Consider the following 60,948-nt stretch of genomic DNA (forward strand, 5'->3'; position numbering starts at 1 on the left):
CCGGGGCCAGTGGCACTTGCCAGGTGTGAGCAGGGAAAACCACCAGCAGGGCCAGCGGAGGAGCCTGGAGAAGAAGAAAGAGGCAGGTGCTCAGGTGGCTTACTGCCGTCAGGCCTGGATGTCAGACCCGGAAAATAGGGGTGTTGTATAAACACAACCCATTCCTCACTCCATGACACAGTTCCTTACAGGCAAAGGTTCCAAACATCAGGCAGTCTCTCTCTCTCTCTCTCTCTCTCTCTCTCTCTCTCTCTCTCTCTCTCTCTCACGCACACACACACACACACACACACACACACACACACACACACACACACGGGGCCTCTGACGAGTGGAAAAGACACTTTCTTCGTAGATACCGATCTCTGGTTAATTGGATATTGGGTCAACAACTATGCATTGAGCAACAGGCTGCCTAAGGCACTACGCTGGGCCACTGGGAGGGATTCAACGTTGACTCAGATTCCTCTCCTTCCTCGGGATACACGGCTCCTCATTTCTCATGACTCACACCAACGCAAGTAGGCACAGGTCAACCAGCTCGACTCAGCTTCTGCTCTGAGGACCGAGAAGTTACGTTTTCAAGGCAGTTTAACAAGGTGCTCACAACCCCGACCCGTCCAGAGGCGCAGTCCCGGGCAGGCATGCGCCCTGGCCCACCAGCAGGGGCGTCTGTTACCGACTGACCTGGTGGCCCAGATATTTATTCCAAGACGGTGAAGGGTTGTCTGGATCCAAATCGCTCTTAAATGCACACGTTTGGCAAAGTGCACCAAGGCGACAAACTCTGCCTTATTCTCTCAAAGTTTTCCTTCAATCCTGGGGTGACTCAACTGTAACAGTTCAGAGGTCCAGACAGAGATGAGGACCCAGGCTGGAGGGAGCCCCCAGCCCTGAACAAGACAGGGACCCTGTGTGCTCCGTGCCCTCAGAGTAGCTGAGCACCTAACACGTAACTGACCCTCAGTTAATAGCGGTGAGTATCTGATTGCATTACACATTGACGTGACATTTTTATAGATGAAATATTTTGAGCTGTATGGAATCACTTTATAAAGTTGGGAACCCCCATTTTTCCTCCCTGGCTGCTTGAAGATCATGAATGACACAGCAACTATCCAGACCAGGAAGTTCATGACCAACAGACTACTTCAGCGGAAGCAAATGGTCCTTGATGTCCTTCACCCTGGGAAGGCAACAGTACCCAAGACAGAAATTCGGGAAAAACTAGCCCAAATGTATAAGACCACACCTGATGTCATCTTTGTGTTTGGATTCAGAACCCACTTGGGTGGTGGCAAGAGCACTGGCTTTGGCATGATTGATGATTCCTTGGATTACGTAAAGAAAAACGAACCCAAACACAGACTTGCAAGACATGGCCTATGTGAGAAGAAGAAGACCTCAAGAAAACAGAGAAAGGAACGCAAGGACAGAATGAAGAAAGTCAGGGGGACTGCACAGGCCATTGTTGGTGCTGGCAAAGAGTGAGCTGGAGATTGAACTACAGAAGGAGTCAAGATTCTTCAGTGACTTTATCTGTGATGGTTGTGCAGATTTTTCATGAGAGGCTTAATAAACCATAAACTTTAAACAAACAAACAAACAAATAAATAAAATTGGGAACCTTTTCATGTCTTCTTTGAAAGGACGCTCTCTTTGGCATATTCGAATTGCTAGCATCAGCACTCTTTTGCTCTGGGGCCATCATTATGTAAAATAAGGGTTACCTGACCACAAGCACTGAGATACCCTGACAGTCGATCTGATAAGCAAGACAGCTGCAAAGTGACTGACAGGTGGTCACGTATACAGCACGGACGCTGGAAAAGGGATGAGGAACGGGTTTCCCAGGCGGCACAGAGCGGGATGGCGCCAGATTTCATCACGCTCCTGAGAACAGCGCTCAACTTAAAGCTTATCCATTATTCATCTCTGGAAGTTTCCATGTAATATTTTCAGAGAGAGGTTGACGGCAGGTAACGGAAACCGTGGATAAGGGGGGGATCACACATTTCGAGGAAACTCTCAGTCGTTATTGTTGCAAATACCTCTTCTGTTTCTTTCTCTGTTTTATCTCCCTCTGGTCTTCTCATTACATGTGTGACACCTTTTGTAGTTGTCCCATAATCCTTAGCTATTTTGTTCTGTGTTTTACGATCTTGGTTCTCTTTGCTTTTCAGTTCTGGAGGTGTCTGCGGAGATGGCCCCTGGCCCAGAGTCTTTTCTCAGCTAGTCTACGAAGAAGCCCAGGCATCCCTCACGTCTCCTTCTACCTCCAGCGTTTTGTTTTGGATCTCTTAGGACTTCCATCTCCCTGCTTATGTTACCCATCTGTTCTTGCACGTGTCTACTTCATCCGCTAGGGCTCTTAGCATTTAATCATACTGTGGTTTCAAATTCCATATCTGATAACCCCAACATCCTGCCACGTCTGATACGAATTATGGTTTACTGCCTGTCATATGCTTGCAGTTTTCTCCAATAGTTGGACATAATGCACGGGTGCAAGGATTGCTGTAAACAGGCCTGTGGTGATGGGGGGTGCGCTATAGAGGAGGGGAAGCGTGCTCTAGTCCCCTGATGAGGTCTCAGTCTTTTAGTGCGTTTCTGGTCTGTGGACCTCACTCGTGTTGCTCGGTTTTCCTTTCCCTCCCTCCTGAAGTGGGACGGCGTGGCCGGAGGGGCTGCAGCCGGCTGCTGTCCTCTCCCCCGCGGAAGGCTAGACCGTATGAGAGTTGGGTATTCCCCTTCCTCCAGGTCAGCTGGGCTCTGATGATACCCCAGCAAGTGGGGCTCTGGTTAACTAGTTTTGCCAACATGATTCTGCATAAGAAGAAGAGAGTCAGTCTTATAACATAAACGTTTGAAAGTTGGAAATTATTATTAGCCCAACTGTGAAGTAATATATCTGTGTTAGTTTTCTTTATTAAGATGTATCATGCTGAGACAGGAAAGATACAAGCAGAAAAAGAAACTAAAATATATGTAGGTCAGCGGCAGTAAGAGAACATTCATAAATCATGTCGCAGTATACGTCTATATTTTCAAGGTAGCTACACAACTTCAAGGGCAAGCATTTAACAGAAATATTTGAAAGTACACTGGGAGCCCTACTGGCGTGGCTCAGTGGGTGAGCGTTGACCTATGACCCAGGAGGTCACAGTTCAATCCCCAATGGGAGGCGTGCAGGAGGCAGCCAATCAATGATTCTTTCTCATTACTGATGTTTCTATCTCTCGCTCCCTCTCCCTTCCTCTCTGAAATCAATAAAATATATATATTTTTAAAAATTAAAAAAAAGAAACGGGGTACAAATGCCTCATGAGTAGGGGACAGAGAGGAACTAGGCCAGTGATGGCGAACCTATGACACGCGTGTCAGAGGTGACACGCAAACTCATTTTTTTGGTTGATTTTTCTTTGTTAAATGGCATTTAAATATATAAAATAAATATCAAAAATATGTCTTTGTTTTACTATGGTTGCAAAGATCAAAAAATTTCTATATGTGACATGGCACCAGAGTTAAGTTAGGGTTTTTCAAAATGCTGACACGCCGAGCTCAAAAGGTTCGCCATCACTGAACTAGGCAGAGGGAAAATGGGAAGAAACGAAAAAACAAAAAGACTTCAAGCTACTGTTCACCATGTAAAACACCATATGTTCTCAAAGTAGTTACCTCAAGGAAGTAAGACTTCTGGTAGGTTTTTATTTACCTTATTTTCTTTTTGTTTATTTAAATTCTTTATTGTTGAAAGTATCACATATGTCTTCTTTTTGCCCCATTGACCTCTCCCCGCCCACTCCCACCCCCGAGCACAGGCCGTCACCCCTACTGTCTGTGTCCATTGGTTACGCTTATATGCATGCATACAAGTCCTTCAGTTGATCTCTTACCCCCCACTGGTAATTTTTTTAATACTTTCCTGTGTAAAAAAACATTTTTTATAAGTATGACTCATTTACATAATCAGAAAAAAAAATTGTATGATCTATTTTTAAGCTATGTGAACAGGCCTCTAGTGGCTTAGGCACACAGAATAATAGCAGAGCTGCTGCACCAATGTCCTTTTGATTCTTGGCCGGGTTAACCTTTTCTTATCTTTCAGGTCTCAACTCACATGCCAGTTGCTGAGAATTCCTCTGAGGTGGGTTTGTTCTCTGTCGCACTCGATCCCGTCCCACTGTCCTTTGTGTTTAGAGCACTTATCACAGTTTGAAATTCTTTGTGTGGCTCTGAGACCAAGATCTGTCCACCCCTCTAGTGCAGGAGCCGCCAGAGGTCAGGGGTCAGGTCTCCTTGGCTCTCCGACGAATCCCCAGTTCCAGGCCCAGTGCTGGACACATGGAGGCCTCCAAGACTCCTTGGGTCATTTCCCTGTGCTTAGGAACTTCCCACATGTTCCTAACTTGGGCCTGGATGAGACTCTGCTCGCCAACGTCTGGGAGTGTGTCTTGCGCCTCTCAGTGCTCAGTAGGTCCCGGCTGGCTTGGTGTGTTCACAGATAACCCTGGGTTTCCCCAGGAGCATTAGCGGTTTCATTCCCACGGCTGCTGTCACCTTCTCCTGCTGCTCCGGGAGAAAGATAAACTGGGATCAAGGTCTCAATTGTCCCAAACGTTTCCGTTCTTTGACCACCCTTCAGCTCTTTTTGACTATCCTGACAGGATCCCGGGTAAGCTGCAGGCCGTTTCATGGGGCCTTCCCGCTCCTCCGTCCCTCAGCGGTGGAGTTTATTGGCCTCTCTCGTTATAAACTAAACTATGCCACCCACCACCACCCCGATTCATCTGTTAAATTCCTAGACCTAGTACTTCAGCGTGTGACTGTGTTTGGAGCCAGGATCTTGAAAGAGGCGATGAAGTGAAAAGCATGCCATTTGAGTCCTAATCCCATCCAACCGGTGTCCTTGTAAGAAGAGGAAGAGACACCACGCTTGGACGGCACAGAGGAAAGGCCACGTGAGGGCACAGCGAGAAAAGGGGCCACCTGCCAGCCAAGGGGACGCCAAGCTTGATGACACCTTGACCTTGAATGTCTAACCTCCAGAACTGTGCAAAAATAACTGTCGTTGTTTCAGCCACCCAGTGCGTGGTATTTAGTCACGGCCGTGGCATTTATCACAGTGCAATGCTTAAGACACTTCTGTTGAAGAACTCACCGGGGCTTCCCAGGGCTGGACGGAGAGGCATCTAGACAGACAGACAGCTCAGGGGCACCACCCTCTGTTGCACAACCAACTGCCCCAGGAAGGGGCAACGCTCTCAGGGCCTCTTCTGAAGGCTGGTTTTCCTGCTTTTCTGGGCCACATTTCTGCTTCTCTTCCCACCCGCCCCAGAAGTCGGGCCAGCTTTCTCATTCTCTTTTACTCGAGAGTTTCAATGCCAGAACCATAGAAAGCTCCCCGATACTGGCATCCCGGTCCCCCTTCACTGTTTTTCTCCAGGAGGCCTAGCCGGAGCTCTTCACATGAGCCCCTGATGGCAGTCTTGGGAACGAGAGTTCTTGGCTTAGGCATCCAAATCAGGGATGACTACAGGAAGGTCTCTGAGCGTTCCCTCAGGACCCCAGGAAACCAAGGAAGCCAGGAAGGCTGCCTGGGACAACCCCTGGCCTTCCCCGAGAAAGGGAAACCCTCTCAAAGGCACGCGGGAGGGGCCCCCGGGACGCTCGGCCCCACCTCTCAGTCTCACTACTCAGGAGCCACAATATTTGTTCCTGAAACACGATTCGGGAAACCAACTGCCAAGGAACACGTGGCTTTCCCCACAGGTTACGGCAGTTTGTAGTCGACAATCAGGCTGAGAAAATACAGTTTGACCTTGTGGGCAGGAGCTCCAATAAAAGTGATCAAGGTCAAAACAGCCAGACAAACAACAACAATAAGAACGAATAGAAAAGACGTAAGTGAAGCTTGGTACTTCAACATCAACGAGTCTTTTCCGTATTAAACATTTCATAAGAAAAAACAAAAAACCAAACACAACCACCTGGTGGAACAAAGCGCCAAATGACGGGACCAATTGCGACAACTCTTTAACATTTGGCTTTCATTCCTCAATTTATCATGTAAACACTCACCTTTTTCTTGCTGCCAAGTCTTTGCCTCAGGATCTAAATCTCCACAGGGTCATGGAGTGAGGACAGAAACAAGTCTGATTTGCAGGATGGTAGCATACTTTTACTGTCTTCCTTTGCACTCTAGCATCATGAATGACAACAGGATATTTCAAGTCCAGGTCAGAGGAAGGCTACGACAAAGTCCTATTAACAAAGGATATGTAAATTAAGTCCACAGTGCAATGCCTATCACAGCCACCTCCCAATTCATTCTCTCCCATCACCATGACAACCAGTCACAAGCAGCCAGAACACTAGCAACCAAGAAGTAACTTTCCAGCCTGGCTGGTGTGGCTCAGTGGTTGAGCGTCAACCTATGAATCAGGAGGTCACGGTTTGATTCCTGGTCAGGGCACATGCCCAGGTTACGGGGTCAATCCCCAGTAGGGGGCGTGATGTTTCTCTCTCTCCCTCTCCCTTCCTCTCTGAAATCAATAAAAATATATTTTTTAAAAACTTTCCAGGAAAAAATTTTTTTTAAAAAAAGGAGCTCAGGGTCAGGTGGCTTCACAGGTGAATTTTATAAAACAATTTAAAAAGAACCTCAGTCACTCACAAACTCTTCCCCCCAAAAAAGAAGAAAAAGAAACATTTCCCAGCTTATTTTATGAGTTCAGTATTAACTTAATACTAAAACTAGACAAAGACATCGCAAGCAAAGAAAACTATACACCATTCTCCCTACGAATATAGATTCAAAAGTCTTCAAAATACTAGCAAACCAAATCCAGCAACATATAAGAAAGACCATACACATGACCAAATCAGATTTATCCCAACAAGGTGGTTTCAACACATGGAAATCAAACAATGTAACACAACTTAGTAGTAGTATAAAAAGCAAAGCCACATAATCTCAGCAGGTGTAAAAACAAGTATTTGACAAAAAGTCCAACACATTTTCATGATAAAAAATGATCAACAAATTATAAATAGTTTAATAAGGCCCTCTATAAAACACCCGCAGCTAACATCATCCTTGATGGTGCAAGACTGAACGCTCTGTCCCTAAGATTAGGAACAAGACACCATGTTCACTCCTACCACTTCTATTCAACATTGTTCTGGAAGGTCTATCATTACATATGTTTTTTCTTCCTGAAATTTAATTCCACAATATCTTATTCACTTCCTAGCAAATACACATTAAAAGCCTCCTGTGCCAGGCATTCTGAAGCCCTAAGGATACAATAAGACGATAAAAAAGGTTTCCAGCTCATTTTTGGAGAGGGAGGAGAGGGAGGAGAAAATAAATAAGTTAACTAGTCAATAAACAAGACATTTTCAGTGAGTGGTAAGTGCTGAAAAGAAAATAATGATGGAATCGGTTGCCTTAATATCGGATAAAACCTAAGCTACCGCACAGCAGAGATTTTGGTCTATTTTGTTCACCTTATCCCAAGTGCGTAGAGAAGCACTCAATAAATGTTGAATGAAAGAATGAATAAATGGATGGGTGAAGAAAAAATAAATGTATTTCTCAGATGGCAGAAAGATAGCAGCTGACTAGAAATGCTCAGTTAGAGGACCACTGAACAGCAGACTTCCAATCAAATGGCAAAATAAGACCGGACATCCCCTCTTAACCCCAAGCAACAAAATGACAAATAAAAAGATATGTGGTTCTTCAAATTCATATGGAAACTAAGGGGTGATACCAGGAATATGTCACCAACTGCGGATCGATACAAATCGGAAGACCCTGAGCGCCAACTCCCTAAGTGTTATACATTCTAGTAGACCGGGGTTCTTCCAAAACCCATTAAGGGTCCCCAATGTGGAAAGATCCAGACAAGAGCTGTTTCTGCCTCCCCGGTCCCCATGCGGCGCCACTGCCATCAGCTGCTGCATTGGGAGCCTCTGGAAAGGAAGCCAGTGACCCTGCCAGACAGACCTGGGAGCGCGGACCAGGAAGAACTCAGATACGGTCACATGGGCCATCTGGCCTGGAGTCAAATCAACAGACATCCTTTTTCTGATTGGTGCTTCTGATTTCTTGGGATATATTCCTAGAAGTGGGATTACTGGGTCAAATGGGAATTCCATTTTTAATTTTTTGAGGAAACTCTATACCAAATCAAATAGACAGTTAAACTCAGCAAAGCAGACCTTGTAGAGGCTTTGCCAACCCGGACAAGACCGAGTTCCCCGCTGGAGCGGCCGGCAGCCCCAGCCCTGTCCCCCTGCCTTTCGGGTCCTGGAATGTTAAACCAGTTAGGCAAACGTTTACCAACCATCTCCCAAAGTTCAAATCCCAGGAGTAAAATTCTCATTTTAGGGGCTCCAATTAGAACCCCTCAAATTTGCTGGCAAAAGTCAGAATTGGATTTGTCCTTTTGTTACAGATCCGTGAATTACTAACATGGAATCATGAAAATATTACATAACCTAGAAACCTGGAGGAAAAGAATCCCAGGACATGAGGCTTGGGGATATTTACGAACGGACTTACTATAACAAAGAAGACAGGTAGTTTCTGTTTGCATGGTGTCGATCAAATTCAAGAAAACAGGGATTGATTCATTAAAAGGTCAATGACGACACTCTCACGCAACAGACAAAGAGGGATCAGGCTGAGTTAAAGGAGTGTGAGAAATACAACAAGAATTGAAAATGAATTCAAATCAGAACTTGAATCAGTGGGCCAAGGTGAACGACTGAGCAAATGGAAGAAAGACTTGAAGTGCACAGCTGTTCAGAAAACAAGGAAACCAGGTCCCGGGTCGCTCCAAACACTGACACGAATTCCAAGTAAATTAAGGAGTTAATATAAAAACAAATCATAAAGCAACCAGAAGAAAAGGGAGAGGAACATTTACCTACACTTGTGTGTATGAGGAACATATGCTGAAGGTCCTGCAAACTTTAAATAAAAATTCAAAACTTCAAAATTAGAAAACGTGATTCCATAATATAGAATAAGTAGAGAGCCCAAGCAGGCAATCCATGCACAAAAGCAGAAATACACAGAGTTAATAAGCATAAAAACTCTTACATCTCTAGTTATACCAGAAACATGCAAATTAAGCCCTAACCCCGGACACACACCAATGTGATAATCTGGCAAAAGTCAGAAAAAGGTATTGGTGCTTATGAGGGAATCTGGACCTTGTATATTAACAATGGCTGAGTAAATTGACAGGGCAAGGCTCATCAAAAAATTTAAAATCTTAAAATTTATTGAAAGGAAACATGAGGTATGCCAACTCTATATGCCTCCTTTACAATAGGAAGAATTGGACCTAAAGTAAATAGTTAACAATTGGACACTAGCTAATGATACATCCATCTGATAGAAAACTAAAACATTACCCACACATGGAGAAAAGTTTAGGAATGGTTTTCTCTGGGTGGTGGGATTACATCTAATTTTTATTTTCTATGTTAGCTTTTTATTATTATCTTTTTTTTTTACAGTTAACATACTTCTATTTTCATAATCAGAAAAAAGAGATAATATGCAAATAATACCACTCCATAGTCAGAGCAGAGGATGTTGGGTTGCGCAGGGAGCAAGTATAAAAGGCCAAGGGCCAAGGATAGAACCCAGGTGACCAACTACATATCAGTGAGTCTGGTAATACGTTTGTGTGCTCAGAGCAATGAGCCGTCCACCATCATCAGGGTGGTGCAGACGCCGTGTAACTGAGTTTGCTCCCTGCTCACTCACCTAAGGCTCCCTTGGATTCCACGACTGAAACACAGAAGACACTCTGGTCGGGTCCCTCTGTCACAACTGCAGCCAGAAGGAAGCCTCAGGAACCACCTTCTCTCCCCAAGGCCCAGGGAATGGTGCAGACGGCTCCTAGCTCCCTCTCCCCACTTCCCTGCAGAGCTCTACCTGGAAACTCCCTCGGGCCTGCACTTACCACTCCACTCTGGTTCCAAGGAGAGGAAACTGCTGCCCAGGCTTAGAGGAAGAGCTTTTGTATAATCCTGCCACTCCTCCCACCAGCGGCGACTGCCCCCTCCCCCACCCCAGGACCTCAGAAAAGGGGGAGGGGAAAGGGGAAGTCAGCTCTCAGGCATTTTTCCATGGGAAATGGCAAATCTTCAAGGACAATAAAGAGAAAAGTGGTCTCATGAAAGTCATATTTCTCCAGTTACTTCTTCATTAGTTAGCAAATGATGTGGATCAGGTGGAAATATGTTTTCTTGAAACATGTCATATCCATTTCAGTTTTCGAAAAACATGGCACCATGAGAATTCACTTAAAAATTTTTTTTTAAATGGGTGGATTAAATCCTTGTCCTAAAATCTTTGGTAGTTCCTAATTGGTATGACTTACTGAAGCTGTCCCCCATGGCAGCTGGACTTTTACATATATATTACTTGGAAATCAGCACAACAGACTTAGAATTATAATAAAAATGAGGTTAACATTTCATGTTAAAGAGAAAAATGAGAATGAGAAATAAGTCTCCCTGAGTCTAAAACTATATTGATGAGATAGTGTGAAGACTTCAGAGGATATTTAAAATGTCTTCTAAACTACTCCAGAGCTAAAAGTTATTAAGCATCAAATAAAGAGTTTAATGAGGTGTGTGTTTGGGGGGGGGTGTTGAGGGGGGGCGTGCACGTGTGCCCATGAGAGACTTGGTGGCAGTTGCTCTGGGCTTAAAAAATGCAGCTAATCTGCCCAGCCGGTGTGGCTCAGTGGTTGACTGTCAACCCAGAAACCAAGAGGTCGTGGGTTTCAATTCCCAGTCAGGGCACATGCCCAGGTTGCCAGCTCGACCCCCAGCAGGGGGTGTGCAGGAGGTAGCTGATTGATGAAGTTTCTCATTAATGTTTCTATCTCTCTATTCCTCTCCCCTTCCTCTTTCTTTAAAATCAATACAAACATACTAAAAAAAAAAGGGGGGGGGGCGGGGGCCCAAAGGGCATCCCAGAGATTTTGTTCCCATCTTCTCTATGAGATTGTATAACTGGATTTGGCCCCCAAACGAGGAGTTTTGACAAGCTTCTCCACCCATATTAGTTACTGACAAAAATTAAATTTCGATTGATTTAATTGTGAAGGAAAAAACCCTCAGTGGTTGTAAAACAGAGGATCCTTGCTTTACAATCCTCCTTACAACGCTCTGTCCCCAGGGGGAGCCTCATTCAAACATCTGAGCTTGGCTTCAGGGTTTCACCAGTGTCCCCTCCTCTCAGCTCCCTGTCCTGGTCCTGAAAGCCAGGGCGAAGTTGGGGCCATTTCTAACCGCCTGTGGAAGAGAATGTCCCCTCTTCTCTCGAACAAACCCTTTTTCACAGGAGGCAGGTCAGAGGGAGAATGAGGTGCCTGGGCCGTGGCACAGGACAAGATGGGATCTAGGCCTCGCATCGCCGCTTACTAGCCGTGACCTTGAGTAAGTTATTTAATGCTCAAGAGCTTCACTGTTTTCATCAACGGAGTAGAGATTATTAATCGAATAGACTTGTGAGAACTGTCTGACATAGCCATAGAATAAATGTATCTAACATGGCGACACGGTGCAAGACACTCAATGCATGGCAGGTACCATCGCCATCAACATCATTATCATCAAAACAACCCATAGAAAAAGCAGGCCTGGCTGAATGAAATGCGAGAATCCTTCAAGAATGATAGCAGTACAACACAGTCACTTAAGAAGTGACATCTGAAGTCAGACAATCGAGGCTTTGCCAGTGATTAGTTACCTGGCTGGGGCAAGTTACTTAATTCGGGCCTCAGTTTTCTCATCCATAAAATGGAACCGACAGTAAAACATTTCAGTTTTCTTCTGAGGATTGGATGTGCCAAGGAGTATAAACTGCTTAGAGCAATGCTCAGTACATGTTCTCTCCTTTAACCCAGCACCTCGAGTAGGACGCAGCAATAGCAGGCACTCAAAATATTTGATGAATAAATAAATGTGATCTTTCCTCCCCTGAAACACTCTCTTGACTATGAGAAACGCTTAAGGAAACCTTTTGATGTGTTGTGCACATCTCCCTACAATAAACTTGAAGCTCCTTGGGGTGGTTTGAAATTCCTGAAAGGAAAGTGACAGTCGGACAAAGCCAAGGTGGCCACTCCACTTCTCCTGGGATGTCACTCTATGACGCTTTTGGCAGCTAAACTTGCTAATGATTCTATTCCTTAACTCAAATACTTAGTTGCACAAGAGAAAAACAGCATGGTCTTCGCTCTTTCACAAATAATCCCCGCCTCCCTCCACCCCCAAATTCTCTGCTACTGCCCCAGGTCTTCACCTGTGACACAGTCACTGTTCCTGGTCAGCTGGGCCCTTTCCCAGCCTTATCCCCTCCCCTGACGGACCGGGTTGGGAAGATCATAAATTCTTTCACTGAGAGAACGATGCTGCTTTGTCACGTTTCTGCTTGAAGATGTTTGGGAACCTACTCAGTGAGTAAAGGGCTTCTTCTGAGATGTGTCAGGAGGGGGAAATAAATTCAACTACCACAACTGTCCAACTTTCCCCGTAGGCGTCACTTTCAGTCACTCCTCCGACAAAGCATTTCTCTGATAAATCAAAGGTGACCTACATTTTAGTCAACATAGGAGAGTCAGTTTTTCAGCTACCAAGCAAACAGAAAAATCGAGACATTGATCCAATACCTAATGATTTTTTCTTCTTTTTTGTTAATCCTCACCCGAGGGGTGAGACAGAAAGAGAGAAACATCGATGTAAGGAAGACACATCGATAGGTTGCCTCCCACACACACCCCAACCAGGGACAAGTATTGAGCCTGCAACCGAGGTACATGCCCTTGACTGGAATCAAACCTGGACCCTTCAGTCTGCAGGCCGACGCTCTATACACTGAGCCAAACCAGCTAGGGCTGATTTTTTTTTTCTTAATGTGCTGATCCCTTACGTGCCTGGAATCAAATGGACAGTATTTCCAGACTTGTTATGTGTGTTTCCCTGATGAATTATTTTAAGAGAACTGAATGTATAACATCGATGGTTATGCCAAAATTTCCTCTCAAGAACACCTTCATGGGTAGACTGCCTCTCAGTGGGGGCAGGGAGAGGTCTCCGTTTTAAAAATCATCAAATTCATTTATTCTACAACCAGTAGGGTGAATGGTACTTTAGTAATGTCTAGAAGTACATGGACAATTTATTTAATAATCAATCCTTCTTTGCTTACTTCCATTTTCAAGGTAGAAACCTGAGACCCTGCTAAAAGGGATCGTTTCTCTCTTAAATGTATTCTAATCTTAACTCTAACTTTGCACAGAATGGTGAGATTAAGGAATAAGAAGGGTGCGCTGGAATGAAGGTTCTTCTGGTTATCTATAAGGGGCTTTCCTGAAGCTAAGTAATCCATAGGCCTCCCCCTCAGATGGACTTTGGTGAAGTGTCCCTTTTGAGTACATTACCTGATGGACCAGTTAAGTCAATCCTGACTGCCTTATGCCTGGGCATGCATATAACTTTTAAAAAGTTAATAAATGCCTACAGTGTTCTAGATATTGTGCTAGTTCTTAGAGTTACTAAGATGAATAGGATACAGCCTTTGTTTGCTTTTCAATGTGAGGTAGCAACAGCGCTCATATGGAAAAATGGTGAAAGATTTATGCGTTCTTTCAGAAACATTTGAATGCCTAGGACACACTGGGTCCATGCACTAGGAACGAAAGAAGACATGTACCCAGTTTTCACAGAGCTTATGACCTACCAGGGGAGGCACCATGATGTATTAAATCACCATAAGCGCTATAATGGAAACTTGGGGATGCTTAAGAGCACACAGCAAAGCAGAGGTAATAACAGCACTGGTTTTCATTTTTAAAAAACCTGCTGGAAATTGTTAAGATGCAGCAAAAATAAACTCAGAAATGAAGGCTTAGTGGGGTTAAAATTCATCCTTTCAAACAGTAAGTGGGAGTCAATAAGATCAATAATACTAATAGATGCAGATTTGAGGCTGTTACCAGGGCCTGGGGCTGGCTTCTCCTGACGATGACTAGGTTATTTTATAAAACTTAAAATTATACACTGAAGACTCCAACAGGTTCCCTCTAGTTAGGATCACTTGCTGATACACATAACACACCTGTGGTATCAAACAGCAGGGTGGTGGTGGCCAGAGGGAAGGGGGTGGGTGGGGCGGGGGTGGAAGGGCCCAATATATGGTGATGGAGGATGATTGACTTTGGGTGGTGGGCACACAGTGCAATATACAGATCTTGTAACATAGAAATCCACACCTGAAACCTATATGTCACCCCAATAAATCTAATTTTCAAAAAAGACACCTGGGATAGGCTAAATAACGGCCCCCAAAGAGATCTCCATTCTACTCCCCATAACCCCTGAATGTTACCTTTTATGGCAAAAGGTACGGATCTTCAAGTGGAGAGAGAGGCCTGAGTTATCTCGGTGGGCCCTTCCTTACAGGGGGAGGCAGGAGACCAGAGTGAGATGAAGGCTAAGCGACCACAGAAGCAGAGACTGGAGGGATGAGGCCAGGACCAAGCAATGCTGTAGCCTCCAGGAGCTGCAAGAGACAAGGAATGGATTCTTCTGGAGAATCAGAAGAAACCGGCTCTGCTGACATAATTGTTTTACCCCCGTAAGATTCATTTGTTGTCTGACCTCCGGGACCATAATGGAGTAAGTTTGTGTGGTCTGAAGCCACTAGGTGTGTGGTCATTTGTTACAGCATCAGTAGGAAACTAATACAACCCTCAATTACTAAGAAGGTCCTTGGGAGTCTTTATGGAAAAGTCAGCGTGATTGTCGCTTCCTAACCTGTTTTCTGCTGCCCTTCTTCCTGTAAAAGCGGATGATCTTCATCCTCCTCTTCTCCCTCGGTTATAGTATCCAATCAGAGGAAACTATAATGGAAAAATTAATTACCATAAGAAATGGGAAGAATATTACTCAAAATGAACTGCTCTCTGCTGTTCTTCTCTATAAACTTTAGAATTAAGTTTTCCAATCTATGTTGCACTAGAAGCAAGCGTATGACAGGCATACTTCATTGCAGGTCATTGTTTTCCTGTTTTGTATTATCAAGCAAATAGATGTGAGACTTTAACGTATTTGCTGATGACAGTCCATCTGTTTCCTCAAGAAAGGATCATGGGTGAGATGTTGTTAGTATTTCTTCAGTACTACTGACCTTGAGAATCTCATGCTAAGAAAATAAGTCCGATGGAAAAAGTTGAGAGCCATGTGTTTTGACTCCTAGCAACAAACGAACAAACAAGACAAACAAAAAACTCACAGACACAGACAACAGTATGGTAGTGACCAGAGGGAAAGGGGGGGTCGAGGGAGGAAAAGGGGGTCAAATATATGGTGACTTGACTTTGGGTGATGAACACACAATACAATCTACAGATGACGTATAACAGGAGTATACGCTTGAAACCTACATAATCTTATTAATTAACCAATGTTACCCTAATACATTTAATAAAATTGTCAGAAAAATTAAAAAAAGGACTAGCATGGAAAAGGAAAGCTGCTGGTCAGATCACACGCCAGCTGTGGGCAGCGGGCCACGTGTTCTGCACCCTCTTCTTTGACATTCAGACACGTACCGCTTGATCCTGCTACACGATTAAATGGAGGTGTGCCACCTGCAACAGCAAACAGGAGAGCGAATTCCTATCTGTGGTGAAATGCATTCATAATTAAAGTGGCTCTAGGAAAATAGGGACCTGCTGTATTATCACCAGCAAGAATAGTTGAGCTGCAAGGATTAAAAAACCCTAATATAACCAATGTCACCCCAATACATTTAATTTAAAAATTAAATTTAAAAGTCTGTTATTCTAATGTATAACATCAACCGATGTTCTAATATTAAGGCTTTTGCTCTCTGTACTACAGCAATGGGCTTCCTCTGCATACTGCCTCTATAGTGGTTTCTGGAAGCTCTGTCCACCTATTGGCATTCATTTATTAAGCTTCCCTCCAAGTTGGGTGTACATTTTTTTTTTTGCCATCTTACACATTCATTTCATTCAACTTCTTGAAGTTGTATTTTGAAGCGAAGCGATTCCACTGGAATCTATTCTATTTGAAATCAATTGTTCTGAGGGGCTTAGACTGGTTACTGTATGACTATCTGGCTTCGTCTGCCCTTGAGATTTTTCAATAGATAAGTAATGTCTCCTAAGCTTTATCCTACAGAGCTCTAGGGTCTCAGCTGAAAAGTTTTCCAAATGTTTCCATGATGCAAAACGCTTGTTCCAAAGAAATTCAGGCCCACAGGGAAGAGGAATAGCTCCTCTTCACGGTGAGAATAACTGTGATACTTCTGTATTTCTACAAGACAATATCAACAGTCTTGATTGTGAAGTATGACATAAAAAGCATTTGAATCTCTTTAATGAGCAAGGACTCCAGTCATTCACTAAATAATTTAACCTTGAAATGACCTTGATCTAGCAAAAATTTGCCGCATTTGGGTCCATGTTGTTGGGATCCATCCACCTCAATACACAGAACTCCTATGTTACTCATTCCATTCTATGAATATAAAATAGTATCTATACATTTGCTTAGGGAAGGTATTTAATGTCACTTTTCACTGCAACTACAGTGGACATCTTTGTACACACCTCCTTGCACTTGTGCACTAGGTAAGTAATAAGGAAAATGCTGACGGTGTGATGTTTCATTTTTTCCACCTGCATGTTCTGGTCTGCTTGTGAACTGTGAAATCACTTGTGTGTTTTCACCAGAATTCTTTTCATTTTAAAGTAAAACGGCAGAGAAAAGACAATACAGAATACAGGCTAAGTATTATTCTATAAAATTTTGGAGATACACACACACACACGGACATGTATGTAGGTTTGTGTATTGTACGTGTCATAGTGTAAAACACTTTTCTTATGATGGGTTACAATCAAAATATCTGAAAAAAGATCCACAACATGGACATAGAGCAGAATTTCTATATCATAGAATATGCACATTTTCAACTGGCTGCTATTGGTATGTTGTTGAATACATTTATGCTTCCATCAGGATGTAAGTACATTCTTTTCTCTATATCTTCACGTTTTGATTTTATGACCCCCCCCTCCCCGAATCTTATGGATTTTAAATATTTTTGTTCCAACTTGCATTTCTCTGATTCTCCAGGGAGGCTGAGGAATTGCCTAAAGGATTTTTTTGTGAGCTTTTCTTTCTGATTTCACTAATTTTTAATATATTCTGGATATTAATCCTTGTCTCTTAAAGAAGTTGCAAATACTTTCCCCAAATCTATTGCTTTTCTGTTAACTTTGAGGTGTGGTTAGTCATATAGATAGAAAATTTAAAGTTAGATGTCGTCAATCTATCACTCTTTTCTTTTTTAAAAATAATTTGTGATTTTTTTGTTTCTTTTTAAAATATGTATATATATTTATTAATCCTCATCTGAGGATATTTTTCCATTGATTTTTAGAGAGAGTGGAAGGGGGGAGGGAGAGAGAGAGAGAGGGAAACATCAATGTGAGCGAGATACATTGATTGATTGCCTTTCCACATGCCCTGACCAGGGCCGGGGATGCAGCCTGCAAGCGAGGTACATGCCCTTGACTGGAATCGAACCCAGGACTCTTCAGTCCACAGGTTGATGCTCTTTCCACGGAGCCAAACTGGCTGGGGCTGATTTTTTTACTTGTTGCCTGAGAAATCCATCTATCCCTCAAGGTCTGTTATTCTCTGATATCTCTTTAAAATAGTTTTAAAGTTTTGTGTTCTTTTAATTTAGGCCTTCAACTCATTTGGCATTTATTATGGTGAGAACCTAATTTTATATTATTTGATATAGAAACCCAATCGTTACCACATCAATAACTGACTTGCTAGCTCTGTTCTATTCAGCCAGGGGCAGAGGGAACCTCAGTGCCAACCCAGAGACAGAGTCCTAACTGGTCTTCAAATAGAACCAAGTCAACACTGGCTGTCGCTGGGTATTGAGCCGATGAGTAAGACATTCTTTAAATTCTGGTTTCCAACTTTTCTATAATGGGATGCATTACTCTTACAATGCAAAGAAAGAGCTCCAAACGACCCCAAACCACAAGTGTCTTAGTTTATTGTTTTATTTTGAATGCCCCGACCATCGGAGAGAGCTAAGTGTCCTTGCAAGTTCTTCCTCGCAGGTGGTGGACAGGGTCTTGCTTCCAGAGACGCAGAAGCAGGACTCCCCAATCTGGGGGTTTGGGTCGCATCTGCCCGGGCTTTACAACACTGGGAGGAGTTCCATAACCTCCCTGAAGGCGAAACAGTGCCCCTTACTAGTCCCTACGGCATCCAGGCCCACGTTCTGGGCGTAGCAGAGAGATGTAAAACGTGGTTGAGATGCCCTGCTTATGAAGAGCGCAGCACATCGTCAGGGCGTAAGGAACATGAAAACCCTTCAGCAAATACAGAGGACAGACGGATACAGTGCGAACCAAGAGGCCGATGCGGAAGAACAGGAGAGTGCTGCAGCTGATGGGGTGACGCCTCCCAGTTCCCAGAAGCAATCACAGTGATGTCATCTCTTTTCCTCTAATGCAATCTCTCTCTCTAAGAGATCAGTAGAAATGGCAATTCTGAAAACACACATTTTCCTGGGTGGGAAAGTGACTTAAAGCACTGCTCCCCAACCCACTGACTCGGGGTGAATATTCTGATGTGAGGTAACAGTCAAGTTTCATGGGGAAACAGATCTTCTTAGTGCAAGATTTTAGGAAACTCAGTATGATTTTGATTTTCTTGAAAGTTGGTAGTACTTAGTGAAAAACCAAGTTTTCCTATGAAATTACTGTGCCTTCCACTTGACTACACGGGGAGGGGCGGGCCTCGGACTAGAAGGGTTCAAGTTCTTAAACGTTGCCCAAGTCCCTCACTGCATGACACTGAAAACAAAGCACATTTAAAACTTGTGGAAGGTCATTTTCTCTTCTTCCTTATTAAAAATGGCACCTTCCCCCCTCACCTCCAACGTCCACGTGCTCAGCATGTCATTTTTGGTAAGTGCCCTCCACCCTGATAAAACTCCGTCAGGCACTGGGCGTGATTTTGAAGCCACTGCTGGCACTAGAATCTGCAATGGAATTTTCCCAGAGGGGCACACAGTGGGAACTGAAGAAATTCCACAATCGGAGCGTTGACGGGGGCTCACAGGGAGTCGCAGGCAACCTCTGACCGAGAACGTGTTGGTACAGTTGGCTTTTCCTAGAGGATTCTCTGTGGGACTGAAGACACACGGAGCTCAAGCCCACCAGGAGGCTGCAAACCAAGGCGAGGCCGCAGATTTCGGGAGGGGGGCCCCGGGCCACACAGAGGCTGGGTTTTCCTCTGCGCAGGCCAGCGTGCCTCACAGATTCCTGGTGAGGAGCAACCGGTGAGGGGAGACGTCAAATAGGATATAAAGATGAATCGTTAAGGACCTAGCAATGAAACCTTAAGGGTGTTTATCTTCTGTTACTGAAACGGTGAGAAAAACTTTTCACATATCTGCCTTCAGGTCCTGATGAAGGAACAGCAGCCCGATCGCACTTCTAGAAACAGGTGGGTTTGCCGCTCTGGCTGTGGATTTGAGCGTCAGGCCAGAGGTCGTGATTCTCAGCTAAACCCGGATGCTGGACACAGTAACATCTATGGCCTCAATGCAGTGATGGCCTCGCTCAGGAACTCTCTTCTCCAGCTCGATCTGTGCCTGGAAACAGTCAGTCCTGAAGCGGGGCACCTTTGACCGGTGTCTGAGCCCAGCTCTCTCCAGGTCCCGGCAGAACCTGCCTTTGCCGGAGGCACGGAAGATGGCCCCCTGCCCCGGAGGCGGAACCTGGGGCCTCTCACTTGATCATGTGAGTCCCTTCGTCCGCATCATAAAACTCTTCCTCTTCGCTCTCGCTCCCTGGAGCGCCGCCCTTGTCCGCAGACTGCAACAGGAGAGGACAGCGGCGTGAAAGGATGTCCTGACGTTTCCAAAATGAGAATTACTATCGAGCGTCTAACTGACACGTCTCTCTGTGACATCTATTCTCCTAGGAATTAGCCCAAGGTGTCCTAAGAAAGCTAGTGAACCATCAATCATCTTTATTTCTCTGAAAAGCAGTTGCTATGACACCCCACCTTTTTTTCCATGAGTTTTGCTCAGATCTGTTTCCTCTAACCAGACACACTTCCCCCTCCCCCGCCCAAAGAAAAATGACCATCATTGCCCAGCCTGTGTGGCTCAGTGGTTGAGCGTCAACCTAGGAACCAGGAGGTCACGGTTGGATTCCTGGTCAGGGCACAGGCCCGGGTGGTGGGCTCAATCCCCAGTGAGGGGCGTGCAGGAGGCAGCCGATCTATGATTCTCTCTCATCATGGATGTTTCTGACTCTATCCCTTCCCCTTCCTCTCTGAAATCAATAAAAATACATGTTTAAAAAGAACTATTGTCCTCTGAGTGGTGATTCTGAATGTGTAGGACACGGCCATACCTGTGGGACGTCCAGGGTCTGCAAAGACAGAGCTTCGTCCCCCAGACTCCGGTAGGAGTACACCTGGAGGTCAGAAACGGTCTCCAGCAACGGGGTGTTCAGGGTTTCAGGCAATAACAGACTCAGCAGGCCCGCGGCCAGGCCCGTGGCTCCAAAGACAATGAAAGGTAAAGACCACTGCACATATTTCTGTGGGGCAGGGAGTGGAATGGAAACAAACAGAAACTCAGCATTAGTTTCCCTGGAGATGATCCGTCCTGCTTACTGCCCCGCCCATGCCTTCCACCGGATACACTACAAACCAGTCTCTCCCCAGAGAGAATGGCCCTGGGGATGGCGATCCCTCAGGCACAGGAGGGGAGTGAGAGAGTAACAGCCCTGGAGGTCAGGGCAGGCTGTGCTCTGCATGGGGCACCCCCTGGGGGCGGGGCGGCCAGCCCCCACGGCCAGAGTTCGCAGGGAACCTGGGGCTCAGCTTCCGTTCCAGGGGCGCAGCTTGCAGCACATGCTCTTCACTTAGGACACGCCCCGATATTTGCTGCTGGCAGTTTTGCTGATTTTTCAAAAGTGAAGAGATGATGGAAAAGGAGGAGGGGGAGGGGGAGGGAGAGGAGGGTACAGGACGGGGAGCAACAGGATCTCTGACCTCTGGCCGCCTCTGGGCAAACACAGGTCCAGCACATGGGCGTGTTGCTCAATCAAAGTGAACACACGCTCTCGCCTCTTCTCTGCTTGGCGGGAGCCAACAGAGACCCAGAGCTGGGTCTCCATGCTCCAGGGTGGCAGCCGAAGGTGGGTCTTTAACCACGAACCCTAATGTCAGGCATGCTTTAGAGGGAACTCATATGAGTCCTTCGAAAGAAGGGTCTTGTAACCTCAAATGAAGCACGAGACACGGGGAGAGATACTCAGAAAAAGGAAGTGCATCGAAACCCAAAACAAGGAACAGCTACGGTGCGTTTCCGAGATGTCCGAGGCGAGGAGGCGGTGGGTGGTGAACAGTTGTCCCCAGAACATCCAGAAGCACCACCCAAACCTGTCCCCGCGAGTCTAGGTGGGGAGTCCTAGGTCAGACCCGGCAGAGATGGCCCGGTCTCCGCGGGCCCCGAGCTGAGCCTGAGCCCTTCCTGGCGGGAAGGATTCGGGCTGTCATTTAAGTCTAACTCTTCGCTCTGACTGTTACATTTAGAAAATGGCAGGAAGCATTCATGGACACACTGCTAGGCGTGTTTCTCCTCTGAGTTTCTTTTCCAAGTGGTGTGCGCGGGGAGGTATGTCACCTCTTCCTGCTGCATTCTCACCTCTAATCAGGGTTGCACACCGCCCGCCTCTGTGTGGCTGTGACTGCAGGAGGCGACATAGGGAGGGAGCTGAGCACGGAGCCCGCACACGGCAGATGCCTCATAAGCGCTCCCTAATGGACTAGCTTGTGAATGGGGACAAGGGACCAGCTGGCTTCAGCTGAGGGTCCGGAGAGCACGGATGAGCGGCACACGGTCCCGGGTACGTCGGGCTGATCTTAAATGGCAGCGGCCCATGACCTCTTTCTACGCAAACCCACAGGCATCCCCAAAGCAGAGAATCGAGAAAAACAAGGCGAGGAGGAACAAACCAACCAGAGAGGGGACGAAGGGAGCAATGATCCCACCGACGCGGGAGAACATGGAGCAGGCGCCAAGCCCAACGTTCCTGAAAGGCAGAACAAAGTGGCAAAATTCAGTAAGTTCTGGGGGGGGCAATCTGAAGACCCTGGGGTGTGTGCGTGTGTGTGGGGGGGGGGGTGGGCCTAGAACAACATCCTGCAGGAAACACTCGGGGTCCCAGAGAGCAGTGCCGCCCACGAGCCCTGCGGTGCTGCCGGTGTCTGTGACTGACCGCCCAGCGTGGAAGCCACTGGACGCAGCCACGGAGCCTCTGCTCCACGTGGGACGAAGGATGAGGACCTGCATTGGTACCTTTTTTTTTCCATCCTCACCTGAGGATATTTTTCCATTGATTTTTTTTTTTTTTTTAAAGAGAATGGAGGGGAGGGAAACATTGATGTGAGAGAGACACATCCATTGGTTGCCTCCCACACGCACCCCTGGCAAGTGCGACTGAGGGAATCCGGCCCAGCTCACAGGGGCAGTTCCGTGAGGACTGAGGTGCATCCCGGGCCTTCACATTTGTTGGTTTTTGTTTTCAGGCCCATTTTATGTGGGGAAACTTGGGATGGAATAGGTTCTTTTTAATATAAGCCTGTCCTACTCATTAAATCCACCTACTATGTATACCTGACATTTACTTATGCCTCTATGGAATTGTCCTCTTTAAAATGTGTATATCTTAGAATGTTATTAGCCAATGTGGCCCTAATAAATTTAATTTTTAAAATGTGTATATTTTGCACTAAAATGTAGGCTCTGTGAGAACAGAGACTTTGTCCCCTTGCCTGTCATGTGCCTTGACATGGGATGGGTGACTTTATTAAGAAATGAAGTCACCAAAATGAGATGACATTCGAGCACTATTTGGGCGACAGGACATGTTCAGAACACAGTCCTCATCTCACGATTTCCATGAGAGAATTCAGCTCAAGTGAAGCTACAATTTCTTCACCAGGGAGCCGAGAGCCACCCACACAGAGTTTCTGAGCTCCGCCTGCTTGCTGACCTGCTGCTGGCCGCACTGGGATGCAAGCACGTAGGCCACAAGGCAGGCTGTGTGTGGGAGGGAGGCTGTGTGTGTGGGAGGGAGGCTGTGTGTGTGGGAGGGAGGCTGTGTGTGTGGGAGGGAGGCTGTGTGTGTGGGACGGAGGCTGTGTGTGTGGGAGGGAGGCTGTGTGTGTGGGAAGGAGGCTGTGTGTGTGGGAGGGAGGCTGTGTGTGTGGGACGGAGGCTGTGTGTGTGGGAGGGAGGCTGTGTGTGTGGGACGGAGGCTGTGTGTGTGGGAGGGAGGCTGTGTGTGTGGGAAGGAGGCTGTGTGTGTGGGAGGGAGGCTGTGTGTGTGGGACGGAGGCTGTGTGTGGGGGAGGGAGGCTGTGTGTGTGGGACGGAGGCTGTGTGTGGGGGAGGGAGGCTGTGTGTGTGGGAGGGAGGCTGTGTTTGTGGGACGGAGGCTGTGTGTGTGGGACGGAGGCTGTGTGTGTGGGACGGAGGCTGTGTGTGTGGGACGGAGGCTGTGTGTGGGGGAGGGAGGCTGTGTGTGTGGGACGGAGGCTGTGTGTGTGGGAGGGAGGCTGTGTGTGTGGGACGGAGGCTGTGTGTGTGGGAGGGAGGCTGTGTGTGTGGGAGGGAGGCTGTGGGACGCGTACCTGATGACTGTAGGGTAGAGCTCAGAGGTGTAGATGTACACAACATTGAAGGCGGCGCTGATGGTCAGCTTCCCCAGCAGAGACAAGGACCGGCTGTTCACCACGGCGAACACGCCCGTGTCTGAGGAGCAAAGGGTGACACCCGTGAGGTCGTTGCTGGAACTAGGCTTTTAGAAACGACACATCTCGTTTTGAAGGAGGGAGGGGCATTCATGCGGATCTGGAACAGCCAGGAGGGAATGTCAGTGAATCCGTGTTCAGAGGTGTAGCGCTCCCCCACACACATGCAGGTACGTCCCGCTGTGCTGCTGTTCCACGGAGTCTCACATGGTGAGGTGCTCTGTGACCAACCCGCACTCCCTCCCGAAGGACAGGGCTCCCTGAAAACATCCCCACTGGAGGAGCGTGAGCCGCCGGGAAACTGTCCGCTTCATGGACCACAGACGGTAACTGCGTCTCCTTTCTTCCCAACCTTGTTCAACAATCAATGCTGTAAATGGTCGGGCCTGGCCGGCGTGGCTCAGTGGTTGAGCATCGACCTATGAACCAGGAGGTCATGATTTGATTCCTGGTCAGGGCACACGCCCAGGTTGTAGGCTTGATCCCCAGTGTGGTGTGTGCAGGAGGCAGCCAATCAATGATTCTCTCTCATCATTGATGTATCTCTGTCTCACTCTCCCTTCTCCCTTCCTCTCTGAAATCAATAAAAATATATTTAAAAAATAAAAAATAAATAAAACAGTGGTCAGCACAGCCAGCGCTGGCAGTGGGCGTTCAGGCTGACAGAGAAGATGAGCAGGGGCGAGGGCTGAGGGCCAGGAAAGCGCCTCTTCCATTGGCCATCCTTGGTGTCCCATTGCAAAAATTAGGAATAATCCCATTAAATCACTACCAGAGAAATGAAACATCAATGTTCGTGGAAAAAAAAGAGAATTAAATATAGAACCACTTTCGATCCTTCCTCCTCCCCAACTTACTTGAGTTACTAATCAATGATATTTGAGTTTCTTAATGTCCCGTTTTCACATAACATGAAGAAATACATTTTATGCCAGTTCACTTCTCTTTTGAAAATACAGTCAGCCCTAGCCGGTTTGGCTTGGTGGATAGAGCATCAGCCTGCGGACTGAAGGGTCCCAGGTTCGATTCTGGTCAGGGGCACATGCCTAAGTTGCAGGCTCGATCCCCTGTGGGGGGCGTGCAGGAGGCAGCCAATCAATGATTCTCTCTCATCATTGATGTTTCTATCTCTCTCTCCCTCTTCCTTCCTCTCTGAAATCAATAAAAATATATTTAAAAATAAAAAAAATACAATCAGTTTTCCTGTGGGTCTTTCCTCTATTAACAATATCCCCTCTGGGACTTTGTAATTTAACTAGAGGCCTGATGCAGGAAATTCGTGCAAGAGGCTCGGCCGTCGTGCCCTGGCTGCCTTGAGGCCCCGCGGCCTCGCCCCCTGGTTGTTCTGGAAGGTCATTCCATCATCCAGTCTAATTAGCATATTAGCTCTTTATTATATAAAATATATCCTATTGCATAGAAAATCTCTCATGCTACATAATTTACATTTATTTTTTAATTTTAAGAGATATTTTGTATATATTGTTCCACTAGCATTTGCTGACAATTGAGTGCAGTATTAAAAATGCAGGACTGTTCCCTTTCAAACATCGTTAACCTCCCCTCTTCACTCACTCACCAGCTTCTACCTCCAAAATAACAAATTTCTCCCGAGAGAAGAAAAGATGCTCATCGTCTCTGTTGTACTTTCCCCCGCTTCACTATCAAACATCTCCAGCGAGTGACCACCCTCCACTTCCTCAGAGGCAGCTGCCCGTCACTCACCACCATGTGGCTCCCGAGGCCATCCTCCCCTGAAATGCCTGCTTGTGACGGTCAAGAGCGATGTCCTGATCACCAAGGTAATTGCCTCGCATCCTCCTTGACATTTCTGCCCAAGAGAACACGCCCGGCCCCTTCCCTGGGACTGCGTGCATGGCTCACACAGACCACTGTTCCCTTAAATGACTCAAATACGCAATGCCCTCTCCTTCCTTGGACCTTCACTGCCCCTATTTACCAATCCACTCAACCGGCATGCGCCAGGCTCCCTTGCAGGTGCTTGCTCTTCCACCTGGTCTGCCCACAATGTATTTCGAGTTAGCGCAGGCGAAGGCGGGTCTAGTTTGCTTGCAGCATCTCCCATAGTAAGATGCTCAGTGATGCTCGCTCAATATTTGTTGAACAAATCAGTGGCAGGACCATGACAGGGATTATTGTTTTTATAAAGTTTTATTTTGGTAAAAGAAATGTTATCCTGTAGAGGTTATTTCTTCTCTTATAAACTTTTCCTGGAGTGACCCTTACAAGGCAGTTCCTTCTGCATTTCAGGATTTAACAGAATGTAGCAAATACTTATTTTGTTGTTGTTGTTAACCCTCACGCGAAGGTCTATTTTTCCATTGACTTTTAGAGAGAGTGGGAGGGAGGCGGAGAGACAGAGAGATACACATCGATTGGTTGCCTCCTGTATGGGCGAGGGATGGAGCCTGCACCTGAGGTACGTGCCCTTGACTGGAATCGAACCCGGGACCCTTCAGTCCAGGGGCTGATGCTCTATCCACTGAGCCAAACTGGCCAGGGCTGCAAATACTTTTACCTAGCACATGAAAGAAAAAGCATATCCTACTGCATAGAAAATCTCGCATGCTCCATAATTTATATATTTTTTTAATTTTAAGAGGTATTTTGAATATATTGTTCAACCAGCATTTGCTGACAATTGAGTGCAGTTTTAAAAATATTACTCGCCATGCACTATTGAATCCTCATGAGAGGGACTAATTCAGTGAAAAGAACCTGTGTGCGGAGGCCTGCCATACACTCCGTTCTGCAATATGTTTCAGCTCCGCTGCTTGACAAGGAAATAAATCTTCATTTGCTTTAAAGATGGCGCCTGCACACCGCGGCCCAGCACTGCCAGCCGCCATCTGGGCTGCTCCTCCTCCCGCCAGGCTCTCTGGAAGGAGCTGTCTGGGATGTGAAGTACTGGATATATTATGTTAATCCCTGAGGGGCTCCTGGAAAAAGATCCCTGCCTCTGCACCTACCCCGAGATCTGTATCTGGACTCTTGTGAGCTAACAACTTCAATTAAACCAGTTGTGCGGGCAGATGAAATCCTTCAATTATTCTCCAGAAAACGGAGTGAGTCAGGAACGGGTATTGGGCGGCGCTGAAGCCAACAGGAATGTGCACATGTGCCTGATTGCCAATGGCTCGGTCTGTTTTCAACCCACACCAGAAGGCATCGTGCAGAGCTGCATGGAGACACACTACCCTTTCCCAACAGGCCAGGGGTGGCCACACTGGAAACGGACATCACAGACAGCTCATCATCTACACCCACGAGATCCAAGGCTGGACGAGGGCCTCCTCCCCCGTGAGGCTCCGGACACTTCCAGCTGTGGCCCGTCTGGGGAGCCTGGCTCAGCCACAGGCCCCCAGAGCATGCCCCTCAGCCTGCCACCATTTGATGGAAAGATGACCTTTTTCTCATTGAGTTGACTTATCTGTGTTAAAAATCACTTAACCATGTGTATTTTCTCTATGTATAACTAGATAAAACATTTTCTAAAGGTGAATAAAATCTCAACCTCGTTCTCAAAAAAAAAAAAAATCAACTGGCCATATATGTGGATCTATTTCATACTCAACGCTGTTCCATTATCTATACAACCAATCCTATGCCAGTATCATACAGCCTTGATTCATGTAACTAATAGTCATTTTTTTATCAGGCAGGGTAAGTCCTCTAACTTAACCTTGGGGATTCTAGATCCTTTGGATTTCCATAAAATTTTAGGTGCCCACTTGTCATTATCAATCAACAAAAAGAAGCCTGCTGGAAATTTTATTGGGATTGTGCTGAAAATGGATTGATTGGGGGAGAATGGATATCTTTTTTTTTTAATATATTGTTATTGATTTCAGAGAGGAAGGGAGAGGGAGAGAAAGGCAGATGAGAGAGAATCATTGATTGGTTGCCTCCTGCACGTCCCACACCAGGGATCGAGCCCGCAACCTGGGCATGTGCCCTGACTGGGAATTGAACCGTGACCTCCTGGTTCGTAGGTTGACACTCAACCACTGAGCCACGTTGGCCAGGAGAGAATGGTTATCGTAAACGATATTTTCTGATTCTTGATCAGGGTAATCTCTTCATTTATTTTATTATTATTACCACCAATTCATTTATTTAGTCTTTATATCTTTTCAATGTTTTACATTTTATAGTTTTTCATAGGTCTTACACATATTTTGTAAAATGTCTCCCTAAATATTGTATATTTTATTATAAATGGCATTGTTTGGTTTCCATTTTAAATTGATTGCTGCTAATATCTAGAAATAACATTGTGTGTCACATGACTTTGCTATACTAAGAAATTCTAGATTTTGGGGGGTGTATTCTTAAGATTTTCAATGGAGACAATTGTGAATTAAGAGTTTTACTCTTTCTTTCCAATTTGGATCCCTTCTCATTTCTCTGTATCACTTACTGTATCTGCTGGTAGTTTCAGCACGATGCTCCATAAAAGTGGTAGAATGGACACCTTGCTTTTTCCTGAACGTAGGGAGCATGCCTCAGGTGTGCCGGTCCAGAATACAGGTGAGAACAGCACTGTCTACACAATTTCTACACAGGCTCAGGTAAGGCGAGATGAAGATGCCTCAAGGGACCTTTCTGAAGCTGTGTTTGCACAGCAAAGCTCTCAGTATATACAAGTACCAAAGTTTCCCGAAAATGCCTTGCCTTGCACTTGGCGCTGGTGCAGGGAGAGTGGGCGCAGCACATTGGGAATGGGGCAGAGGCGGGGAGGGGCGGGGGGCCTGGGTGCGGCTCAGTTGAAGGCTTTTCTCCGCTTATACTTTATATGAGACTCAGACAATGCCCATTGTCACTAACAGTGCATATTCTGCTTTTTGTCGCTATTACTATTATTGGGAGTATTGATGGAGATACTGAGAGGTGCCAAAGCCACCACCTCTGACCACACTGGTGACTCTGAGGTCCCCGCTCGTGATGGGCTGGAATGACTAAGATGTAGCCCTGGACGGAGCTCCTTTCTCTACGGAACTAAGCGGCCCCCCTCCTCCTCAAATCTGCAACCCTAACAGCACAGTGCTGCGGCCCAGACACCCCAGATGGTAGCTTAATCGCCTGAAAGAATTAATAGTGCACCTCGAAGCACATCATTCACCCAGAGAGCAGTTCAGGCGAGGGACGAATCTGGCCCATTCTACCCCACACAATTGCTCAGTCACATGCAATCACAGGCATGAAGCCTGGCATATGGTAATCTCCCGGCTAGATGGAGATTCATTGTAAGAAGCGTGCTGTTCAGAGCCCTTCAGTGGGAATCCGGAAGGCCTACCTTTCTTTTCTGGAAGAAACATTACGACGAGACAAGCCAGTCCTCCCAGGCACAGAAATGCTGCTAACGTCCGCCTCCGACCAAACCTGGATAACAGAAAGCGATGACCAGTTTCTCTTGAGGTCCTGACCCATTCGTCTGCTTCTTCCCCAGCCTTCCTGTTAAACGTCCTGTTTCACGGTACATGCTCATCTTTTCTTAAGGACTGGGCGGCAAATGTGACTGCCCAGGGAAAAAATAAGGAACCATCCTAAGACAAAGGGAAAGTATCTGGGCGGCAGGGCTGAATAACGTGTAAGGGGAAAAAACCATTCTGTCTATTTGTGTGTGTGCTCTGTTCCAGGAACTGTTTTAAAGGCTTGCTACCTATGACCTCACTTAATCCTCCTAATAAACCGCAAGGCATGTACTGTTTGTTCCACTCCCCATCGCTCAGAGAATGGAGCTAAAACAGGGAAAATATAGCCTATTTAGCTGCTCACTGTAGCTCATAGGAGTCCTGTAGCTCATTTCAATTTCTGGGTACTTGAATCTTAAGCAGTTAACATTTTAAACACTGTCCTTGCTCCCTCTTAAAAATACAAAATGTTTTCTTGTTGGTGGGCCAGAATTAAGTGACATTTATTGCTCATTTATTGGGAGAAGCAATTTTCAAGTAAGAGCTCTAGACTTGGAGAAAGGTGTTCAGATCAGTAAGCCCCCTTTTCTAGGGGCTGCAGCTTGTGAGGTTCTCTGTCAGGAAATGCAATGTTACCTGGAATTTTCATGACACCTTCACCAGGGGGATGTTATAATCCCTCCTTGAAGGATGAGGACATGGGGGCTCAGGGAGGTGACCTGTCAAGGTCATAGGACTGACACACGGCTGAGCCTGGATTTCACCTCTGGCCTGCCTGACCCCAAAGCAGCAGCCCTTCCGTCTGTCCCCGACTTCAATCCTGACCCTGGTGGTAGGAGCTGGGAGGCCGGGAAGGCTGTGAGTCTCCGGGCACCTTGCGTAATTTAACAGTCAGCATCAAACGCCTTTCAAGCAACAGGTCCCACGCTAGGCAGGCACTGGGGATGCAAAGACACCTAGGATGCCCTTGTGGGCAGCGTCCTGAGGACACTTTAAGCGGCCGCCAGAGGCACACACTGGAGGCCAGAGCAGCACAAAGGAGGGTGCTGGCACCTGGGGACGCTGGGACAGATCTCTCTCTCTGAATACGCTGCCTAACCCGCTCTCAGACCACGATGAGCATAAGCTTCTTCACAAACAGAGTGGGCAGCGGAGAAAAGCCTTCAACTGAGCCGCACCCAGGCCCCCCCGCCCCTCCCCGCCTCTGCCCCATTCCCAATGTGCTGCGCCCACTCTCCCTGCACCAGCGCCAAGTGCAAGGCGAGAAGAGTGCTGCTTGGGAACGGGGGGTGGGAGGGGGGCTGGGTTTCTGGAGAATGAGAAGTGGCACCATCCAGCGGATTCCTAGCTCACACTAGCGGGACTGCTAGCTGCCCTGGCCAGGGGCTCCATGACAGGAGGGATCCGAGAAAAAGAGAGGAAAGGGTGCTCTACAGAAGAACTTTAAACTGTGTCCACTAACAAGGAGCAGCAAAACAGGCTATATTCTTCCCCTCGACCAAGTCACGCGAGTCTTAGATGTAGGAAACACCTTTCAGTCCCTCCAGCTCTTTGTCCTGAACTAAATGACAGCGATGGGGCTGGTGGGGTTCTAGTTCCATCTGCAGGGAGCCACCAGTCCCACTGCTCGAACGACCAAGTCACGCAGAGGTGAGTCCAAAGCCGTCAGGATATGATGCCTTTCAACCCTGGATTGCAAGCCCACATAAACACTCAGAAACACGAAAGCCTAGAGATACTGTACAAAACATGAAAAGAAAAGAATTCTAATCACTGTGGTATAATTAACAGATACTGTATGTTGGCAAAGACAGTCATATTTAGGGACTTACACATGTGAGTGTGAGTGTGTGTTTGTGTGTGGGGGGGGGACACTTCAATCTTCATCCATACTCACCACTTGTGGTTAATCAAGTAGATGCAGAGAGGGTAGGAGGGGATCTCTATGAGGCCAGACAGGGCCAGGTTGGCGTAGAGGTTCCCGCCCAGGTCCCCGGCACTCAGAGTCAGGCCGTAGTAGACCAGGCTGCACACGAACCTGCAGGAGGAGGGAAGGGACAGAGGGAACGCCCATGACAATCTGCCGGGGATCCCAGTGCCGGTTCGGAAGACTGCGATCTGCCTCAAGCAATGGGTCCGACTCCCCCGCTAACATTGCCATTCTGATCTAAATTTCTGAACGAGCAGAAGATGAAGAATAAAGGGCCTTGGAAACCACTTGTCTAGATGCTGATCGAAGCAAAGGCGCGGCCTGCTGAGAGAGAAAAGACCTGGTTTGTGCCGTCACCAGCATTTCTGCACCGAATAGCAGACAGGGACTCCAGTTTTACTTTATTTAACTCAAGTTATAGAACACTGGCCTTAGGCAATTGCTGTGAGATTATCAAAATGACTCTAGAAAAGAAGTCCCAGGGGAAAGCCGACAGAGAGTGGCATTGAGGATGTGGGCTGAGAAGTGACTGGGTCGCCAGTGTCATCTGGGGGCCAGAAATGACTGCACTGCAACCCCCGCCAGGCCCTCAGCCCCACCCGGCACTCAGCAGGTGCACGTGCTGCAGACACGGAACAGGAGAGAAACGGCCAGGGGATGGTGGAGGCAGATGACCCTCTAGGGAACAGCCCTTTGAAAAGGTGTCTGGCTGCCCTGGCCGATTTGGCGCAGTGGATAGAGCGTCAGCCTGTGGACTGAAGGGTCCCAGGTTTGATTCCGGTCAAGGGCACATGCCCGGGTGGCAGGCTCGATCCCCAGTGTGGGGGGTGCAGGAGGCAGCCGATCAATGATTCTCTCAATTATCACTGATATTTCTATCTCTCTCCCCCTCTCCCTTCCTCTGAAATATGTATATATTTTAAAGTTGTTTTGCTGAAACACCTCTGAGGTGGCAGGCGCTGTCCCCGGTCCTGAGCCCACCTCCCCTTCCCAGGAACCACGGGGCCAGGCGCTACGCCAAGGCCCCACCCTGGAGCTGCAGGTCGGGGCTTCCTCAGCCACAGGGAAGGGAATCACGGCAACGTTTGTGTCTAGGAAACTGCATTCTTCAAGCAAAACAGAGCAGAACACGCATAACACCCCCTGAAACGAGGCTGCAGGACACATGCACACGTTCTGTAAACCGTGCATCCTCCACACGCAGTGACACACCGGGCTGTGGAAGGTCGCCAGGTGTCAGGACGTCGCCATTCGCTCTGACAAGTGTTTATGACGGGGAAGTTCTCACGGGCTTCCTCTGGTTTCCCTCAGACAAATCTAATGAGCTGCGGTTCTGATGAGATCAAAGAGAAAGGGAAAGCTTCCTTCCCATCCCTGCCAACACGCGGAGCGGCCCAAGGCCCAGGGCGACAAAGACGGTGAGAGTAACAAGGAGAAGGCGAGAAGGCGGGAGGAGGGGGAGGTAGGGAGGGGAGGGAGGGGCTGCAGCTGGGCTGCCTGGTGCTCATGCCTCTCTGGCCAGTGAGCCTGGGCAGCAGCTACTGCCGTGACTTCTTACTGGGCAGAGCTGCCACGCGTGTACTAAGGGCCACGAGCAGTGTGGTGGCCAGGACATCACAGGTAAGGACGCAAGGTGCCACCACGTTGTCTGTCTCCCTTGTCCCCTCGCACTTTGCCCGAACAGAGGACACGAGCTGGGAGATGTGGACATGAAGGGAAGCTTTCAAAGCCAAACCTGACCGCACAGCACAGGAGCTGCTAAATCCAAGTCCTACCTGCTCTCAAGTCAATTTGGACCCATGCAGTTTTCTGAAATATTTTAAAATCCTTTCTACCTGCCCTTCCATGAGGCTGCTCCTAACGTGCTGTCGGTGCTCCTGCGTGTCTGCTCTGCATGGAAATCAGAAATCCCGGGAAGGACTCCCAGCCAGGGAAGCACATGCCCATCTAAACCAAGCTGCGACGGTAGCAACCAGGGCGCGAGTGAGCAGAGGCGGCTCAGGACACCGGAGGAATTTAGTCACCAGCTGGGGGTGACAGAGGGGAGGACGTGGGCAAGGAAGGCTCTGGCCCCAAGGTGGACTCGCTCGCTTGTTTCCTTGATGGCAGAGCCGGTCACTGGGATGAGTGACGACAGTGTTTAAAATCACTGCAATCCTCGTTATGGGCCCCGAACAAAATTTAGAATGCTTGCACAACCTTCAGCAGTATATTCAGGGCGCCAAGCAACCACTCAAAAAGGCACCACTGAGGGAGGTAAGCCCAGAAACAGATGCTAACACAGGGAGTAATCACAGGGCGCGGTTTTTAATGGCGGGGTCCACAGGAAGGATCCAGAGCTTTCTAGCTCCTTCCGGGAGAACCAGTGTGTGCCAGGACACGTCTCTGTTATTGTGGATTTTACAGTTCTGAGCCCGGGGGAGAGAATTTCATTTGCGAACAGTCCCTTTGGTTGTGTGAGACGTGATATAAGCAGGGACGTGCTCCCCGGGCTCTAAGTCCAGTCTGTTGGTTTTCACCTGTTTATGCTTTATCCCCTGAAGGCCAGAACCCCAAAGTTAATATGCCTCCAAAAAACACACACATTGAAAACAAGACGTAAGTACTCCCCAAGAAGTAGGGGCTCCTTCGAGGCGGAGGGCTGGCCTGTCCATGGGACACACACAGGGAGAGTGTGTGAAGCCCAAGGCACCTGCCCGTGCTTTGTGAGTATCTACAACAGGGAGCATCTCAGACTAGCAGCTGCGATGTCAGGCTGCGCTGTTGACGGTTCCCTTCATCTCCACGCCTCCGCGCCCGTGTCCTTCGTGCAACGTGCCCAGCATCTGTGCCACGCCACCGGCACCGGGAGGGAGGGAGGGGCGGGCGGTGTGACCGGCCCTGACCACACAGGCGGCGGCCAGTGCTAGGTGAGCCAGTAAAGAGAATCCTGATGTAGAAAAACATCGCCACGGCTTCTTATTCCCGATCCTCCCGCCCCCTTTAGCTTTGGACCCACGATGGCATTCCTATAAAATGATTCTTCTTTATCCCCATGATTGCAGCCTTCATGGTCAGCACGTACAGACCAGAGCACACAGTCCTCCGGGCCTGTAAACCTGATGCTGACACCCAGCGCTGGACCAGATAACATCTATGGCACCAGCAGTATGCACACCATCACACACGCCACACGCCGCACGCACTGCCCATCCGCTCCTCCCCTCGCCCTGAACCTTCACTGCCATGTACACTGATGCCGAGAGCACGCTGAGAGGTGGGCTGGAATAAACCAAACTTGAAGATCAGCTTCAGAGAGGCCGACCCCTTCATTCACTGACCTGCACGGGGGTGCTGAGTCCCGCACTCCACACTCCCAGGGGCCCACTTGTCCAGCGGATAGGGACAGGCCACCCGTGAGCAAGTGGCGATGCCACACGGGCTGCAGCCCAACCACAATGTGCCCTCCCACCGCTCCATGCCAAAACCAAAGCCTATTTAGAAACACTTCCGTTTCTGCTATGCTTGCTTGCTTTCCTTCTTTAAAAAATTGATTTCAGAGAGAGGAAGGGAGAGAAGAGAGAGAAACGTTGGCTGGCTGCCTCCCGCACGGGCCCTGACTGGGGGTCGGACCTGCAGCCAAGGTATGTGCCCTGACTGGGGGTCAAACCGCCACCTTTTGGCGTATAGGATGGTGCTCCAACCAACGGAGCCACACTGAGCGGGCCCAGTGTTTTGTTTTGTTCGTTTTTTGGCAGGCGACCAATATTGGCGTCAAATGTCTCAGGAGCAGAGATGTGCTTCTGCCATCAAAGTCGGTAAACCTGCCTTCAGGCACCATCCTTTCCTCCTTGAGGGGGAGGGTGTGACACAGAGGCCAAAGCCAGGCATTTGGGGAGGGGGCCTTGTGTCTGTGAAAATAACTCTGTGCTGGCAAAAGAGGTAAAACGTATGTCACCCTGTAGGACCAGATTCCCAACAGACCCTTCGCAGCGGGAGCTGGAGATCAACCCCCCCCACAACACACACACACACAGACACACGTGCGTGCGTGCGCGCGCGCACACACACACACACACACGCACACACACGGCTATAGTTACCAGATGAACATCAGGGTCAGCGTGTGCCCCAGGAGGACCCGGTGCCGGAACAGGTCCAGGAAACTCCCCGACGCCTGGCAGCTCCTGTTGGCCGGGTGAGTGAGTGAGAACATGCACTTGAGCTTGCGGTTCCTCCTGGCGATGAGGTACAGAGCCCCCTCCGCCTCGCTCAGTCGACCCTGGGAGTATAACCAACGAGGTGATTCAGGAATGAATCTGAAAGAGACGTCATGAAAGGCTGTATATTCACACAGGCACACGTGACCAGGCGGGGGCAGCTCACCCAGGCTGCGCTCGATTCCCTCACCACCGCTGACTCCACCGCAGGCCTAAAGCCAACGCTCCCAAAGACGCAGGGAAGACAGGGCGGGCGACTCAACAGCTGCCCAGGCTAAGCGGTGATCTACGCTCTGAATGGGAACTTAGACCCGCTTCCCAAATAGCAGCGACGCCGGTAAGCGGTGTGCGGTCACGTTTAAGACCATTTAATATGAATGCAAGGTCAGGCTATCGCACTAAATACTGCCAATGCCTCCTGACGCACAGGTCAGAGTTACGGCCCTAAATCACAGCCAGGTGTTGCTGGAATAACACTGTGGAGGTAGCAGGCGTTTTCAGTTCTCGAAAAGCCCCATAAAGAAGATAAAAATCTTTATTATCTCATCAGAGAAAATAAATTCGTACAAAGTGTTTTAAAGGTAGTGATATGTGACCATGAAGGCAGAGATTATTTGAGGCCACACATAAAAGTTAAACAGGGTTTATCACTATTCAGTTACTTTTGAGCATTTACTGCTTCAAAATATTCAAAGCATCTGAGGGCATTTCCTGAATCCCCACCCCCAAGATCTTATGAAACAAAAGTGGCTTCTTTATTAACTTCCAGTTACAAAACAGCAGTTCCTTTCTACTACAGCACAGCGTACTGGGCATTGATATCGCCACTGACATCTCCCAACAGTTTTAAGACCCGTATGTATATGTAATTTCAGAGAGGAAGGGAGAGAGAGATACATCAATGATGAGAGAGAATCATTGACTGGCTGCCTCCGGCACGCCCCACACTGGGACCCGCAACCTCAACATGTGCCCTGATGGGGAATCGAACCATGACCTCCCGGTTCATAGGTCAACCCTCAACCACCGAGCCACGCCGGCCGGGCACGTATGTCTTCTCCTCCCAGTTCTGCACGCACCCCTAGAGGACTTTTCAAAGACAAAACGGTGGCAGGAGCACAAAGCCTTGTTTACTAAACACAACATCAAGTACCTCTGGATCTAATGTGACCTGATTGGCCTAAAATGAAACGTGTGTAAATCACATTGGCTACTGAAGGTGCCTGTCAGCAAGGGGAGTGAATTGGCAACAAACGCCACAGAATTCGGAGCTTCCTGGACAGCCAGTCCGTCAATGGCCATCTATGGAGCCATCTCATTCTGACCCCCAGGGTGGCAGGTGCAGAGAGGAAAGACTATGGAAACAGAAGGCAGGGTCTTTCCCAGGAGCTCTGCTACTGGGGAGGGAATATTCATGTACAACGTTAAATTGTCAACAAAAGCGGGACCTGGGGCCTTCTACAAGATCCTGAAAAATCCCTCTACCTCCGTCCGCATTACCACTTGGTTATTATTACTTACACACAAGTAAATGATCAAGTAAAATATTGTTCTGTTGGGCGTTACGTGTGCTGATCATCCGTCGGATCAGCTGCCCTGGGCACAGGTGAGGTGCTATGTACACTGCCTGATTAAGTCTTTAGTAAATGGGCCACTTTAAACAGAGGTCAACTATTTCTACTCTATTCATTTCCGTACTTGCTTTGGAACCTGAATAAAGAGCTGCTAGGTTAAAGATCTAGGTGAGTGAAAATTCTACCACAGCTCTCCCTCACTGCCTGCCACGGAAGAGAGCTGGGACCATGGCCGGAACATCGCATTTAGCCCAACGGTTTTGATGATTAAATTGAGAGTCTGGCTCCTCCAGAGAAACCCTTTCCTTTCAGAAGCCCCTGAACACTTCTGGGGAAGCAGCTGAGGCTGGCGGCTGGCCTCTACGGCCGAGAGCACCAAGGTAACACTGTGGGTGAGTCGTCTGTAAACCCTGCCCTGACCAGGGCTCGTCCGTTTACTCTGCTGAGCCCATGCACCTTAGCTAAGGATTCCTCCCGTAGCTGAGAATTTTCCCGCATCCACACGCAAAGGCCCTGAAATGAGGCTCATCTGTTAGGTGAACAGTTGACAGTATATATTACTATGAATAGGTCTTTTATATAAAAAATTGTTTTTGTAAAAATCCTCTGTCGCACACCCAGCCCACGCTGTGATCCAGCCGGAAGATCTTTAAGTTTGAGGCATCAGGTTAAAAAGAAATTGGGCCCCGATGCCACCATTTGAAGGCTAAATGCAGTTTTTGGAGAGGTTACTTTAAACAAGGGATACCTGCATTCTGAACTAATTTAAGCATCTCTCTTCCCAGAAGCTGCCAAGCATGGGAGCGCTTGCGGAATTCAGTTCTTCACCCGAGTCAGTGCAGGCGAATTCCTGCAAGGGAATAACGCCGCTCACTGACCCGCATCCTCTGAAGGCATTCCTTCTGCTTACTGAGCCTGCACTCCGCGAGAGGGAACTACTCACAGAGATAAGAGAAAGACCGCTGTCCCCTGCAGGTTCACCAGCACGGCCAGGCTCCTCCAGGAGCGGATGAAGTACCCCAGCAGGGCGCACTGGGCGATGCCGACTGCGAAGAAGAGGCCGCCGATCGACCCTGGTTCAGGGAAGAGAGACCTGTGAGTGGGGAGGCTCCGTCTGCAGACCATTCCCAACCCGAGACACCGAGCCAGCTCCTTCCTCGTGAGATGTCAGCGGGAAAGAGAAACCTACACAAATATCGAGCCTCAGACGATAAACTGGAAGGGAGGCCAGCAACCGAGTGAAAAGGGGGGAAGGACAGGTGAAAAATACACACCCCACGCGGTCCAGGCGGATTTGAAGGCTGTGCCTGTTGGACTGGCCGAGGCACGCGCCTGATCCGTGGCCGAGGCTTGGAAACATTGTTTGCTATATGACCGGGAGGTGGTTAGGTCATGAGATTAGTGCAATACTGCGACTTCATTTCGTCACAGACGCTGCCCCTGGGGTCCTTATCTTAAATCACAACCTACCTCCCAATTCTCCCTTTTGCCCTCCCCAACTTAATTTATCACCATCAGATATGACACTTCATATTTATTTTCTTGTCTATCTCTCCCAAGTAGAATATAAGCGCCATGAAGCATGGATTATTGTCAGCACACTAATAGGGAAAAAAACCAACCACGGGATTATTAAGAAAACCGTATTTTTTAAAATAAATGCTGAGTTGGGTATTAAACCCACTGGCTTGTCCAATATACTTGCAAAGTCTATTCCTCTGTCACGCTTTCCATACCTGCTATCGCTGACAGTACCAGAAGTAGCTACTATTTATATAATAGCCACGATTTATTGAGCAGTAAGCCTTTTGCATATACTGCCCTAGAACGCAGGGACCATCATTAGCCGTCTATGGAGTGAGGACAGAGCTCAGATGGTCAGGTGCTGCGGGTGGCAGAGCCGGGACCCAGACCTGGTCAGTCTGACTGGTGAGACTGCATTGCCTACGTTCCTCTCTCCTATTGCCCTTCTAAGGAAAGGTGAGCTTCTGTGGGCATCTCAAAGCAATGGGCTTTGTTGAACCTGTTACAAAAAATCTCTACAAAAATCCTGTAAAACAAATGTTTTATTCTGTTCGTAGATTATCAAGCTGTAACTAAAAATAACGACATGTATACTGTGGGCCCTGGTGAGCAAAGGGGAGCCAAAGGGAGAGCGATGCTCAGTGTTCAGAACATGTGGCCCGATAAGCAGGGGAATGGGCGAGTGTGATTTCCCTGGAAACGCAAGATAATCGATAGCTATTACAGGTTCATTACGGCGCATCTGAGAGCACCTGGTTCCCAAGAATGAGGCCTCTGTCACTCGGATCGGTTCCGAGTGCCAACATCCACTGACAACAGTGTCGGCAGACAGAGGTGGCCACAGGATGAGACCTTTTCTTCACTGTACTTATGATTTCTGAAATGACCTCAAATCTATTCTGCCCCTCCTGATGAAAACATAAGCTCCAGCCCTAGCTGGTTTAGCTCAGTGGATAGAGCGCCAGCCTGTGGATTGAAGGGTCCCAGGTTCAATTCCGGTCAAGGGCATGTACCTTGGTTGCAGACTTGACCCCTGGCCCTGGTCAGGGCGCATGAGGGTTCACCGATCAACGTGTCCCTCTCACATCGATGTTTCTCTCTCTCTGTCTCTCCCTCTCCCTTCTACTCTCTCTAAAATCAATGGAAAAATATCCTTGGAGGAGGATTAACAACAACAAAAAGGATGTTTTAGGTTTATGCTTACACTTTCTTGTAACTACTTTACTTAGCATTTTGGACATACTGCAAACAGTATTTTGTAATCAAGCGTAATTTTCCAATAATTTTTTTACTGTGAACAATGAGGCCACTTCCAATCCATCCCCTGCTGCTGAGCACTCAGGTTTTCCCCACCCTCTTGCCGTTCAACAGCCTATCTGCAGCCGCAGCGGCGTGCACGACTGCTGGAGAGAAACCAGCTGCGACCTGAGGGCCAAGGACAGAACCCTGGGGACGGCCCGGATCTCAAAAGAGCTCCAGGTGCCCTGGGTGCGGGTCAGTGGGCGGGCTTTCCGGGAACTCTCTCACACTCGTTCTAATTCTACTGCTCTAATTCTACCGTGAATTTGGCAACGCTCTGGTTCCACTGTTGCAACGGAACAGGAATAATCGGAATGGTCTGGCAGCGAGGGGGCAGTGAATGCCCTTCAGGGAAACCGACCCTTTCCCAACAATCTGGGGGCATTCTGTGAGGGTGGGCCGAGCGCGCCCGCCGCCTGTGAGGCAGACTTTCTACCGTGGAATTCAAGTGACTCCTTCACGGTCAGGACTGCAAATCCAACGGTTGGACAGAGCACTTCCAGTCCAAGTGCATCCTTAGACTCCAGGGTTACACTGGTTCCCTGCAGAGTTTTCGGAAGCCGCTCACCACCTCCCCATCTGCGCGGACCCAGCAGTACCTGCGAGCGCCCAGTAGGCGGCGCCCACACATTCGTTCAGCAGGACAAAGGCCACCAGGGACATCCCTCCATTCATCAGGCCCACCAGGAAGCGGGTCACCACGAAGAACTCGTATGAGGGCGAAAACCCATTCGCAATAGCAAATAAGATGTCAAGCGCAAGACCTAGAGAGAGAGGAACAGCATTCAGTGACCCACCAGCGAAACAGCACCTGGTGGGAGGAAACAATCCTATTCGTTAGTTTGCAAACGTAAATCTGTGCACGCTGAAATTTTCTGACGGTTTGTTTTAAAAAAGGTTTCTCTTATAAACCATAAACAAAAACTGAGATTTTCTTTCTTTGTCACAGGTTGATTTCTGTCTATCAAAAATGCTGGTAATTTTTTTTATATTCTGTTTCAGCCCTAGTTGGTTTGGCTCAGTGGCTAGAGCGTTGGCCTGTGGACTGAAGGGTCCCAGGTTCGATTCCAGTCAAGGGCATATGCCCAGGTTACAGGCTTGATCCCCAGTAGCGGGTGTGCAGGAGGCAGCCAATCAGTGATTCTCTATGATTCTCTCTCATCGTTCATGTTTCCATCTCTCTCTCCCTCTCTCTCTTCCTCTCTGAAATATATATATATGTATGTATATGTATGTGTATATAGATAGCTAGATAGCTAGATAAAGCTAACCCTAGCTCATACTCAGCTTGTCAAGAGAGCTATGCTGAGTCCTGTAGAGCCCATTCAAAATGAATCAACAACACAAGATAGAAGGAAATGGGCCTAGAAGACTGTCTCAATCGTTGCTCTCTTTAGGAACGGCATAAATTAGAATTTGGGGGTGGCAGAAAGCACCACCATCTCTGAAAAGCTTCCAACGCAAATATCTGGCCTTTGCCATCTCTGCTGGCCACTTGAAAACCTCGGCCGGAATCCACGCTGGCTGCCGCTCGGCCTCTTGCCAGTGTAATGAAAAACAGTTCCTCGCCCACATGGCCATTCCCAGAACCTCGGGGAAACGTGTCCTCATTCGGTTCGCGAACACTCCGGTGGGTTACCTGTGAGGTAGACCTTCTTCCTCCCGAAGCGATCGGAGAGCTGCCCGAAAGAGATCACGCCCACAAACACGCCGCCGAAGAAGAAGGAGCTGGCCGCGCTGACCTTGTACGACCTGTTGGCGATCAGAAACCACTGCAGGAAGGAAGAACAAGAGAGACAGTTAGGTCACCGAAAAGATGGGTGGACTGAGTCAGCTACGAAAAAAACAAACGTACAACGAAGCTTGTACACCCGAACTTCTCTACTGCGTTAGCCACGGTGAGCCACCTTGTGAGTGCCACAGCCACTGCCTGCTTGTCAGTATATCGAGGCTGCGGGGCTCGAACACAGCAGCTTCCCCGCGCCCGGCTGCAGGACCCCGGGCGCTCAGCACCGCTGGGGAGCTGGGGGCTGTTCTGGGAAATATTCGGAAGAATCCTGATAACAATTCCAACGCCACTCCGTTCCCCCACTGTCCTGAATTACCCCCCAAAATATTCCCAGTTTGGGGCAGGAAAAATCTCACTTCGGGAGAAAATCGGGGGCTCAGAGGCCTCCTGTGATTAGGAAGAACTCGGACAGGGTGTTTCAGGAACAATTTCATGGCGATTAACGAACTTGCTTCATCTCGGTGCAGTTGTCACTCAGAATTACCACTTTCTGGGTGAAGTGTGCAGTCTAGAACAGTCAGAAGCACAGGCGTAGGGAAGCAAGACATTTAAAAAATTAGCCCCTCAAGCAATTATTGCGGCCAATTTTTCAATAGTTTTACTATTCTGTCTTTTGACCCCAGGGTATGACTTGGGAAAATACATTAATCTCAAGATAATAATCAGTCAATTTCGGTTGTTACATCTACCATGATATTGAAGACTCCAGCCTGACTCTTTTTGGTTGCAAACATTAATTAAGCACGATAATTGCATGTCTCCGTGATATTTGGTCCTTTCTCAATGAGTCAGAGCTCGGGGAGTAATGTGAATACGGCAGACAGCAATTTGCTACATCAATTCACCCCAATGGCTATTAGCTCGTTTTAAAATAGTCAAGACTCCTAAATTAGAGGGTTTGGGGTTTTTTTGCATTAATACCAAGTTAATCATATCTACATAACCTTTTATTCACCCTCCCCCAAACCCTCCATGAATAACTCCTGCAAGGCCTGACCTGAATGTAATCAGGGGCAGGTGAGAGTTTTAAATAAGCTGACAAACAAAATAGAACCAGAGGCAGGGATCCATGAAACAGACTGACAGATGTCAGAGAGGAGGGAGTGGGGGATTGGATGAAAGAAGGTGAAGACAGCAGCCAAAGAACATACATGCACAGCCCAGCCCACGGACACAGATGACAGTGTGGTGAGGGCCAGGGGAGGGCGGAGGGTGGGGGCTGGGTAGAAGTGGGCAAAGGAGGGGAGGGATGAAGAATATCCGTAATAGTGTCAACAATAAAAAATAAAATAAATAAATAATAAATATAAAATGAGTACTCTTAACGCCATCTCAAACTATAGAGTTCTGCAGGCTCTATCTGGATAATTACTTTTAAAAGTGCCTACAAGACTTTATACTTGCTTTTTTAACTCTAATTTTATAGCAAATAAGTTCAGGAAGCAGCATAGATTATCTATGTGCCACAGACTGTGCATTAAGGATATTTACCAACGTAATGACAAGTTGGGTACCAGCTTCCATAGGGCCGCTCTGGGGATTTTGAGCAACTGAAGCACCAGAGAGGTCATCAGAATGGAGTGAGCGCTAAGAAAGCGGGCCGGGGGCTGGGTTTGGGATTGCACTGCAGTAAAGGTGAACTGGACGGAGCAGCTCTGTGGCCACGGCCTGGCCCTGCTGGCCCTGCTGCTAGGGATCACCGTTCTCGCTACTCTTCCCTCTGCCACCGTTTCTCTGCCAGCTCCGGCATTTCTGGTGACGGCAGCAGGAAACTCGGGAGCCACCCATCCCACCTCTTGGAACCACTCCGGGACTTGCAAGGCCACCCAATTAGGGCTCCGGCGTCCAAGGCAGAGATAGAAAGTGTGGACACACGTGTCACTCACACACTGGGAGTGGGGATGCGCATGGAAGGGGGGGGCACCTCACCTGTACATGGAAATAAAATAAATGACTTGGGGGGAACATGAGATTCTGCACTGAAACACAAAGCAGACGAGCTCTCCTTGGATCTGCCTGAATACACTCCGAGTGGAGACATGGGCAGCAGCTGCTGGGGTCTGAACACCCAGGCGGCCCCTGAGCAGCACAGAGTCAGCGGTCATTTTATTTCACTCTCCTTTGTTATTTTTTGCTATTGCAGGAAACCTGTATGTTTATTTGGGCTTGACAAATTTTTTTCCTAAGTTGTACTTTTACTGTTTTTTTCTTTCATTACAGGATAGCTGGCATAAAATATTATGTTAGTCCAGGTGGACAACACAGTGATCCGACGTTTATACGCCTCACGACGTGATCATCACCGTAAGTCTAGTGAGCGCCTCTCCCTGCACGGTTACTGCGGAATTACTGACTGCATTCCCTACGCTGCACATGGCATCCCCGTGACTACTTCAGAACGGGAAGCTGGTACCTCTTAAGTCCCTTCCCCTCTTGACCCATCCTCCCAGCCCCCGCCTCTCTGGTAACCATCAGTCTGTTCTCTGTATCTGTGAGTCTGTTTCTGTTTTGTTTGTCCGTTTGTTTTGTTCTTTGCATTCCAAGTGTAAGTGAAATCACACGGTATCTGTCTTTGTCTGACTTATTTCACTTAGCATAATACTCTTTAGGTCCATCTATGTTGCCACAAATGGCAAGATTTCATTATTTTTATGGCTAAGCAGTATTCCTTTGCGTGTATATGTGTGTGTGTATGAACAACTCTACACATATAAATTTGACAACTTAGATGAAATGGACAATTCCTTGACAAGCCCAACTGCTATAACTCACAATACAAAACAGAGCATTTAAATAGCCCTATAGTTATTAAGAGAATTGAATTCATAATTTTAAAACTCCACAAGAAGAAATCTACAGGCCAAAATTATTTCAATGAAGAATTCTACCAAATGTTTAAAAAACTGACACCAATTGTACACAGTCTCTTCCAGAAAATAGAAACCCTTCTTAATGCATTTTATGAAGCTAGTATTACCCTGATACAAAAACCAGACAAAGATAGTACAAGAAAACTATAGGCCAATATCCATCATGAATATAGAAGCCAAAATCCTTAGCAAAATATTAACAAATAGAATTCAGCAATATATGAAAATAATCATATGCCATCCAGAGATACAAGGCTGGTTTTATATTTGAAAATTAATTAGTATAATCCACCATGTTAGAAGTTAAGGATGAAAAATCACACGATCATTCTAATTAATGCAGAAAATGGTGAATTGATGTATAGGACAGAATTAAATACACAATGATAAAAACTAAAAAAAAAAAAAAATTGAATGGGGGGAGGGACTTCTAGGATGGCAGTGAGCAAATGGATAGCTGTGGGAAGCAGGCAAAGGACACGATATTTTAGCATTTTAACAACCAGTACGGGTGCTTTCCAGCTGAGCAGGAGCCGGCCCGTCTCATCCCAGGGTTTCTCTCCACCAAGCTGTCCAGCCTCAGCGTATTTCCCTCTGGCTGGCTCAGGAGGTACTGTCCTTATAAGAACCACCTTAGCCAGCAAAGCCCCACTTGAACGTAAGGCTTCCTGCCCACACGAGGTGGCACGTTTGTACTTGAGGTTGTACAGTCAAGGTGCCCCCCAAGGCCTACACACGGGACTGGACTTCAGCATGAACCATGGACGCTGCCGATGGTCATTCCATTTCTCGCTACTTTGTTAATCTCCGTGTCTGTAATAAAGAAACATGGACGTTTTCCTTCACCTTTCCAAAGGGCACTAGCATGGAAGTGCAGCTCTTTTGGGGTTGATAGCTTACTAACTTGGTAAGACTCGTGCTTCTCCCGTTTGTAGAAGGAAGGAAAAAGAAAATGCTTTCATAGAACATCCTCCTTTAACCCTCAAATTCACTAGACAGTTCGCTGCAGATGTGGCTGAAATTTAAATCAACAAGACAAAACAGCGGTTCCGTTTGGACAAGGAGACGCCTTGGCTTAGCGATCCCCGTGGCCGGGTTCTGTCCCGCGGCTCCCGCCCCGGGCTCACCTCGGAGGCGATGGAGGTGAAGCTGCCGCTGAAGTGCACGTGCTTGCGCACCTCGCTGCCGTTGGCCTTCAGGAGCCAGTCCCCCAGCGCCAGGTCCTCACCAGCCCACTGGCTGCCGTGGCTCTGGTTCGGCAGGAGCTCGGCCAGGTCCCAGCGGTAGGAGGGCGTGGCCCCCACGAGCGCGATGAGGATGGCCTCCGTGGCCACGTAGAGCTGGGGAGGCAAACACACAAAACCATCGATGCGGGGAACGCCCTCCATAAGCTCACAGAGCTGGAGACGTCTGTTTCCGGCTTTTGTGGGTTTACGAGGCACAGAAACGAGACACAGGAGAAACGAAGGAGAAAGGCGTTCAGAGGGAGCTTCGAGACGGGCTACTGACCAGCCATCAGCAGCCCCACTTGTCAAGCACCCGCCGCTTTTCCACGGGTTTCCGCCTGCACGCTGAGGACGCTGCACCTCGCTGGCTCACACCGTGGGAGGAGGGGAAACACCACCTGCTGATCTAAAGACTAACGTGCCCACTCTCCCCCTCTGCACTGTAGCCTCAGTTCAGACAGCAGTCACCAGCGGCCAGGAGTCTCCTGGCCTTGAATTCACGATCTAAACATGAGGACTTTTTGCGGCATAGTTCAATGTCTCCGAAAACAGCATACACACACACACACACACACACACACCCCACAAGCAAGAGTGCTTTGTTAAAGCAGGTAAGCATGATATGTACCTGACTAAGTTATATTTTAAAATATAGTATAAAAACTTACAATACAATTTAAAGAAGTTCAAAATTCCAGGGATAGTCCTTTATAACCTTCGACTGGACTTAACCACTGTTTAACCTGCACATAGTTGTCTACCCTCCACCACCCTTCCCAAGGTTTCCGCTGCCCATCCCATGCACACGTGTGCGCACACACGCACCCCAACTGAGCACACAGGGCCATGGCTTCATGCCGCCAGGAGGATCGGTGACGCGCACTCTTCTATGCCGTGCAGCCTCCATACAACGGCGCCAGCCTGTCTTCTCGGACACGGGGGGCCATGCTGGGTTTTGCTACAGGTCCGGGAGTCAGGCGGCAGGCAGCCCTGACACTGTGTGATAGGGGCCGCGTGAGGAACAGGTGAAAGGTGATGCGTAAACTGCGTAGAGATCACTGTTAGGTCCTCTGCCCCAGAGCCACCTACACGGGTCATGCGGTCATCGGAAGTCAAACGTGTAGCCCTCATCTGGTCACGGGGATGCTCCACCTGCACGTGGAATGCAGGGGTGGTTTTCCCTTCCTCCACTGTGATGGTGTCGCAGAGCTCACCACCCCCCGCCCCCAGTACAAATCCTCCCTCACTCTTCTCTGCTGTTTCTCTACGCCGACCAGGCACACGCATGCCCACGTATTCCTGTCTAATGAATCGCACCCATCAGCAGATGGGCCTTCGAGGCACAATGAGAAACCACCATCCATTCTCCTTCGGAGTGGGACTAACAACACCTCAAATAAATCATTATCTTCTCAAGTGCTACCTCCAGGGAAGGCGAGCAGGAGCCACAGATGGCTGGGGCTCTTTCCCTCCCCGTGTAATTATACCGAGAAAAGTGACTAAAACGCACTAGGGGACTGAAATGTTAAAAGTTTCAAAAAGTGGAGGTTTTAAAAGTAACTTTATACTTAATGGCATTACAAGCTTTCCTAATACTCAGGAAACCAAAACTGTCTCCCATAATGATCTCATTACAATATCTCGTCTATGAAGTCATGGTGAGTAGGATGTTTACGTTGTGGCAGGAACGATTAGCGACACAGCGATTAGTGACTCATTCAAGGTTACTGACAACACTAATAGCAAAACCAAACATTGGGGCCAGAGCTTTTCTCCGAGAATAAAAGAAACAGAAAAAAACCAAAGGCGATTTATTCTTGACATTATTGTCAGTCTTCCGGGCACTTGGTCCTGTTATCGAAGTGACTCAACCAAGAGCATTATATGGGTGAGACCGTATCACGAAGGCAAGACCAAATGCCCCTTACCCAGAACAAAGTGAGTATCCCACAAATATTTTGGGGTGACTTACTAATACTACGTAGCTTTGGAATTTAAAAGAATTTAGCCCTGGCTGGTGTGGCCCAGCTGGTGGAGTGTCATCGATTCCGGGTCAGGGCATACCCCCAGGTTGCAGGTACAGTCCCTTTCGAGGTGCATATGGGAGGCAACCAACTGATGTTTCTTTCTCATATCGATGTTTCACTCTCCCTCTCCCTTCCTCTCTCTCTCTCTCAAATCAATAAAAACATATTTTAATAAAATAATTTAGTCCTTGTGTCCTGAATAACTGGTTTCTCTTAAGTCTTGTGTCCTCCGGACTCTCATCCCTCCCCCAGACCAGTCTCCCTGAGACACCCATGAACTCTTCTGGTCAAAACGTATTAATGGACGAATAACAAAAGGCCCAGCATTCCAGATCCACCACGTGGCCCAGCTGCTGCCTCGCCCACGCCCAGGCTTTCCGCCGGCCTATTCAATTCTCCCTGCGCGGTGGGTGGCAAAGAACGTGGAATCTGTAAACCTGAGTCTGGAGCTCGGCTCTAGTAAACTTTCAGCAAATCGAAAGCTCAGTAAACTTCATGGATTCTTCTAGAAAGAATGGACACATAGTAGTACACCTTTATCTAACTCATTCAGACCCAGCCAATCTATTCTGAGGGTCAAGCGTGATGCGATGCTTCTTCAGCCGCAGTCCACGGAGCAGCGCCACACAAACGGCGCGTATCAGCGTCTCCCAAACGCTAACGTGCAGTGTGATCCCCGAGGCCGGGGAGGGACCTGAGACTCTGCATTTCTAACAAGCTCTCCCGGGGTCCAGGCTGCAGGTTTGGGCCACACCATGTGTAGCAAGAGTACAGGTTATTCCCTCTTCCACTCTTTTTCCAACCGCATGCTTTTCCACCTGAAATGACCTACCCATTTCTCCCTAAACCCAAGCCTCAAAGTTCAGCTCAAGCTCAGCCAGCCCTCTGAGTCAATGAATCACTCTAGACTACGCTGATGTTTCCTTTCTTCATTCCCAAACATGCAATGCCTGCACGGTTTCCTGGGGGAATATTATTTCGTATCATTATTTAACAGTGTCGAAACATAATGACAGGTGAGGGTAAAAACACGAATTTTGCAGTAAACGGGTGTTTAGGAGCTTTACACCTAGTAGCCTCTATTTCACTCCTAAAGTTGGAACACAGAACATCCGGGGAGAATGAGAGGAGTGGTGCGAAGAGAAATTTGGGCTTGAGAAGAGTGGTAAACATTCAACTGGGAGAAGTGAAGGCCGGAGCCAAAGAATGACCCCAAAGCATGGGCTGTGTGGGTTTGAGAACTGTGAAAAGAGGCGACCACCAACCTGTATTTGCAACATAAGAGGACTGAATAAGCAAATGACAGGACAGCCAGACACTGGAACACTATGCTACAGCCATTAAAAAGACATATTTGCTCATTTAGGAGCTCAGCAAGGCATTCACAATATTGTTGAGATGAACAAAATCAGGATAAAATATACATTTTGCAAAAAAAAAGATAAATGTACACAGTTGTGTAATAAAAATGTCTGGCAGGTCATACATCAAAAGGTGAGCCTGTTTTAGTTTGCAGCGGTAGTGTTCTGGTCATTTTTGCACCCCCCCCCATTTTTTCCCTTTTTCCTATAGTCTACGCTATCTGTTGAGTAGCATATGGCCCCCACGAATGCAGATGTTAGCTTCTGTTTGAGGGTTAGGTCAAGGAAGCCAGAGAGAAGATTCCTGACCTGTGTGTGTCTTTGATCGATGGCTCTTTCTTGGAAGGCAGCGTCTAACTGTGGTGAAGAAGCAAGCTGGTATTCTGAAAACCGCAAGCTCAACACTGACACAATGCCCACTGCTGGGCACTGGGCACCTTTAAGAAATTGAGCTTGCAAACAAATGAATTAAACTTTTATGATCCAGCCACTCCCAAGACGCGGTGAGGACAAGGGGTCGTCTGTGAAGTTCACTCGGCCACCTTGCAGCCGACTGTCACAGCATTGGAGCCTAGTGCTTCTTCTGCCACAGTCACACTTCCTGTCGTCGTATTTTTCGTGACTTTCTGGGGCTGCCTTGGGAGATAATACTTTCTCTGTCAGGCACATGTCAAGCAGCTGTGGGTGGCCCTGGTTGACACGCTTGTAGAGGTGCTGTAGAGGTGTTGGGCGAGTTGCTTTCCAAGACACATCCAGTTCTTGAAATGCTCCAGGCTCAAGGGAGCTCCCTACACCTCCAGAGGCCTCCGGTACCTCCATCCACCCCCACTCCCCACCCCCATGGAAATCTGAGTGTCTCATACATTCGCAGCTTCACCCGCTTTAGGCCAGGGGGCAGTGTCTGTGTACAGACAACAGCTTCCTGAAGACATACTAAGAGCAAGGGCAGCGAGGTGTCTTTGACCTATGGTGCCCCACTCAACCTAAACTAATGAAAGGCACGCCCAGCACACGATCCCCAGATTATAGTCCAAGCTCCGAGCCACTGCCTAGGGGCAGACAGAACTAAATTAGCGGGTAGCGGCCGCATAAAACTTGCTCAGACTAGCAGAGAACCCTGGTACATGGTCACATGTTGCAGTCATTGTAGCGAAACTTACTGAAGCTTCTCATCATGGCTGAGCCCCTGGTGGTGGTGAGAACCTCCTGGGCATGAGCGCTGGTCTCCATGACTGCAATACATAAAGGCCTTCGCTTATGTGTATGGCACGAACTTCGTCACCTGCTCCTGGTTGCCAGGTTGGAACCATCGGCTATCCACCTCAGTGACGCCTCATCAAAAGGCTGTCTGCCTGTGAATTTCTGGGGAGAGCGGGGCATGGCCACAAATGCAAGCAGGTGGGCGATACTACTTGTGACAGCATTCTCTACGAAGTTTAATAAAGCACCCTGAGCGCAGCTCGCTCTGCCTCACCCTCCCAAGTGTTAAATGACCACAGTTCACAGCCATCACTGGCTAAAGGGATATCAATCAAAGAGGGGCCCCTTCTCATACAGAGAACTGCAGCATTCTCTCCTAGGGATGCAGACCTTTGCTTTACCATCTTTTAATTTTAAAAAAATAACACAAAACAAAATGAACAACATACGGATCATGAAACCAGAGCCACAATTAACACTGTATCACACTTGCTTCAGGTTTTTAAAACGTAATATTAGGGATAGAGAGGAAATCTCCTCGCACCACTCCCCTCCCCTGCCCTTCCTGGGGCCACTCCCTCCCCCTCCTTCCCAAGAGATAGCCAATCTCATGAACTGGGCGTGGCTCTTCTACTCCAAGTTCTCATATTTCCATGTTGTTCATACACATTCACACACCAAATAGTCCTGTCCCACCTGTTTTTAAAATCTATAATGAGTATGTGTCACATTTAGGGTTTGTTGTGGGTTTTTTTGGTAATTTAACTTGGTGTTTTAGAGATTCATCCACGTATCTGTATACAGATCTGGTTCGTTCATTTTAACTGTTATGTTCTAACAAATTTATACCACACTTTAATCATCCAGTCCCTTTTTGAGATTAATTTAGGGGGCTTCTAATTTTTATTATTGCAAACCATGCTGCATAAGCATCTGCTACCAATCTCCTTATGCACCTGTTTAAGAGATAGTACAGTGGGGCCTTGAATTACGAGTGTCCCGACTAACGAGTTTTTTGAGATACCAGCTCTCAGCCGATTTTTTGCATTGAGTTGATAGAGTAATTTGAGTTAACGGGCTCCTTAACGAGCTCGGTCTCGGAACGAATTAAACTCGTAAGTCAAGGCCCCACTGTACAGGGCGTATACCTAGGAGTCCCACACTGGGTTTGGATTTTATTAGCAGGACCAAATCGTTCTCTAAATGGCAGTAGTTTCTACTGCTCGTTTTCATCACACTTGTACTGTGAGACTATTCAATGTTTGCTAATCTAATAAGTGTGAAATGATATTTCATAGTCATTTTAATATGCCTGCCCCATATGACCGCTGAAGGTAAACATCTTTAAATGACTGTTACAGTTTTATCTTCTGCAAAATACCTGTTCAGTCCTTCCACTTTCTAAAACACCGTGAAAAGGCACTTCCTGCGTGGAGGGTGTGAATGGACTGGGAGTGCTGGGGTTATTAACAGCTGACATAAGAATAATGCATTCGGGAACACGAGAACCACACCTCAAGCGGAGGCTCGCCGCAGCGTCACAATTTTGCTGGTGAAACGAATGCTTGTTACAGGTTACATGTTCCTGTTGGTTAAGGGATGTTTTAAATCCTGTGCAAATTATACTACAACCTATGATTCATGATCGTGAGGAAAAGGGAGGCGCTAGAGTCTCTGGCTTAAAACAAAGAAGTAGCATCCATTTTCATTTACGTCTAAAGAGATCAAAAAACAAAGAATTGTACTCCAGCCTTCCTCCTCCAGACAGCCTGGCAAACACACACACAAATAGTGGTGATGACATCAACTCTGAGTCACCATCAGAAAACAGAAACAGTAATAAACAGAATTATTCATATTTCAATACCACAAATAACCCCAGGGAGGGCATGTATATTTGGGGGGTAAGAATTTTTCTAACTGTAAAATTGTAAAGCCTACTGCTTGTTCTTAAGACAATTGAACTGGCAACGTTTTGGTGCATGGAATGAAACTTACTCACCCAACTGAGCCACACCCTCACCCGTCATGCCTGGGCTGTGGGCTCGATCCCCAGTAGGGGGTGTGCAGGAGGCAGCCAGTTGATGTTCCTCTCTCACATCAATGTTTCTCTCTCTCCTTTCCTCTCTCTCTAAAAAAATTTTTTAAAGACTTTAAAACCACATATCACTATCACAGGGCATTTGCATCTTATCACATGCAAGGGAAATCTATAAAGTCTACACATATTCTTTATGTATCTGAAAGCCGGCCACTATGGAGATGCCACAGATCGTGTGTGTCTGCAGGAGTGTGAAGGACTGTCCCCCAGCCAAAGGTAACTGCGTACTGAGGTCACTTCTTGAGGAGCTAGATGACCATATCAGTACCAAGAACACAGTTAACCAAAAGACCTTTAGAGCAGGCTTTGTAAAGGGGTTTTGTCCTCTTATTTGAACTTGGATGTGTCTGAAGTACAGGGAGTTCAAACCATTTAAGAAACAATTACAGTCCCAGAAGGAATCACACACCACAGGACCCGTGCAGTTTGCGTCTCTGCCCCCCCCCCAACCCCCACCCCCGGTTCTGTGTTTCTCAGCTGTGGCTGGTCGTCACCAAATCTCAGGTGCAGAGACGGCTTCTGCTGCCACAGAGCTCCCTCCCTCTGGCATGGTCCCATCCGCCATGTGCAGGGCTCTCTGGCACCCCCCCCCCCCTCCGGCCAGTGCTGATAGCAGTTGCTCTGTACCTTCCTTGGGCAACAGCAGACAAGTGCTTTGGTTTTAAAACTAGACATCAACCTCCTTCCTTGTAACTCTGAAAAGGTCTCCTGGCTTTTCCCTCTGTTGGAGGAAGCAACCCCCTCCAGAATGATGACAGCCTCGAGCCACGACTGTGTACGGCACACCCAGCACTGGCACCTGCAGGCCAAACCTCTCCAACAACAGACATGATGGAGAGGTCTTTGCGGACCTCCACACCCATATCCAGGAAAACTTGGGGCGATCCTAGGACCACTTGCTCACTATCTTAAAGGGGCGGTTGGGTCCTCATCCACGTGTGACAGCTGTGAAGAGCTAACTCCCCTTTGCCTGTCCTGGGGCCTCTCCTCCATTGACACTGGCTCAGCTAAAGGCACCTCCCAGCCCACACCTACAAAATAAACAGTCACTTCGTTCCCAACACTCAAGACCTGGTTTTTCTACGGCAAATACTGACCACCTGTTGGGCCTAGAGATCAATGAACAGTCACGGTCAGGTGCTTAGACCTCCTTGGTATAAAGGAAAACCCCTATTCTGTAAAACTGCTGTTTGGAATTCTCTGCTATTCTTTGGACGGCCTCTATCTAATTCTGAAAAAGTAACTTTGCTTTCTAGCCTGCTTGAATAATGGGGGAGATAAACTCAGCTGTCTGACCTTGTAGGCCAGAGACTAGATACACCCAATGCCATGCCAGGTGCATTTTTTAGTTGATAGAACTGTGTCGTTGCCAAGGCCACCGCCAGCAAGCGCACAAAGGGCTGGCTCTTCCATAAAAAGGGAAGTTCTGCTTGTAGCTTTGCTTAGAATTTGGATTCATTTCCCTGAGCCTGCCGCGGAGAATAAAGTGTAACTCCAAACTCTCAGAGCGCTGTTTTGGTTCTTGTCCGGTTTTTCTGTAACATTGGTACCAAACTCTAACCGACTGAGTCAACCGTAAAGAAAAGTGAGGGGAACTTAACGGGTCCTGAGCCCTGAGCAGTGGCCTTTTTAGTGCCGCACTCCACTCAATACAAACGTATCCCAGGTTGCTGGGGACCTGGCCGGGCAGGTGAGAAGCTAATGGCACCAAAGGCGGAGTGCAGGGATGGGGAAGCGGGAGGCGGGATTTCTCGGCCAGGGATTATGTTCCTGCGATTCTTGGTTAGAACGGGAGAATAATTTTCTCAAGGAGAAAGTATAACATATGAAATCAGGCATCATGGTGACTATTCTATTCTCTCGGTTTTAAACACACTTTTGTAATTTAGCACAAACACTTTTTTTTCCTCGTAGGAAAAGTACACTTAAAGCTAAAACAAACTTAACAAAATACTGCATATTTATCAACTGAGAACTTGCTTTGCTAGAGAAAGAACTGACGTCATCTGTCAGTCCATTTGAACAGCTCTCCTAGCTGGTGATGAAATCAACTGAACTTTCAAACATTTCAAAGGAAAACAGAACCAGTAAGTCCACCCTTACCTCTCCCCACCCCATCTTCCGATTGAGCAGTTGCCTTATGCAAGGTTTAAGCAACTGATGAACTGTACTTCTCTCAGAATCTCTAGCATTACATATTAACTGTAATTATTTACCTGTCTGCCGGCCTCACCCCACCCCACTAGAATACAAGCTTCACAGGACGGGGGCTTTGATTTGTCCACCATTGTAGCCCCTGCTAAGCACACAGTAGGCACTCACATATGTGTTGAATGAAGAAGTAGAATGGTTGACTCATAGTAAATACTAATAAAAGGATTTGTGAATAAAATGCCTTTAAGAATATTGGGAGAGGTAAATGATGTCAAACGGACCCTTTAAGCTGGCAAAGGAGTAACTCTTGCCTGGAAAAGTGTACTTGCAGTGACCTTGAGCACGGGGAACCCAGGCTTTTAGTTGGGATGTGCAAGTGTTTCTGGGAATTCTGTACAGTGAAGAAGTGGTTCCATTTTATAATCACACACTGAGATGACACTATACGACTTAGTCTCAACCGACACTGGCCTCTAGGTAGAATGGCCCAGAAGAACTTAAAAAAAACAACAAAAACCTATGCATTGACAACCTCAGGAACAGGAAGCCCCTGGAATCCAGCGAAAGGCAGCATGCAGATGCCCAGAGCAGAAGGAGGTCGCTCCGGCGCGGAGCTGACCTGACCCCGGCGGCCAGGGCGCTCAGCTGTCTCCACTCCCAGGTGACAGCCCGCAGGTTAGAGCAACAATTCGCTTTCGCATTCACAGTGGCTCACAGGCAACAACAGCATTTTCATGCCTTAGTAGCAGGCTGGTCTGATGAAGTAGCCCCACCCCTACCTCCCAACTCTCCACCCCCCCTGCCCCACCCTCCCCACACAAACACACTCGAGGGGAGGGCTGGGTGGGCCTGGGGAACCGCCAAAGTTGCAGGGTCTGGGGCGTCAGGCCGGCGGCGACCTTGGCCTGCTGGGGGAGCCAGCCCCGCCCCGGCGCGGGGTGACGCCCGGAGGCTCCCCGCGCCTGGGGAGGGGGTCCGCAGAGCCTCCGCGTCCGGGCCCGGCGTTGGGGGGGAGAGGGGGCCGCCCCGGGCCGGGGACAAGGGGCACAGTCGGGGCGGCGGGGACTCACCTGCAGCAGCACGGCCAGCAGGAAGCACAAGTACATCTGGTAGATGCCCATCTCCCCCACCACCTGGAAGGCCTGCTCCACCTCCATGGCGGGCCGCGCCCCCCCTCCCAGCACCCGCACCCGCACCCGCACCGGCTGGGACTCGCGGGCGCCGCTGGGGAGCGCGCGGGGCGGGGCGGCGCGGAACCCCGGGACGGGGCGCGGGGCGTGCGATGGGCGGGAAGCCGGGTACCCGGCCGGCCCGGCGCTTCCTGTTACGGGTTGTATCCGAGACAGAAACAGAAACAGCTGGTGCCAGCGGCTCGGGGAGGAAGAGGAAGTGGCTCCCGGAGCGGCATCCTCTCTGGAGAAACCGGGAGCCGGGAACCGCAGCCGGGGCCACCCCCGGCCCCCGCTTGGGGGCGCGGAGGCGGGAGGAAGGCTGGCGACCTGGTGGCGGCTCGGCAGTATTTGTCCTTTTGTGTGAAGCAGTTTAATGTGAGGAGGGGGGAGGGGGCGTTCTAGATCCTTCGCGGAAGAGGGCTGTTCGGCGTTTCTTCCCCGTCCTACCGGCCTTGCACCACTGATAGCTTCGCTTATGCAAACGTGCCTTATGCAGACGTGCCCGAGGTGCAGAGGGAGCGCGGGGAGGAAGGATTCACCTGCGGGACAGCGGCTCTGGCTGCCCAGGTGTGTGGGTGGGAGGGAAGGTGAAGAAGATGAGGCAGGGCCGCCGGCCGGCCCCTCATTCCCCCACCTCCTAAGGCTGGTTTTGACAGCTGCAGAGTGTTCCAGCGTCCAGGCCATGGCCCCCAATACAATATTGGGAGGAGGGGGCGACCCGCTAATGTTCTAGCCTCGATTTTACATCCTTTCTGCCTGCTGACCCGGTCTGGATTTGGCTGTAGGATTATGGTAGTTTAGTAAAACGAGTTGGAAGTGTTTGGTAAAACTCTCCTTGAAACCATCTGGACTCCTCTTGCTTTTCAGAGTGAGCCTCTTTATGACAGAGATAGGTAGGTAGCTAGGTAGATATCGCATAGCTTTGGGGCTTTGTGCTCTTAAATTACTTTATTATTTTTTTTCTAGAAACGTTTGTTCATCTTTTTCTCTTAGGATTTTTAAAAATCATGCTCTATTTGTGTTTATGACCCATTTTTCCAATCTTAATATTGTTCATTTTTATTGTTCTGTTCTTATCAGTCTTACCAGGTATTATTTTTTAAAGAACCAGTTTTGTGATTTTCCTATCTATTTTTTTTATTTTCTATTTTATGGATTCTATCAATTCTTTTCTTTTTCTCCTTCTTTTGTTACTCTGTCATTTTCTTCCTAGTTATATGACTTGAAGGCTTAGCTTACTTGCTTTCAATTTTCTTCTTTTAAGAATAATTATTCTTAAGGCTATATGCATTTCTTTCTGGGTACTACTTTTCTGTGTCTCTCAGTTTTATTGTGTAGTACTTCCATGTCTTTAGTTTTTTGGTTGTTTTTTTTTCTTTTAGAGAGAGAAGAAGGGAGAGGGAGAGAGAGAGAAACATTGATCAGTTGCCTCCCAACTAGCCCTGAGGAGGGATCAAACCCACAACCTAGGTATGCGCCCTGACGGGGAATTGAACCTGAAGTCTTGGTGTACAACACTCCAACCAACTGAGCCACCCAGCCAGGGCATTACTCCTACACTTTTAACATCCACATAACTATACACTGTTTCAATGTTCGCAGTCATCTAACATAGCTATTCTCTTTTCAAACTCATAAGAACTTACACAAGATCCAGGAGTGCTTTACCTGAGAAAACTTAGGGGGACATGAAAATGCCGTTCTGGAAAACTTGGATAGGTGGCTCAAGAAGTGATTGTTGTAGTGTGAAAACACCGGTGGAAGCGATTTGTGTGAAGTGTTTTAATAAAAAATGTCTATTGTTAAGAAAAATTATCGGGCACTTGGAAGAGGCCTGTATGTCCTTCAATGCAGTAAGGAAGCCGGGATTATTTAATTCTGTAGGGAATTTCCCTGTGTTTGACTTTGCTATTTGCTATGAGTTAGAGCCCAGGTACTGTGCAGTTATGTGTAAATTTGTAGATTTTTGTTCGGTAGAGATATAAATGATTATACTGAGTAGAAAAGATCATCTATTATTTCATTGCCCAGTAAAACATTAACTCGTTTTGTATCTGATCTAGCAATCTTATTTTAACATTCTGGGTTTTTGTTTTTTGTTTGTCCTTGAAATAACCAGTTCCTCAAATGATCTTAGAATCAGCTTTACCATCCTACTAATGCTTTCATTAATTAAAATAAAATCTCTGACATGTGTTCATTCTTTATTGGTTAGAGGCACATTTTTAACTTTTGAAACTTTTTCTTTGACATCGTGATGTGTAGGAGAGAAAAAAATTAGAAGTTAATATAGGACCTACAGATAAATTAATAAATTAAGTAAACATTGGATTATTTCATCTTACCCTAAAAGTGTACATATTTTAAGTGGGCCCAAGCATAAAGGAGTTGGTTATTGCGAGAGCAGAAAGTACAACCCGGATGGTGTCGGGATGAGGTCTGATGGTTGCTAGAGGCTAGGTGTGCAGTGCTGAGGAGTTTGAACTTTTTCCTACAGGAGATGGGAACCACTGATGTGCCATAAGCTGGAGGAGTGTGATTTTTAAAGATGATTTGACCACAGTAGGAAATACATACAGCACCAGTTGCAATACTGTTGTAAAGGCCCAGGCAGGCCTCAGACCCAGTGAGGGCGTGAGGGCTTAGACCAGAACAGTGATACTGGGGATGGAGAAATAAAGTCAAATTTAAGGTAAAAATTGATAGTGATTGCATTTTGCAGAGGCAAAAGAGTAATGAAGAATGACTCCTAGGTTTCTGGCTTCAATAACTGGGAAAATGGAAGTACTTTTAACTGAGACAGGGAACATAGAAAGTGGGATAAGTTGGTGGTGATAGGTTGGAGGGCCTATGTCTGGAATAATGGGACTGAGAGGTATTCCTCTTTTATTTAAAAAAAATTTTTTTGAGGAGTTGCTTTATTTTTATTTTTTAAATATATTTTTATTGATTTCAGAGAGGAAGGGAGAGGGAGAGCGAGAGAGAAACATCAATGATGAGGGAGAATCACCTATCGGCTGCCTCCTGCACGCCCCCTACTGGGGATCCAGCCCACAACCCGGGCATGTGCCCTTGACTGGAACAGAACCCGGGACCCTTCAGTCCGCAGTCTGATCCTCTATCCACTGAGACAAACTGGCAGGGCGAAGTGTTGCTTTTTTAAATGGTCACTACCCCTTTAAGATCCTGCCCTTTCCTCTTAACCCACCCAGGCCCAGCTGGATTTCCGTGCCCCAATTTACTGTCATTGCCAGAGCTTCTGAGCATGCGCTGAAGGCAGAGCTGGACTAACCAGTGCTCTCCTGGGGCTCAAGGTATTGCATCTGTGGCTCTCGGCAAAGAGCTCCATTTTGAGAGCACAGTTTCCCCATCTAAGCATTCTTTTCTCATTTTTTCTCAAGTCTTTTCGACCATAATTTTACAGTACCTGTCTCTTTCTTTTATAACTCAAGAGTAATGAACATCTGGGGTTTTTTAAATAGTAAAAAAATTATAAGACAATGTTTAGAATAGGGTATCTATCCAATACACAGCTTGGGGGCTATGAGAGGAAAACAGGTTAGCTGAACTTAGTGAACTACATAAAGCTTTGAAGCAATTATACTCAATCATTATAGTTTTATCATAAAACCTGCACACCTAACCACTGTGTCCTGTCTTTTGCTTCACAGCTAAAGTGGTGTCCCAGAAGTCAACTGAAACTTGCTGTGCGAGATAACAGACTTCATGTATGTTAAGCGTTGTATCAGATCCTTTGGGAATCAGTGTTGTACACCAGCCTAAATGTACCTGGAGTTATTGTCTTTTTAAGAAATCTGAAGAATGTTGTTCCTTCTGCAGGAACCTTCATGCTGAGATGACCCTAGATTGTTAGTATGTCACAGTAAGATGCCTTAATGAAGGTAGTCAGAGTGCAGATAACTGCCAACCTTAAATTGATATAAACACAGCAAATACAAGGGAATAATCAGATCACAAGGAAGTCAGATTCTGTGGGTAGATTTCTGGGAGGAAGGAGCAAGAAGACAAAGGGTGAAGAAGCAAAAAGAAAATGGACTTAGCAGTGAGATGGACATGTCTCCACCATCTTGCCGCTCAAACTAACAACAATCATTCAAAAGCCATCCCTAAATCGGTGAAATATATATATATATATTAAAACAGATCAAAGTTTAATGTGGAGAAATAGGCCATTTCTATGTCTCAAACCTTAGCAATAAAACGAAAGAGTAGGAATAGAGGTAGGTCTAAAATTCAGGAGTTACAGTAGAGAGATATGAAATATGGGGGAAATTATGTTTGAGTTTAGATACTAGAGTGTTTTGTTTGCTAAGAGTCCAAATTTACATGTTTTTCAAGAGGCACTGAGCTTAGATAATAGGACATTCATTTAATTCAACAAATTCATTACTGAGTGCCCAACTTTAATGAAAATGTCAGTGTTGTTGTTGTTGCTGTTATTGCTGGTGTTTCTTACATGGGAGAGTTGTACAACTATGTAATACAGGCCAAAATGGTGAATTTACTATACTCAGGGATCAATACATTGAGGCTGTGATTTGATGGGGTGGATGAAAATGTGCCCTATAGAAGGAGAAATGCCTCAATGCTCCCTATAATTAAAATCTGGATGCTTCTGGAACAGTCTGAACCTCTTTAGTTGGTTAAAGTATTGCACAAAGAGGATGGTAACCTGGGTATCAAGAGTCGTAGCTCCAAATGGACTGTATAAATTAAAACCAGCAATCCACACTGCTTTCAGAAAATAGGAAGCCAAAGTCGATTTCAGAGAATCAAGTCTGCTACACTTGACCTACTCAGTCTCAGAAAGAGGGGTTGCCAATCCTAAACCATTCTGAAACTCCTAAGTATTACAATTCATTCAACAAAGGCTTGCTGAGCAGTTAGCTCTACTGGGCATTGTTTTACAACATTAAACTGGCAAGGCCTCTACCAGTCTCTGGCGGTGCTTACATTCCAGACAAGACTTTCTTCTTGGCCATAATACTGGATGGGATGGGTGGGGCGAGAGCCAGGAGAAGGAGGAGGAGTTGTTGGCTATGTAAATTACACACTTGCTGCTCTGTTATCTGATTATGAAATCAACCCCAAGTCAACACATAACAGCCTGAACCAAGTGG

At 47.5% G+C, this 60,948-nt stretch overlaps 3 protein-coding genes and 1 long non-coding RNA gene across 13 annotated transcripts in view; 2 read left to right on the top strand and 2 right to left on the bottom strand.

Annotated features, from left to right (window-relative positions):
• MAB21L3 (mab-21 like 3) overlaps positions 1–6,267 on the bottom strand; it is a 22,246-nt gene extending 15,979 nt beyond the window's left edge. For 3 of the 4 annotated variants that reach the window (XM_059673326.1, XM_059673332.1, XM_059673331.1), the window contains exons 1-2: positions 6,085–6,267; positions 1–64 (exon numbers count right to left, since the gene is read on the bottom strand). The exon at positions 1–64 is cut by the window's left edge and continues 47 nt beyond it. The gene's annotated coding sequence lies outside the window, so the exon portion shown is untranslated. Of the gene's footprint in view, positions 65–189; positions 312–6,084 lie in introns of those variants that run through there. The other variant, XM_059673328.1, reaches the window with a different exon arrangement.
• On the top strand, positions 351–1,966 carry LOC132220344 (small ribosomal subunit protein eS24-like). The gene has a single exon (XM_059673340.1). It carries the CDS (start codon positions 1,099–1,101, stop codon positions 1,489–1,491), a length of 393 nt encoding a protein of 130 aa, XP_059529323.1. The 5' UTR covers positions 351–1,098; the 3' UTR covers positions 1,492–1,966.
• Positions 6,268–14,822: 8,555 nt separating the features above from the next.
• Positions 14,823–55,937, bottom strand: SLC22A15 (solute carrier family 22 member 15). 7 transcript variants are annotated; one of them, XM_059673317.1, is made up of 12 exons: positions 55,706–55,937; positions 45,694–45,906; positions 41,547–41,679; positions 40,507–40,671; positions 38,028–38,157; positions 35,394–35,609; positions 31,279–31,419; positions 29,264–29,349; positions 23,827–23,947; positions 22,151–22,223; positions 20,535–20,723; positions 14,823–14,945 (listed from the first exon to the last, which is right to left on the bottom strand). In XM_059673317.1, the coding sequence occupies exons 1-12, from the start codon at positions 55,790–55,792 to the stop codon at positions 14,901–14,903; spliced, it is 1,599 nt and encodes a 532-aa protein (XP_059529300.1). In that variant the 5' UTR covers positions 55,793–55,937; the 3' UTR covers positions 14,823–14,900. The 7 variants fall into 7 exon arrangements, with proteins under 7 accessions (XP_059529300.1, XP_059529301.1, XP_059529304.1 ...); XM_059673318.1 differs by lacking the exon at positions 14,823–14,945 and adding an exon at positions 15,373–15,695; XM_059673316.1 differs by lacking the exon at positions 14,823–14,945 and adding an exon at positions 18,135–19,988 and having other exon boundaries at positions 55,706–55,936.
• Position 55,938: 1 nt separating this feature from the next.
• LOC132220345 (uncharacterized) lies at positions 55,939–59,957 on the top strand. The gene is made up of 2 exons (XR_009449765.1): positions 55,939–56,182; positions 59,479–59,957. It is a non-coding gene; the product is annotated as an uncharacterized LOC132220345 (long non-coding RNA).
• Positions 59,958–60,948: the final 991 nt, after the last annotated feature.

Source organism: Myotis daubentonii, chromosome 18 (assembly GCF_963259705.1).
Source record: "Myotis daubentonii chromosome 18, mMyoDau2.1, whole genome shotgun sequence".
Taxonomy (NCBI): Eukaryota; Metazoa; Chordata; class Mammalia; order Chiroptera; family Vespertilionidae; genus Myotis; species Myotis daubentonii.

What these genes read in the sequence shown, in the direction of transcription:
- LOC132220344 (XM_059673340.1), top strand. Translation starts at nt 1,099, where the DNA reads ATGAATGACACAGCAACTATCCAGACCAGGAAGTTCATGACCAACAGA.
- SLC22A15 (XM_059673316.1), bottom strand. Translation starts at nt 55,792, where the DNA reads ATGGAGGTGGAGCAGGCCTTCCAGGTGGTGGGGGAGATGGGCATCTAC. An exon ending in GAAGAAGGTCTACCTCACAG is followed by an intron (nt 40,672 to 41,546) that starts GTAACCCACCGG and finishes CTCTCTCTCTAG; the next exon opens with GTCTTGCGCTTGACATCTTA. An exon ending in TACTTGATTAACCACAAGTG is followed by an intron (nt 29,350 to 31,278) that starts GTGAGTATGGAT and finishes TCTGTTATCCAG; the next exon opens with GTTTGGTCGGAGGCGGACGT.